General features: G+C 39.4%; 2 protein-coding genes, 3 long non-coding RNA genes and 1 pseudogene across 9 annotated transcripts; 2 read left to right on the forward strand and 4 right to left on the reverse strand.

The window, feature by feature from the left end:
• The first annotated feature begins 2,384 nt into the window (after positions 1-2,384).
• Positions 2,385-3,351, forward strand: LOC149394978 (MLP-like protein 43; annotated as a pseudogene). Its single transcript, XR_016297138.1, has 2 exons — positions 2,385-2,771; positions 2,867-3,351. The product of XR_016297138.1 is annotated as an MLP-like protein 43 (transcript).
• A 12,853-nt stretch (positions 3,352-16,204) lies between these two features.
• On the reverse strand, positions 16,205-18,684 carry LOC149394979 (flavonol 3-O-glucosyltransferase-like). Its single transcript, XM_089615459.1, has 2 exons — positions 17,982-18,684; positions 16,205-17,385 (listed from the first exon to the last, which is right to left on the reverse strand). Exons 1-2 carry the CDS (start codon positions 18,481-18,483, stop codon positions 16,529-16,531), a joined length of 1,359 nt encoding a protein of 452 aa, XP_089471585.1. The 5' UTR covers positions 18,484-18,684; the 3' UTR covers positions 16,205-16,528.
• Positions 18,685-42,911: 24,227 nt separating this feature from the next.
• Positions 42,912-44,762, reverse strand: LOC149394980 (uncharacterized). Of its 2 annotated transcripts, XR_016297140.1 has the most exons (4): positions 44,700-44,762; positions 44,527-44,585; positions 43,815-43,947; positions 42,912-43,140 (listed from the first exon to the last, which is right to left on the reverse strand). It is a non-coding gene; the product is annotated as an uncharacterized LOC149394980 (long non-coding RNA). The 2 variants fall into 2 exon arrangements; XR_016297139.1 differs by having other exon boundaries at positions 42,925-43,947.
• Positions 44,763-47,657: 2,895 nt separating this feature from the next.
• On the reverse strand, positions 47,658-49,615 carry LOC149394981 (uncharacterized). Its single transcript, XR_016297176.1, has 3 exons — positions 49,547-49,615; positions 48,540-48,672; positions 47,658-47,865 (listed from the first exon to the last, which is right to left on the reverse strand). It is a non-coding gene; the product is annotated as an uncharacterized LOC149394981 (long non-coding RNA).
• A 2,765-nt stretch (positions 49,616-52,380) lies between these two features.
• LOC149394982 (uncharacterized) lies at positions 52,381-54,328 on the reverse strand. Of its 3 annotated transcripts, XR_016297168.1 has the most exons (4): positions 54,270-54,328; positions 53,975-54,033; positions 53,263-53,395; positions 52,381-52,588 (listed from the first exon to the last, which is right to left on the reverse strand). It is a non-coding gene; the product is annotated as an uncharacterized LOC149394982 (long non-coding RNA). The 3 variants fall into 3 exon arrangements; XR_016297166.1 differs by having other exon boundaries at positions 52,381-53,395; XR_016297167.1 differs by lacking the exon at positions 54,270-54,328 and adding an exon at positions 54,148-54,182 and having other exon boundaries at positions 52,381-53,395.
• A 7,563-nt stretch (positions 54,329-61,891) lies between these two features.
• On the forward strand, positions 61,892-62,726 carry LOC149394983 (pathogenesis-related protein PR-1-like). Its single transcript, XM_089616008.1, has one exon. The coding sequence runs from the start codon at positions 61,964-61,966 to the stop codon at positions 62,477-62,479; it is 516 nt and encodes a 171-aa protein (XP_089472134.1). The 5' UTR covers positions 61,892-61,963; the 3' UTR covers positions 62,480-62,726.
• Positions 62,727-72,089: the final 9,363 nt, after the last annotated feature.

Here is a 72,089-nt window from a genome sequence, read left to right on the forward strand (position 1 = left end):
CCGGAGACAACCTAGAAGAGATCAAGAGATTGAAGCAAACTTTGTCATAAGAGTTCGAAGTTAAGGACCTCGGCAGCCTACGATACTTCCTTGGCATGGAGGTAGCTCGGTCTGAGAAGGGTATCTCTGTTTCACAGCGCAAGTACACTTTGGATCTCCTCAAAGAAACTGGCATGCTTGGCTGCAAACCAGTAGATACTCCGATGGATACCAATGTGAAACTTCTAGCTCGCACCACCGAGGCCGCCACTGACAAAGAAAAATTTCAGCAGCTCGTGGGAAAACTCATCTACCTCACCCACACGAGACCAGATATTGGATTCGCAGTGAGTATGGTAAGTCGATTCATGAGTAACCCTTCGAAAACTCACATGGATGCAGTTATGAGGATCCTCCAATATCTCAAAACTGCCCCAGGGACTAGCCTCTCCTTCAAGAAAAGACGAAGTCGCGGTGTCGAAGTGTTCACAGATGCGGACTGGGCCGGATATGTTCAAGACAGACGATCAACATCAGGCATGTGCACATACGTCTGGGGAAATCTTGTTACCTGGCGAAGCAAGAAGCAGTCTGTTGTCTCAAGAAGTAGTGCTGAAGCCGAGCTCAGGTCTTTAGCAAGCGGAGTATGTGAAGGCATATGGCTGAAGAAAGTTCTCGACGACCTCAAGATCATCATCGAAGGTCCAATCAAGCTTTTCTATGATAATCAAGCCGCTCTCAACATAGCTAAAAATCCAGTCCACCATGACAGAACGAAACATATCGAGATCAACCGATACTTCATCAGTGAAAAGATTGAAGCAAAAATTACCGATATGGAATACATTCCGTCAGGTCTTCAGCTCGCCGACATCCTCACCAAAGCCCTTCCGCGAACTACATTCTCCGAGCTATGTAGCAAGCTTGATCTCCTCAATATATACAGTCAAGCTTGAGGGGGAGTGTTGAAATCCAGCTCGGCAGTTCGGCCTTCTCTTGACACTTCGCCACCTCGTTCGAGCTAAGCTTCACCTCGTCCTCGTCACTTCGCCCCCTCTTCCTGACTAGTGTGCCTTTGGGAACTCACACCACTCAGCATTCTTTTCACATGGGAAATTGTCGCATTTATTTCTCATGTTATTTTATATGTCTTGTTCTCTGTGTAATATTTATTATTATCTATTTACTAGGCATATTTATTACACGTCTTTATTACTTCACATGTATCTATCATATGTATAAATAGGTGATACAATTTCATACCAAGACATAAGGAAAATATTCAGAGTCTCGGATCACTCTCTCTCTCATTTTCGATTCTCTCTTTCTTCATCTTTTCTACAATGTAGTTCTAAAAGAATCGTATAACAAATCACGACATTTATCGCTTCCTTTAATTTATTTCGATTAAGGTTTCTTTGTGTTTTATCTTTCCAGAATTTGTATTTTCATAATGCTTATCTACTACCATGCATTTGTCGTTTTGTGATTATTATTTAAATAAATAAACACTATAGTTGTCTATTTTCAAATTTGAGTTATTTACTTATTTTCCAAAATAAAAATAAAACATGTTTAAATAATATTGAAAAACCGTGATACCTGACATAATTTAGTTGATAACAACGTTGCCCTTCAAAAATAAATATTGAAAAGCCGCGTAAGATTTAAAGCAAAAGACAACTTGAAGAATCCTATGATGGATTTTATGGGTTTAAGTACACGCAAAAAATGGAAATCTTCTGATGGATTTTATTGTCTTGTTATTTCCAAAGTAAAAGATCTGCCGACTTTGAAAACAACTCATGATAGCGATTAAAAAAGAGCTTGAAATTATTAGTCTCCTCTTCGTATCAAGATTTTTTATTTTTATTCGTCAACCGCCTATGGATGAATATAATTAATTTGATTTTTGTCCTTTTAATCTAGTTGGTTGAATAATTTTCGTTATTCGATCTTCTCTACTCTAGAGGAAAAAAAACAAGTATGTCCCTTACAAATGAAGCAAATAAGTGTTTGTGTATTGATATTGAATGGAGTTTGATCACTTTGCTTCTTTTTTTTTTTAATATTTAAAGAAGATCTTCAGTACCGCATCTATAATCATGTCATTCAATAAAAATTACAAACCAGAGATAATTCTCTATACGACTCTCTCAAGTTTATACTTCCGCTAGTTTTGCCACCCAATATACGAAATAGTTTATCATATATCATATCATGGTCTTCTATGATGAAAATAATAATAGAAAAACAAAGTAGTGATCTTTATAATCAATAAAGATATCTATCAACTTGTTTTTAAAGGAGGGGGAGTGATAACAATATAGATTATATTATCACACACACACACATCATTCCGAAATAATAATTCTGGAGATCGTGTCAGCGACTGTTTCCAACTAATAGCTACGGTATATTTTATGAATGGTATTAGAAATGAAAAGAAATTAAGCAATGATGATGATGAAATATTGTGTATATAAGGAGATTAATATAGAAGAACTATATAGTAACTTATTATAAACACAGAGAGAGAGAGAGAGAGAGAGAGAGAGAGAGAGAGAGAATGTCTTCATACAGCGAGTCTGATATGGTTGGGTCAAATGATCTGTTGGGAACGGTGGAGACGGAGGTGGGAATAGAGGGATCAGCGGAGGACTTTCACCACATGTTCACACACAAACCACATCACATCTCCAACGTCTCATCCGAGAAAGTTCAAAGCTGCGAGCTCCACAGCGGCGAGTGGGGTCAAGTAGGTGCTATCGTCTTCTGGAACTATCACCACGGTAAATATATCATATCATACCATATTAATACACTATATATTGTTTGATATTGTTCCATGCATGCATGTATGATCTTCACGTGTGTTACGTGGCAGATGGTGAACCCCGAGTGGCCAAAGAAGTGATTGAAGCCGTTGGGGAGAACATGATATCGTTCCGAGTGATCGAAGGAGATTTGATGGATCACTACAAGTCGTTTCTCATTACAATCACGGTCACGCCAAATCTGGAGGACCCGAAGAGGTGTGTGGTTCATTGGCACTTTGAATTCGAGAAGCTGCATCATATGAGATCATAGACCCTCACACTCTCCTCGAATTAGCGGTCGAAGTCTCCAAAGACATCGAGGCTCATATCCGCGAGGACAAGGCTTATGAAGCTCAAGCTCACTCTGTCTCTACTTCTTAATTATGACTTTCTCAAATTTATAAATAAATAGGGCATGTGAGCGCGCTTGTGTGTGTGTGTGTCCGCATTTGCATTGAATATTGTTTACGTCGATATTTATATATTTCCTATATGAATATTGTTTCAAATGTACCTTCATTTTCTGAAAAATAAAGGAGTCTCTTCTTCTGTATTTAAGATCTCTAGCTATGGTTTACACATACAACTATTCAGGGACGGAGCTAGACTCCAAACGTATGAAGGGCTAAGTGAAAAACATAATTTAGGAGGACTAATTTGTAAATTTTTAGGGAAAAAATAAAAGAAAAAATTAAATTTGGGTACAAAAATGTATAAAAATATTTTGAGGGGGAGTTTAAACACCTGATGCGCGGGCCTATTTTGTTTCCGTCCATGCAACTGTTAAGCCGTTTTTTAGACTTAACGTTCGTGGACACGCGGCGTGCTTGGATTGGTCGCGTGCCTAGTCTCGGAATTACTTTTCGAGAGTCCAAAGGGCTTAAGGAAGTTCGGGACCAAAGCCCAAAGCGTCCAAGAGCTTCAGAGGATCCTGGAATCGCAAAGAGGGAAATAATGCTTTGCCTTCTTCTTCGTCGGGAATGCGTTCTTCGTCTTTGATTCCTGAGTAAATAAGAAAAGAAAAGTGAACTAGAGGGACGCGGGGGGTTTTCCCCCGGCGCGTGCTCCGACGCTCAACATTAGTCTTGGTGACGTTTGTATGAGTGGAGATAATCTTGAAAATATTTTATTATAGTCTCAAATGTATGTAAATGAGAGAGTTTTGTTGAGTGGAATACTTGCTATAGTTTTTTTTTTTATATAGCATGAGAGAGAGTTCTTTTATGTGTGTGAGCCAACTTACCTCCAAATGAGGAATCTGAAGGTATTTATAGGATTTTGAATGTGAAAAGTTATGGAAACTTGGCGGAGGGATTCTCCGGTTTTGTGAGTTTTACCAAAGGTGTCTTCCGGTTTTGTGAACTTTACCAGAGGTGTCTTCCAGTTTGGTGAGCTTTACCAGAGGTGTCTTCCGGTTTTGTGAGTTTTACCAGAGGTGTCTTCCGGTTTGGTGAGCTTTACCAGAGGTGTCCCCGGTTTTGTGAGCTTTACCAGAGGTGTCTTCCGGTTTTGTGAGCTTTACCAGAGGGACTGGTCCTTGGCAGGGCTGGGATTGCCTTCACAATTTTTGGGTTGGACTTCTTCCTGGAGGTCGAACCTGGCCTGGAGGTCGAAATCGCCTGGGGTCGAGATCGCCTGGAGGTCGAGCTAGCCTGGAAGTTGAGCCTCGCCTGGAGGTCGAGCCTGCTGGAGGTCGAGCTCTCCTGGGGGTCGAGCTCGCCTGGAGGTCGAGCCTGGCTTGGAGGTCGAGCTCGCCTGGAGGTCGAGCCTGGCTTGGAGGTCGAGCCTGCCTGGAGGTCGAGCCTGCCTGGAGGTCGAGCCTGCCTGGAGGTCGAGCTCGCCTGGGGGTCGAGCTCGCCTGGAGGTCGAGCCTGCCTGGAGGTCGAGCTCGCTTGGGGGGTCGAGCTCGCCTGGAGGTCGAGCCTGGCTTGGAGGTCGAGCTTGCCTGGAGGTCGAGCCTGCCTGGAGGTCGAGCCTGCTTGGAGGTCGAGCTCGCTTGGGGGTCGAGCTCGCCTGGAGGTCGAGCCTGGCTTGGAGGTCGAGCCTGCCTGGAGGTCGAGCTCGCCTGGGGGTCGAGCTCGCCTGGAGGTCGAGCCTGCCTGGAGATCGAGCTCGCTTGGGGGTCGAGCTCGCCTGGAGGTCGAGCCTGGCTTGGAGGTCGAGCTCGCCTGGGGGTCGAGCTCGCCTAGGGGTCGAGCTCGCCTGGAGGTCGAGCCTGGCTTGGAGGTCGAGCTCGCCTGTGTTGTCAATGGTGCCCACAAGAAGAGTTGTAATCTTTATATTATGCATTTGATGTAATAAAGTCTCATGAAGACTCTTGCTTGTAATTGCTTATTAATAAAAAGTTGAAACGTTCATTCAATCTTCCTTGTTTGAAGCTTTATGATAAAACTATTAGTCTTTAGTCCATAAACAAACTTAACAACTTACGAAGAGACAAATGTAGATTTGCATGAACAAACTCTTCGTAGTTTGCTTAAAACGATATATTCGCAATCTAAGGGTCAAAGGACTATTGACCTCAGTATGATTGTTAGAAGAATCTATGATGTCTGGTTATGAGGCATTGAGAGTTGGAGACTCTATAGTTCTTCTGGGTATCTTCCGAAGGTACTGAATTGACCAGTGCACTTCTAGAGACAAGATAAGAACAAACCATTTAACCTCTTATGTATCGAAGTCACTATGTATGAATTGCATCATGCGTACCTTAATCTTGAAATGAGACATGCCATTTCACAGCTTACGTATTCTCATTTGAGAAAGTCAGAGTTCGGACTCACTATGTGATTCCGAATAGGGCCTATTGGTGAAGTACTAAGTTGTGAGAATTTCATGAGTAACTTTGTGAAGTTCTCATAGATATGGAATTCATGTACAAGATTGCTGAAATGCAATGTATGTCACCTCATGCTTTGTTCCTTGGAGTGTGAATAAATGAACTGGCCAGTGTCCAAATTGAGTCCTGACTCTTTTGGATGAAACAATGTGACTTGTTAGCTCCTCGTCAATACATTGTTTCTAACTTATTCACAAGCGACAAAGGAGTTGAGGAAATAACAGCTAGAAGGGTAAAATGGTAATTTAGTAAATCCCGACTAGCTGATGACATTCATGAAGGGTAAACATAGATAATATTCAGTGGATCCGCTCATCATAATTAGGTTGAATTCTTGAGTAGAAAGTAAATTCATTTGAACCGAGAGATTTTCAGTGTCAACTCTTTAGTGGAGTCAGTTGGCATTAAGCTAAACTTGGAAAAGGTTTGTGAACTTTTGAGTCCAAGTGTTTAGCTCAAGCTTTGTTCATTTGGGTCCATGAGGTCACTGTCACGAATCACATCGATTAGGAATAGTTAAACTGGAAGCTAAGTCAAAACAATAACGAAAATTGTCGAAAGGGTAATTTTGTCTTTTTGGACATGGCATGAAATGAATGTCAATAAATTTTTTGACAATATCATATGATGACATATTATATCACACGGCCATAACATGTTTATTGGGCCTTGTGAATTAATTTCATTTCATAGAATTTTACTAGAAAATTCTTAATGGGCTTTTCTTATGTTGTCATGAACAATTAAAAGAAAACCTAGAAAGCCTTTCTAGAAGGCTTTTGGCCGTCCAACCCAAGTGAATGGGAGACCAAATTTCGTGCAGCCCTTAGTGTGAAAGAGAGTTTATTTTGTGCATTAATGTATGAAGATATTTGCCAAAAGAAAAAGAGGAAACAAATTTCCTCTAGGAGAGTATGACATGGGCGGCCAAGGCAAGCAAAATAGGAAACAAATTTGCTTCTAGATGGCAAGGCTTACACGCCCAAAATGAGAAAAGGAAATAAGGATTATTTCCTCATGAATATGTGATATTCTAAAGAAGAGGAAACTACCTTATTGAAGGTAAAGCCTCTCCTATAAATAGGAGCCTTATTCTTCTCATTTCATTCATTCCACATAAGTTAGAGATTGAGAGCCTCTCTCTCTAGAACTTGTGGCCGCCCCTCTCCTCTCTCTCTCTACTCAATTTCGTTTTATTGTTTTGGCACCTAGGTCCTCATTTGACCTAGAGTTTAGCTCTGCGACTTCAAGACTCGTTCTTAAGTCGTAGTGTTTAAAAGTGCCCACTCACTGATTCCTTTTATTTCGAGTGATTTATTGATAGAAACTATCATGGTTGCTCGAGTTGCCGAGGAAAGAAAGAGAGACGTGCTGCGAGGGAGACGAGCGTTGCAACTTTCCAAAAGCTTCTCAAAGTTCAAGCTTCAAGAAAGGTTAGTAAACTTCTTAGCTCATAATAGTTTTATTTACATGTACTTGCTTTTTGTCTAGGTTAGTAAAAAACCGTTTTTACTTGAAAAGAAAAATTTTAAAATTCCGCCGCTTAACGAAGCGTTAAACTTTTTCTTAAACCCTAGATCAATTCCAACAGCCTGGGGGTTGAGCCTGCCTGGGGGTCGAGCTCGCCTGGACGCCAGGATGAGAGGTCCCCTAAGGGGTGAGCTCGACTTGTCTTAATCCCGGGCTCTACTCTTTGGGCCGGGGTTGCCATGCATCCTCGCTTGAGTTGGGCCTTGACGTTTTTCGGATGGAGAAAAATCCCACACAACATTAACCCCGCAGTTTTTTGGAGGACTTAGTCGTTCAAGAAACTTCGTGCTTTCGGGGTGGATCGTTGCATGTCCGGACGTTATCCCGACCGTCTTTGGTTCCCTAGCCTGAGTATGTCGATGGTGAGCGCTCTGGGTTTCAAAACCAAATTGTAGATCCGAGAAATTGGCATTCCTCCGCTTCATTTCTTTTTCTTCGTCTGAGCTGCTCGTGGCTATGCGTCGGGGGTCGTCACCTGGGCCACGACGAGAAGCAGCACTTTTAGATCTTGGTCGCACATGGCGACATCTCTGACGCGCGCGGCGGGCGCATGAAGATCGCGCTCGACCGAGAGTTCTTTTCATCAGCTTCGGCGGGGCGCTCTGTCTTCGGGTCGGCGTCGGTGCGCCGGACTCTCCAGCTCGGCACAGCCGCGCGAGTTTCTCCAGCTCGGTGCAGGCGCGGGCTTCTCGCCCCGTCTTTGTGCCGGCGTCGGTGCGCAGCCATCTCTAGCTCGACGCGAGCGCGCGGGCGTCAGGTGCGCGAGTTTCTCCAGCTCGGCGCGGGCTTCTCGCTCCGTCTCCCGGCCTGGAGGTCGAACCTGGCCTGGAGGTCGAGCCTGCCTGGAGGTCGAGCTCGCTTGGGGGTCTAGCTCGCCTGGAGGTCAAGCCTGCCTGGAGGTCGAGCTCGCCCGGAGGTTGAGCTCGCCTGGAGGTCGTCGTTACATTAATTAACCCCCCAGTTTTTTGGAGGACTTGTCGCCCGTGAAATTATTTGCTCTGCTCTAGTATTTCGTTGAACCTGGATCCGTGAGCTTCATTTTATTTATTGTGTTTATCATTATTATTATATATATTATAGTTATTTTTTTCCTGCTAGGCTACTAACTCCCTTAAGATATGGTGTCAGGCACAGTGATAAAGCTACTCACCCTTTTGACTTTCCGATCCCTTTCCCATGTGCCGATAGCCTTACGCTATTTGAGAAGGTATAGTTTATACATATATTGGCTATTTTCTGTTGTAGCACATCTCTGTAAATTTCCATCATTATATACTTGCCGTATGGTTTTGCGTTTGTCAGGCACAAGAATGGGCCTTCCTTCTTTTCCGTGATTGACGAAATACATCTCTATTTCTACTCAGTTTTTTCTTCTTCGTTTTATTCTTCCAAGTTACATATTCTTTGCCTTGGGTTTTAGATATTCACCTTATCTCCCCTTCCTTCTTTTTTTTTTTCACTCTTAGTCTTCTTTTCTCCATTAATATGAGCAACATCAACCAGCTCACAAATGGTGGAGAATCACCACTGTCCCCTTCTTTAAGTGTCCCGTACGATGAGTTGGGAAGTTGGATATCGTCCCCTTAAGAATTCGATTTGGAGGATATATCTGGCTTTTTGGAAGGCAGCAACATGACCTTTTCACCCTCACACCCGGAAATTGACTATGGAGATTACTTCGATGATGCGCTTCTTTCCTCTTTGTCCGGGATGGCCATGGAGATGGGCGTCAGCGAGCCCGAAGTCACACCGCTGACTTTGCAAGGCGTGGGAACCGTCGTCAATGCGCTGGAGTCGAGCGTCGAAATAGCGACCGGTGGAGATTGGAACTCGTCGAGGCTGTCATGTGGGACGTGCATGGTGGGGACCGTCGATGGAGAACAGATCGTCTCGGCGGAAGCGATTGGTGGAGAAAAGAGTTCGCCGGGTTTCGAGCTGGAAGCTTCGAGCGGTGTGGGAATTTTAGCCTCGGGTGTCGGCGAGGTTCTCGGAAGCACCGTCGTGTTGCGTGGCAGTGGCTCGGGCGAGAGAGAGCCGCCCAAACGGAAGAGACTTATCGGTACGAGGCCGGCGCCTGGTAAATTCTCCGGTTTTGACGTCCCGTGTCTGACAACAAAGGAAAGAGCAGAGTATTTTGTTCGGGAGTTCCGGATTCCCAGCGATGTTTCGATCATCGTGCCCGAGCCTGGTGACGTTGCTAGCGAGCCTCATGCGGGTTACACCGCTGTCCATATCGAGAGTCTCCGAAATGGCCTTCGTTTTTCGCTTCATCCCTTCATTCTCGCTCTTTTTCAGAGGGTCCACTTGGCTCTTGGCCAATTGAACGCAAAGAGCTATTATGGTATAATCGCTTATTACATCATTTGGTTCGAGGAGAAAGGAAAAGAGCTTTCCGTTGATGAGTTCCTTTCCGCATGTCGCGTGAGGCCGAATGCTCGGACGCCGAGGTCGTGTCTTGTTCGTCACCGAAGGTCGGCTCTGCTCGAGGAGTTTCCCAACAAAGATAGGGGTTGGGTAGATGATTATTTTTATGTCCGTTCTCCAGGTCTTGGCAGTATTCCGCTTCGTTTTGTCGATGTCGCCGAAACCCCGAAGCCTTACGGGCCTTCCGAGGAGTTCGCTTCTTTTATAGATTCTCGTTCTTACTCAGAGCTTGTCGTGTCTCAGTATCGAGATCTAAGTCTTTGGGAGAGGGTCGGGTGGTTTCCCTATCGCCCGGCCAACGAGATTCTGACCGTCCTACCGCGTCCATGGTTACTTTCTTCTCTCGTTGTCGAGGCTGTCGACGAGTTACCTCGAGAGTCTCCGGATCCTTCGGTTCCTTTGTCTCCTTTGGCAAGGGGTGGTCGTGGTGGTATTTGTCTAAATGATCGGTATGCTTCAGGTATGGTGGCTGAGAAGAACCGCGGTGCTCGCGAGCGTAGGTTGATAGGGTCGACATCTTTCATTGGCGCGAGGCTTCCTTCTCCGCCTCCTCTGCCCATCTCGTCTTCTCATGCTGCTAAGGCCCCTGCCTTGTCCGTGAGGGTGTCGGGCGCTAGCTCGAAGAGGCCTAGAGATGACAAGGCCACGTCGTCTGCTCTTCTTCGCGGCAATATTTCGAAGAAGAATAGGGAATCTCATCGCACGTCACCCGCCGCGGTGTCGTCCTCTTTTCGGGGGTCACTCCCTTTGGCTGCTAAGGCCATTGCTTGCATCGAAGCGGCTCCTCCGTCGGAGGTGATCAAAATAGATCGGATGCCCGGCGTTGCTCTCGTCGAGACACTTACTCGGAATGCTTTGCAGGTATACATATTTACTTATATGTATAATCTTTTTATTTATTTTTTTTTAATTTTTTGTTTATATGTTTGCAGTGCTACTTCTCTGCCCTTGCTGTGAAACGCAACTTCTGCGACTTGGCGAAGACGGCCGAACCACCGTTCGAAGTCCTCCGCCTTGCGAGGGAGGACGGTCTGAAGGCTGGTCGGGAGGAGGGCGCTTCAATGATCAAGAAGTTGCGGGACGAGGCTGTTGACTTATCGGGAAAGAACCGTAATCAGGCCGTTGAGCTCCGACATATTCGTTCGAACCTACAGGCTGTTCGCGCAGATCGTTCCATCATTCAGACGGAGCGTAATGCGTTTCGGGCGGAGTGCGTCGTACTTCGGGACGCGCGGCGCCAGCTCATTTCCAATCAGGCGTACGAGCGCATGATTTCTTACTGGCGCGGGATCTTTCGAGGGAAAGGAAAGACGATAGCAGAAAACCCGGGCCTTCCTATTTCTTTCTCCCATGTTCCTTCTAACTTGCCTCCAGAGGTGACTGAGGCCGGCGAGGACGAGGAGGTTCCCCCTTGGGGTGAGGAGCGAGTAGACTTGAGTGGTGATAGCGACTCGTCGTTTTAGGAGCTTGCATGTCCTTTGTTCGTACGGTCGCTTATGACATTCCGCGCATGTCCCTTTTTTTGCGTAGTTTCTGTGTTTGTATGCTTTTGGGAAGACTATCATTTGTTGGTTTTTTCCTTTTGGTGGCGCAGCTTGTTTGAGCGTCCTTCTAGTCCGCTGTATCTTTTGCGGGTCCCATTTTTGGGCTTATTCGACAAATGAACAATTTCCCTTAGAGCATTAATAGTCGTATAATCTTTAAGAGTCTATGGATTATCTGTGCAATCTTTTTTCAAAATAATATTTTCTAAGAGTATTGATGGTGTTGGGATTTTGACCTCGTCACCTCGTCTAGTCGAGCTCGTCATCAGCTAGTCGAGCTCGTCACCTCGTCTAGTCGAGCTTGTCACCAGCTAGTCGAGCTCGTCACCTCGTCTAGTCGAGCTTGTCTCCTCATCTAGTCGAGCTCGTCACATAGTCCGTGACGAGCTGGAATGACTTCCACTACTACAAATACTGTTTTCCGGTGCGGAAGATATTCGGGTGCGACTTTTCGCACCCAAAAGTCGTACCAAATAGGTTTTCAGGTGCGACTTTTCGCACTCAAAACTCAAACAAGCATTCGAAAATTTTCGCTGATTTTTTTAACTTTGGGTGCGACTTTTCGCACCCAAAAGTCTATCAAAACTATTAGGTGCGACATAGTCGCACCCATAGGCTGAAAACATTTTAGCGGCCAACTTTCTCCTCTTTTTTGTAAAAAATATCATTGGGTGCGGAAAAGTCGCACCCAAATGTCCTAAATTTTTCCGCGGCCAAATTTTCCCCCTCTTTTTTCAAATATCATTGGGTGCGACTTTGTCGCACCCAAAAGTCCAACATACCTTTGGGTGCGACAAAGTCGCACCCAAAAGTCCAAAACATTTTGACTACAAAGTTAGCGAGACCGAGAAAGAAAGAAAGGAAAGAAAGAAGAGAGAAATGGAAAGAGAGAGACCGAGAGAAAGAGAGAGAGAGCCGAGAATCGTTGAATCGCAATCCCTTCTCTTCCTCCATTTCATCTTCTTCGTCTTCACGTAGCTCAGTTCCTCGCGCGCCAACTGAGCTCCGCCGCGCGCCTCGACCGAGCAAAGCGCCACCACCGCGAGCTCGCCGTGGCCGCCGCCCGAGAAAGAACGCCGGAGGAAGAGAGAGTAACCCCCGAGAATAGTGAATCTCACAAAGATTAGGTAAGAAATCAAACTTGAGATGAATTAGGATTAGGGTTTGGAATTGATTTTCGGGTTTTTGGATTCGGTAAAGGGTTTTTGGATTCTAGGTTTGATTTTTGGGTTTGACCGTGTATGTGTGTGTATGTGTGTGTGTGTGTGTGTAGGAGCGGCGAGGAGCGGCGACGGAGGCCGGAGCCATCCCGGTCCTGGACGAGTCGCCGTTTTTTTTTGTGACTTTTTTAGGTGCGACTTTAGGTGCGGAAAGTCGCACCCGAAAGTCAAAACTTTTGGGTGCGACTTTTCGCACCCAATAATTTTAGGTGCGGACTTTCGGGTGCGAAAAAGTCGCACCCAAAGTCGCACCTAAAGGTATCATTGGGTGCGAAAATTGACTTTCAGGTGCGAAAAAAGTCGCACCTGTTGCTATTTTTTGTACTAGTGTTCGACACTTCGTCCAAACATCTTTTTTTTTATTAGGGTCTCGTCGACACGAGCTCTCTTTTTTGGTGTTTAAATGGTGGAACGAGAGTTGTCTTTAATCTTCGTCTTTGAATGTTATACTGTGTTGAATATCTTGCTTGCTTTGATGTTTTTGACTTTAGGGGCGCCTTGCCGCCTTCCTCGCTGTTGGGCCGGACGTCGCTGATGTCTCGAGTCCGCGTTCGCGTGAGTGCCTCGTGGGCGCCTCGTCGCCTCGCCGTTGGGCCGGACATCGTCGATGTCTCGAGTCCCTGTTCGTGTGAGTGCCATGCGGGCGCCTCGCCGCCTTCCTCGCTGTTGGGCAGGACATCATTGATGTCTCGAGTCCCTTTTTTTTTTTTTTTACTTCGTGTTTGTCGTATGGAAATGCTTTGAGCTTGTGCGGGGCTCCTGCTGCCTTTTCCCTTCTTGCGCCTTGAGCAGGCTTCGAGGTGGGTCAGGTTCTCGATGGCGCGAGTTCCCTTATCTTGGGCTTCACAAGATTCTTTGAGGTGTGTTCGGAGTTTCAACGTTGCGAAACCCCATTTCTCGGATCCCGTAGACGCTTTGAGATCGGTCGGGGACTTGGTGGCGCAAGCCCCCTCACCTTGGGTCGCACGGAGTTCTTTGCGATACGTTCGGGGTTTCAACGTTGCGAAACTCCATTTCTCGGACTCCGTGGACGCTTTGAGGTCGGTCGGGGACTTGATGGCGCAAGTCCCCTCATCTCGGGTCGTACGGGATTTTTTTTAGATGTGTTCGGAGTTTCAACGTTGCGAAACCCCATTTCTCGGACTCCGTGGACGCTTTGAGGTCGGTCGGGGACTTGATGGCGCAAGTCCCCTCATCTCGGGTCGTACGGGATTTTTTTTTAGATGCGTTCGGAGTTTCAACGTTGCGAAACCCCATTTCTCGGATCCCGTAGACGCTTTGAGGTCGGTCGGGGACTTGGTGGCGCAAGCCCCCTCATCTCGGGTCGCACGGAGTTCTTTGCGATACGTTCGGGGTTTCAACGTTGCGAAACCCCATTTCTCGGACTCCGTGGACGCTTTGAGGTCGGTCGGGGACTTGATGGCGCAAGTCCCCTCATCTCGGGTTATTCGGGATTTTTTTTTTTTTGAGATATGTTCGGAGTTTCAACATTGCGAAATCCCATTTCTCGGATCCCGTAGACGCTTTGAGGTCGGTCGGGGACTTGATGGCGCAAGTCCCTTCATCTCGGGTCGCACGGAGTTCTTTGCGATACGTTCGGGGTTTCAACGTTGCGAAACCCCATTTCTCGGACTCCGTGGACGCTTTGAGGTCGGTCGGGGACTTGGTGGCGCAAGCCCCCTCATCTCGGGTCGCACGGAGTTCTTTGCGATACGTTCGGGGTTTCAACGTTGCGAAACCCCATTTCTCGGACTCCGTGGACGCTTTGAGGTCGGTCGGGGACTTGGTGGCGCAAGCCCCCTCATCTCGGGTCGCACGGAGTTCTTTGCGATACGTTCGGGGTTTCAACGTTGCGAAACCCCATTTCTCGGACTCCGTGGACGCTTTGAGGTGCGTTTGGGGCTCGATGTCGCGATTGCTATGTCTGTATTCCTTCATTTTCACATGTATGCAGATATTTTTTTTATTATTTTTTTTTTGTTGCGTTTTGCGTTGTGCTTGGTGTTTGTCTTACCCTATTAACCCCCCAGTTTTTATGCAATTTTGTTTAAATTGTATGAAAAGTTAGGAGCTAAAGATTGCGAACTGAACGCGAATTTTGATTTCATTCATTAATTGGGCGCATGGCCTGCTTTTGAAAAATTCAAAGTTCATTGGGGCCAGTGGTCGCTTTTGGAAAACTAAAAATTTGAAAGGACTTGATTTGTTGTTCAGGTTTCGTCGCTTGCCAACCTTTAGGTGCCTTGGCGCCACGGCCTATTGGTAGTATTGGCGGAGATGCTCCGCGTTCCACGGGTGTCTAATTTCCTTGCCGTCCATCTCGTCGAGGTGGTAAGTTCCGTTGTGTATCACCTTTCGAATTCGGTAAGGCCCTTCCCAGTTCGGCCCGAGTACCCCTGCTCCGCGAACCTGGGTGTTTTGGAACACCCTCCTCAGGACGAGGCTTCCTTCGGCGAAACGGCTGTTCCAGGAAAACTCAATGCACACTCTCGAATATTATGTGGTCACATTATTATAGGCAGCGGCATCACCTGAGTTAAAAATTACCTAGCATATATGGACGCTCACAAGAGCGTGAAATTTTGTGATTAAGTTCCTTCTGAAGTAAAGGAGGAGATGCGAGCTTTACGATGGATTATGTTTAACTTTTTTCCATTTTGTTTGTACTTTGTATTGAACTATTTCATTAGGTTTGTGTTGAGTTTTTATGGAACTATAAATGTGTCATAATACACACTCTTGTTGATTTAAATATTTAATGCACATCTCGGTAAATACGGTATTTGACAGTATTTCTCGATAGTAACGATAACTTCAACGACACAATTTATCTTTTTTCTTTTCAGTATTTCACGCTATACCACTGATTTGCTACCGGAGACTAGTAAAATCTGAGTCCCGAAACGATAACAATAATGGTATTTCGATATTTGGGCTAAAAATGAGGATAAATTTGACCAGCCATGATCAAATAAAGTCTAACCGGTTGATTGTGATTGTTGACTAAATTTAACCACTTTATCATAGTTAACTGCCGCTAAAAGTTTAACCCATGGTATACTAATGGAACCGTTGTATCATTCATTGGTCCCCAAACCAATAAATCAATTAATTTTGATAAATTTATTTATTTATTATTCAACCTACTGGGACCTGCTATGTCACGGAAATAGATGTGCATTGAATTTACTATGCATCATTCATTAGAAAGATAGAGAATATGGAAATAATACTAGACGGTGCATTCAATTATTAACGTCGCATTTATTACCGGTGTTATTAGCTAATGTAAACAAAGTTACGATGCATTTCAGTGTAACGGCAACGAATAGATAGTGTTGTTGCAACCATTTTCGCACCTATATAATTATTTTTTTTAATTATTTATCTTCACAAATATCTCATCATTTTCTCACGCACTCTATTCATCTCACTATTACAATTTCTTCACTCATATAAATCCAAATATCTAATAAAATACGACTATAAAACTAGTTTTATTTTTATAGTTATAAAAAAATTGGGTAATTAGCCAATAAAAATGCTTGCTATTGTTATATAGCTAACGTTTCGTAAATCTTAGATAAATAACTATAACGATGGCGTGACAGTCTTATTTTGCCCTTTAATTTAAATAAAAAGATGAGATATTTACGTCAATTTACACGTGTAAATATATAGACGTTATTATTTATCTAAGGTTTACGAAACATTGATTATATAGTAATGTGAAACTGTAAATATGACTATATACCTAATATTGAAAAAATGTTGAACTTCAAATTAGTTTTATTATTTCAGTTAAAAAATGTTGAACTCCAACAATTTAGAGACCTGAGATTTTGGCGACTATGAAGGGATCAACATGACTTGAACGATCTCGGCGAGTATTCACAATTTCAAAATCCATTGATGTTTATGAACACCAAAGAAGATCCGTTTCACCACCAACGACCCGACTTGTTCCATTTTTCAGTGATCACCCGATCACTGAAATACGAATTAGCCGAGACTCCAATCATTTCCGCAGAAAACCGAGATTCCAACAATTTTATTCATATATGCATAGGAACAAAAAAAAACATGGGACACAATTTCAGAAAACTTACCAGACATCTTAATGATATTATAGGTCTCTCAAGTCTCAACCAAACTATATACACTCCTAGCCTCCTAAGTACTCGTAAATGATATTAGCTCAACCAATGAACTGAAATCCTGATTACCAACAGCCTCCTCGTAAGCAAGCCTCTTGAGTTCACAAGCTCGCTCTTTCATCCCCGTTACGCTTTCCCCCGAAAAAACCCTCATCAGAGCCGAAACAAAGCTCTCCTTCGTCAAAACCCCGACCCCGATCCCGATCTCCCAAACGGCCTCGACGGCCCTCGAGTTCAGCCCTTGGTCCCCGAAAAACGGCCGGCAAATCATCGGAACACCGCCGATCACGCTCTCCAACACCGAATTCCAACCGCAGTGCGTCACGAACGCCCCAACCGCCTGGTGCCTCAGCACCGCCTCCTGCGGGGCCCACGGGACCACCAGTCCCGATCCCGGGCCCGAGAAGCCCGTTCCTCTGAAGGACCAGAGGAACGGGATTCTCGTCTTTTCCAAGGCGTCCCTCACGGCCTCGGCCTCGTGAGAAGGCAGAGCCGCGACGCTCCCGAAGCTTATGTAGACGACCGAGCCGGGCTTGTGCTTCGAGAGCCACTCGAGGCACCCGTGTTTGTCCTCTGATGAGGCTTCCTTGTTGTTGATTGGCCTCGTTGTGAGAGTGAAGGGTCCGATGTTGAGGAAGCTTCGGAGGCGGGTTTTGAGGTGGTCGGAGATTTCGGGGTCGATTCCCCGGAACGAGTTGATGAGCACCGCCGCGGCTCGTGGGAGAGCTTGTCCCATCTTGTGGAGCGTTCTCGCGAACGGAGATTCGGGAGCTTCGGTGCCGGGGTTGATGAGAATTCCCTCGGGCAGGTCTGATTCGCGAATGGCTGAGAATCCGGGGAGAGAATTGAGAATTTGGTCCCTAGATAATTTCCCTGTGGAAGAAATTATACAGAGCAAAAAAAAACAGATAATTTTTAGCACCACAATTTTTTTTTCTTGTTTACAGAGATTTTTTAGTACAGTATCTCTATAATATTTAATTACTCGAGTGATTTTGTCGCTAATGTCTTTTCGATTTATCGCTAAAAAAAGAATTACCTTTAATTCAACTCAGTTTAAGAAAATATTTTACTGTGAAACTTCGTTGACTCTACTGTTCAAATCAGTCAACCAATATGCAAAAGCACTCAAAACTCTCCTTCTTCGGCTTCGAAACACCGTGATTCTTGATTCAGACGTGATCGTTTATCAACTTTGACCATTTCTTTCTTTCTTTCTTTCTTTCTTTTGTCCTACGTTACGTCTTTTGTTCACATATATCTTTGAGTCCAGTTTTCCTATAGTATTTGATTATTCGAGTAATTTTGTCGATAATGTATGAATAATTACCTCCGATTCCTGACAGAATGACAGAATAAATAAACATACAATCCAACTCAATTTCAGAAAATATTTTTAGTACTGCCAAACTACGTTGACTCCACTGTTGAAATAAGTCGACCGAAATGCAAAAGCACTGAAAACTCACCTTCGTTGGCTTCGAAACACCGTTGTCGAATCTCGTCAGTGGCGAGATGAACCAGAAGCGACCTCGGAGCGGCGGTCCAGAGCGCGGCCCACGGGACTCCTCTCTCGGCGGCGAGATCACCGGCGAACCAGAAAAACGCGTCGGAGACCACGCACGAAGCCCTAACCCCGATCTTCCTCTCCGCCGCTGCCAAAGCCTCGGCGAAATTCCCCGGCGCCGATTCAAGGAACAACTCCACGGCCTCGATCGGGCTCCCCGACGGCGCGTAATCCTCCGGAATCCCGTCGCCGACGTCGAACGGCGTCACTTTTCCGGCGACACCGTCGGGGAAGAGGGATCGGTTGACGGAAGCGGTGGCGAAGAACGAGAACGCGACGCTGGATCCGACGGCGGTGGAGAGGGCTCCGGCGAGGGAGAGGAGAGGAGCGGCGTGGGTGCCGAAGGGGAATGCGAGGACGGCGATGTGGCGGAGCGAGCTAGGGTTTTGCTTTTGGGTCGCCATTTTTGTGGGATCAATAATGTTGATGAATGGTAAGTATGGTTTAGTTAATAAAGTGGTGTAGTTCAGTTGGGTTTTCGGGAGATTATAACTGAAAGGAGTTAGAAAGGTGATGACGTAACGTACGCTGACAATGGCATCCGTGCCATTTTTGTGGGATCAATAACGTACGCGTGTATATAAATTATGAAGAAATCTAATTCTTCTAGAAGCACTACGCTGACAATGGCATCCGTGGCATTTGTTAGTATTGAGATTGACATGGCGAGCTTGGAGCCTTGGATAATAGAATGAATCCGTGGCATTTGTGAGTCCGGACAACTTTATTTTTTGTTTTTTTGTTTAACTAAATAATCAATTTAAGATAATAGAATGAAATGACCCACTCATTCTTCAAAAAAAACAAAACAAAAAGTGATACGTAATATCAGATTCACCATGTGATACTGGACCGTCATACATTAAATTGAGGAAGTCGTATTCTCATTATAACGCATTAAAGCATGGGTGACTATTAGTTTTCTCCAAGGTTTTTTTTTTTTTTTTTTTTTTTTTTTTTTGTAGTATTGTATGTTAGTTACAATATTATGATATTATTTAGTTCTTATATTTCAATTTGAAATTAATTGTTAATTTTTAGTAATTATTCGATTATTTTTTTTGGTCTTCTTAGTTATTTAAATTTCTCATTAAATATATATTTTCGATTACTGATATTAATTATTATTATGTAAAAATAATATATATTCCCGACCAAAATGTGGTTGAAAATGTGTTACCCATAAGTATACTTGGCCAGCCATGTACGCCAGTTAGGCCATTGCTTAATACCCATAATGTGAGTTCTTAAGCACCTTTTCATGAGCTGTAATGCTCTTGGAGTATTTCGAGCTCTTTAACTATTAGCATTCAGCACACAGATCTACGCTGTTGTTACGTTATATGTTGGCTTTATTTTTTTAGTGCAAGTTGTATGGAAAGATGTCGGTCTTCATGCTCCAGCTTCTGGTAAGACATCCTTCCTCCTGTGCACAGACAGTTTTTCTAACAAGTTTCCAGTTTTGCCAGATTGCCTCGCTGGTGACTTTATTACGTGATTTCTTGCGAGAATGGGTAAGGAAACCCTAGATACACTTCCAGGTTTGTACAGCTGCTATAAAAGCCTTGCGCTTCCCCCTTAGCAGCCTTGACGCTTTCAAAATACTTAGAGCTCTTAGACGTGCAAGACTGGCGGATTGGCAGGCTTTGTGTTTTGTCAAGAGCGGTGTCATTCACCAAATACTATTCCAGAAGATTGAGTGTTTGAGTGATTTGGGTTATGTGTTTAAGTGATTGAAGACTCGCGTGCGTTTGAAGTCTGAAGTCATCCAAGCATAGGCGGTTGCTCGAAGAGTGGAATTGAGGAGGATCTCAAATTCAGGGGGAGTCCCTGGTCTAGGTATTCACTTGTGGTAATAGTTACTACGGCCTTGATTTTGCGTTGTAATCATATAAGACTGTGCTTGTACTATTTACTACTATATAGTGAAATCATTTCCACTGGCAGAGTACCCCCAGACGTAGGTGTATTGCACCGAACTGGGTAACCATATTGTGTGTCTCTTTCTTATTATACTGTTTGTTGTTTATCCATAATCTGTGTTTCAAGCAAGTTGTCGGATACATTGTCAACACTTTATGTGCGACATCTTGTCTTTATGACTAATCAGAATTTCAATTGGTATCAGAGCAGGCACCTAGATCCTTTGGTGGTTTCCTGGGTATTTTTTTTTCTGATTACCAGATATGGATAGTTCCAGAGAGGGAGGCTCGGTCAATCGTCCTCCAGTCTTTGCTGGAACCAACTATGGTTACTGGAAAGCCCGCATGAGCGCCTTTATGAAATCCCTTGACAGCAGAACTTGGAAGGCTGTGATCCATGGTTGGGAAGCTCCAGTTTCTGTTGATGACAAAGGAGCTCCTACAGGTCCTAAACCCGAGAAGGACTGGAGTCCTACTGAATATGAGGCAGCTCTGGGTAACTCTCGCGCACTCAATGTCATATTTAACAGGGTTGTTAAAATTGTTTTCAGGCTTGTAAACACCTGCACGAGTGGCAAAGAAGCTTGGGAAATTCTTGTTGTCGCCTATGAGGGAACCACTAAAGTTCGTGAGCAGAAGCTGCAGTATCTCACAAAAACTTTGAAGCTCTCACTATGCTTGAAGATGAATATGTTGCCGACTTCAATGTGCGTATTCGAGACCTTGCCAACGAATCCTACTCTCTCGTCAAACCTATGACCGATGAAGATCTCATTAGGAAAACTCTGAGAGCTTTAAGCCCAAGATTCAAAATGAAGATCACGGCGATAGAAGAAGTCCATGACCTTAAAACTCTGAAGTTTGATGAACTCATGGGATCCCTCATGACCTTCGAGCTTTCTCTTCCCAAGATGGAGAAGAAACACAAAGGAATGGCCCTAAAAAGCTCTATTCATGATCAGAAGGAGCGGGTATACTCGGATTCTGATAATGAAATTGATGAAACTATTGCTATACTGGCCAAAAACTATATCAGGGTTATGAAGAGATTCAATCAGATGACTGGGAAGAAAGTCTCTCAAGATGTAAAAGACAACTTTCAGCAAAGGTTCCAGAAGAACGGAAACCCTCACAGAAACGGGAGAAGTGGTGAACGCTTTGAAAAAGCCAAAGGTATTCAATGCCATGAGTGTGAAGGCTTTGGGCATATTCAGAAGGAGTGTCCTAACTTCCTTAAAAAGCAGAAAAAGGGATACAACGCCACTCTATCTGATGAGGAAGAAGATGATAGCGACTCTGACCAGATAAGCAATTTTGTTGCCTTCACAGCTTCTATTCCCACTCATAACCTTGAACCTATTGATGAATTTGCTGAATCCCCAAAGAGATTTGCTATAGATGATGAACTATCAGATGACGCTATGAATGATGCTTATAATGTCTTACATACTAAATGGGTTGAAGAGTCTCAGGTTCTTGACAGGCAGAGTGCACTCATTCTCTCTCTTACTGAAGACAAGACAAGGCTCTTAGAAACCATTGTTGATCTAAAGCGCGAAGTCAACCGCTTAAATGAAGAGCTGGACTTGATGACTAAATCCGCCAGGATGTTGAACTCTAGCACCGACAACCTTGATAAAATCCTAACCATTAGAAAACCTGCAAAGAACATGAATGGGCTTGGTTATACTCATGGTGCTTCTACGTCTCAAACTACCTTTGTTCCCCAAAAGCCAGCTGGCCAGATGTCACGCAAAGTGTCACAAATATCTGGCGATGACAAGTTTCAGAATCAACATCAGCAACATCCTCATGGACCAACCAGGTCTCTTGTCAACAGACCTCGTTGGGTCTGCCATCATTGTGGTCGAAGGGGTCATATTCGGCCTTTCTGCTATCGCATTTATGGGAGGAATCTTCTTCAGCATCAATCATCCCACAGGCATGCTCTGCCTCGCCATCAACCCTCTTCCCGTATGGAATGGAGAGTGAAAGATGCATCCTATCGTGCCAATATTGCCTACACATCTCTGAGTGCCTCCACCGGTAACGACTGGTATTTTGATAGTGGTTGTTCTCGCCACATGACTGGTGTTCATGCTTTCCTAACCAACATAAAACCTTACTCTAATTCCCATGTTACCTTGGATTGAAAGCCAAGATTATTGGTAAAGGTCAGCTCAATTTTCCAGGTATGTCTTGTTTAACTGAGGCTTTACTAGTGGAAGGACTTACTACTAATCTTATCAGTATCAGTCAACTATGTGACTTGAATTTGCGCGTCAACTTTACTCGTGATAAGTGTGTTGTGATAAATGAGAAACAGGATGAGCTTATGAAAGATACCAGATCTCGAGACAATTGCTACATGTAGTCTCCTATCACAAACACTCGGGTCAACAAGTGTCTTGTGTCCAAGGTAGACGAAGCCAAGCTATGGCATCAAAAGCTTAGTCACTTGAATCTCATAAGCATGCAGAAAATTGTATCTAAGAATGTCATTTTCGGTGTCCCTGATCTAAAGATTGTTGAAGTAAGAATCTGTGGTGAATGCTAGATTGGAAAACAAGTCAAGAAGTCGCACAAGATGGTGCAACATTTTACTACATCGCATGTTCTGGAACTTCTTCACATGGATCTGATGGGACCAATGCACGTCGAAAGTCTTGGAGGGAAGAGATATGTGTTCGTGTGTGTAGATGACTTCTCCAGGTATACTTGGGTTGATTTTATCCATGAGAAATCTGACACTTTTACTGTTTTTGAGGCTTTATGCAAGCAAGTTTATAGAGAAAAAGGAGAAAGCATTGGCAAAGTGGTCAGAATCCGGAGTGACCATGGGAGGAAATTTCATAATATAAGCTTTACTAACTTTTGTACTGCATAAGGAATAGCTCATGAATTCTCTGCTCCCATCACACCACAACAAAATGGGATTGTGAAAAGGAAAAATCAAACCCTTCAGGAAATGGCTAGAGTGATGATGCTGGCAAAAGATATTCCTCTTCATTTCTGGGCTGAAGCTCTCAACACGGCTTGCCATATTCATAATAGAGTAACTATTCGTCCAGGTACTACTATCACTCACTATGAAATATGGAGGGGGAGAAAGACGAATGTTAAGTACTTCCATGTCTTTGGCTCCTTGTGTTATATTCTTGCTGATAGGGACCCCCGACGCAAGTTTGATCCCAAAAGTGATGAAGGTATCTTTCTTGGGTACTCTAGAAATAGTCGGGTATATCGTATTTTTAATAAACGCACTAAGTCTATGATGGAATCCATAAATGTAGAGGTTAATGATAATTATGATGATTCTAAAAGTGTTAATGATGAAGATGAAGTGTTTCCTAGTAACACAGATGTCAGGACGGATGCTGATAACATTGTGGACGGCATTCCCTCAGGAAGCACAAATGTCATGACAGAAGTTGGTGACGAAGTGGATGACATTGTTCCTGATAAAGAGCCTTCCCCCTCACCAGAACAAAGAATTCTCTCCATAAGAATCCAGAAAAATCACCATGCTCATGAAGTAACTAGTGGCATTGGTGAAGGTATACGCACTCGGCCAAAAGCGGCTGTTAATTATCGGGAGATGACTGGTAATCTCTGCTTTGTCTCTAAGATTGAACCTAAGAATGTGAATGAGGCTATTGATGATGGATACTGGATTAGTGCTATGCAAGAGGAACTTGTTCAGTTTGAAAGAAATGAAGTCTGGGAGTTAGTTCCTAAACCTGATAATGTTAATGTTATTGGAACTAAGTGGATTTTTAAAAATAAATCTGATGAGCATGGCAATATAACTCGAAACAAAGCTAGACATGTGGCACTGGGTTATAAGCAGGTGGAAGGTGTGATTTTTTATGAAACTTTTGCCCCTGTTGCTCGACTTGAAGTCATCAGACTCTTGCTTGGCATCTCTTGTCATCTCCATTTCAAACTTTTCCATATGAATGTTAAAAGTGCTTTCCTCAATGGATACTTGAATGAGGAAGTCTATATTGCCATACCTAAAGGCTTTGTAGATCCCAGCTCTCCCCAACATATCTACAAGCTTAGAAAGGCTCTCTACGGCCTTAAACAGGCACCTCGGGCATGGTATGAAAGACTAACTCAGTTCCTTGTGCAGAATGGTTATACTAGAGGTGGAGTTGATAAAACCTTGTTCATAAAAAAAGGAGGATGACAATCTCATGATTGCTCAAATCTATGTTGACGATATTGTCTTTGGAGGAATAACGAACAAGATGGTGGATCTTTTTGTGCGACAGATGCAGTCTGAATTCGAAATGAGTATGGTGATCTTAACTTTTTTCTTGGGCTTTCAGATCAGACAAATGAATGATGGTATTTTTATCTCCCAAAGTAAATATGCTAAAAACATTGTGAAAATTTTTGGCTTGGAAAAGTCTTCTCACAAGCGGACCCCCGCCGCTACTCATGTTAAACTCAATAAGGATGAGCTTGGTGAATCTGTTGATCAAAGCTTCTACAGAAGTATCATTGGCAGTCTCCTCTACCTTACTGCCAGCCGACCAGACATAGCCTACTCAGTTGGTGTGTGTGCTCGTTATCAGGCTAATCCCAAAGCTAGCCATTTGGCCCAAGCCAAGCGAATTGTGAGGTACATCTCTGGAACTGCTGAATTTTGTCTTTTATATACTTATGATACCTCCTCTACGCTTGTGGGATACTGTGATGCTGACTGTGCAGGTAGCATGGTTGATAGAAGAAACACTTCTGGTGGATGTTCCTACCTAGGAAACAATCTCATCTCCTGGTTTAGCAAGAAGCAAAACTGAATCTCCTTGTCCACGGATGAGTCTGAATATATTGCAGCTGGAAGCAGTTGTACTCAGCTTCTCTGGATGAAACAGATGCCTGCTGAATATGGTGTCGGACAAGATGTCATGACATTATTCTGCGACAATATCAGTGCCATCAACATCGCAAAAAATCCAGTTCAACATAGTAAGACTAAGTACATTGAAATCAGGCATCATTTCATTCGAGAGCTTGACGAAGATAAGAAGATCAAACTTGAATATATTCACACTGAAAAACAGCTTGCAGACATCTTTACAAAGGCCCTGGATGTAAACAGGTTTGAAAGTCTCAAATCCTCCCTAAGATTTGATAGGTGCGTTTATTACGCGTAAAACTCATATTTCCCGGACTAAAAACTAACGAGTCCTCAAGTGTTTTTGATAGTTTTTGTGTATTTATGAGTGATTTTCAAGTTTAAGAGGTCAATTGGGTCTTGAGGAGGTTATTAGCGCATCATGTGACGATTCCGAATAATATCAAGGAGATTCATACACATTTGGACAACTTGGAGCGAAACAAGGAACACGACGTCCTCTTCTGCAGGATTCTGGGATTTTTAAATGATGATTTTGGATGATTCACTTCCATAACTGGATAGATCTATCTCTTAGCTTTCCAACGCATGTTTATTTGTAAAAATCGGACGTCGGAGCTAGGAGTTACGACCGTTTAAAAAACGGTGTGCATCGAGTAGGAAGCGCGCGGCGCGCGGAAAAAAGCGCGCGCCGCGTAGACAAAAATTTTGTCGTTCTCTCCTCCAGAGTCGTGTGCGCGGACCGCGCAAAGCCAAAAAAATGGACTGCGCGCCGCACAGACAAAAGGGCGCGCCGCGCGGTCCCAAAATCAGCATTTTCTAATGTTGCGTTTCCGAGCGGATTTTGGCCATTGGATCAAAATGAAAGGTCCATATGGCTCCGAAAATAACCTCATTCAACCTTAAAAAGACCAATACTTTCAAAAGAAGTCATGCATGGAGGGAGATTTTGTAGAATCTATCAAGAACACATTTTCTTTGTCCTAGCTTTTCTTTAGTTTTTCTAAATTTTTCCAGACTTGTTCATACTTTGTGGCTCAAATTTGAAGAGAAGGAGAGAGCTGAAGAGTTCTACCGTTACTACAATCTAATCAAGTGTTCTATTCTCTAACTCTTACTTGTTTTTAATTCAAGTTTTCCATATGTTCATGATGTCTTTTGCTTCATTGTTCTTGTGTTCATCTTTGTGTATATTTATTGTCATAGTCATCAATATGAACTAATCTCATGTAGGGCTATGGTGTAGCGGGTTCATTACGATGTAGGATTCATGATATTAGAATTGTTAAGTTGTTGTTTTTCTCATCACCTTTACTTAATCCACAACTATGCTTAATGCTTGTATGAATGTCATGAACTCATGCTTGTTTTATGTTCAACTCTAATGCTTGAGAAAGATTAGGTTGTTGTGTTTTTGTGTGGATTACTAGAATTCATTCCTAGGCTAGATATAGCTAGGTTGTTTTAGACTCGTGAGAATACTCTTGATTTTAATGCTAGCCGTGCTTGTTAGGAGTTGAGATCGAGAGATGATATTCCGGTATCGGTTTAGGTTGTTAGATGCTTGAGATAGATCTATCAATTCTATTAAAGTGAGCATGAGTAGTGAAAAGTGTGAATCTCAATAGCTTGTCTCTTTTCTTAATTCAGCGAATCCAAGTTGTTTTGTGAATCCGTGAACCATAGTCCTTCCCTTTATCCAATAGAATTTTAGTTGTTTAATTTTGTGACGTGTTAGTGAATTTTTGTGACAACGATTCAATCAACTATATTCAGTTCTATATTAGCTTGTGATTATCGGATTTCTTATTTAGCTAATCTTCGAGAGATCGACTCGTTCTTACGATTTATTACTATTGCGACCACGTGCACTTGCGTGCGCGAGAAAATTCGCAACAAGTTTTTGGCGCTGTTGTCGGGGATTAGTTTTAAATTGCAATTCGATTCATAATTTTTATTTGAACTTTTTTTTTGTCTAACGTGTGTTCGTTCTCTTATTTCATGTGCCATTACGAAAACCAACGATGAATTACAATTGGCCGACGTACCAAACGCCGGAGAATGAGCACCACTACACGGAGGCGTGGGATAATCAATCGTCCAACGCGTGGGGAGTGCCGCAATATCATCAACAATACTACGCCCCACCGCCACAACAACATGAGCTCCTACACCAATACTCGGAGTACCACTACATGGAGGAGTGAGATAGTCAACACAATTACTCATATGACTACCCTCACTACTCCCCTCCTCCTCAATACGACAACTCCAAACTTAGAGCGTTGTTGCAAGCCAGGATTGATTGGATGTCCGCGCTCTCAAATAGGCAAGATGCTTTCGTTGCAAGCCAAGAGGCCTTCATTGCTTAACAAGAGGAAGCCATATCAAGCTTCGTGGTTTAAGTTTGTCTTTTCGCCCTATTCTCACAAAATTTCCTGGATTTGTGTAACCACCTTTCTTGACGGTTATTCTTGTGGTAGTAATCTTGGCATCTTCTTCACAATGGTGGGAACAAGGAGCGGAATTATCACTACTGTCTCGTCCAAGAAAGAAAAGACAAAGATGAGGACGAAGGATGTCAAGGAGAAAGGGCTTGTGCCGGAGAGAAACAAGCATAGGGTCCAGGTTCGTGGAATGCGACCCAGTAATCGCGCCGATGGTAAGGCCGGAGGTACCTTTGCTGGGTCGTTAGTTCCGCCTGAAAACCATTCCCTCACCGCCGTCAGGAAAGCTATGATCAAGAAATCGGCTCTCACCATCACCGACATCACTGGAGATGTTAGCTCGAGCAGTTCCTCAGGAGAAAGAACCGATGATCGTACTGTTGTCTCTGAAGAAGTTCTCGCAGATGTGTCTCCTCTCGAAAGCCCGCATGCTTTGATTCAAGGTAATCATGCTCCTCTCACTCGCCCTGATCGTGTAGAGGAAAACCTAAAGGATAGTGAAAACCTTGAATCTCTCCTTATGGATCATGAACCCCCTCATGAAGATGCGATTGGAGGAATTTTAGGATTATGAAAAGATGTTGTGAAGGATGTCCTGATATCCTCTGCTCAAGTGCATGAGGACAAGAATGATAAGAGACATGATGCTAGAGAGGCCGTTCTTGCCTCTTTAAAGGTGAAAGTTCAGCACGACAATGACGTGTGTATTGCCACTCTTCTATCTAAGAAGAGAAAGAATAAGTGAAAGATGTTAGAGGAAAGTGTGCCAGTTGTTCCCGTCCCGGAAAAGAAAAGAAGAAGAAACTGATGAAGATAGGCTTAAACAAGAAGAAGTTGAAGGCAAAACCTATTGAGAATGATGCCCCTGACATTCTGAGAGATATGAAGGATGAAGAGGAAGAACATGCTCGTCTTGAGAACTTGACCCTTGCTTCCAGGAAATCTATTGGGGGTCAAAAACTTCCTAAAGGTGCTCCCCTTGCTCCTCTGGATAATGTCTCCTTCCATGAGGAAGATGGTGTCAGAAAATGGAGGTATGTGTATCACAGAACTGTGTTTCCAGAGAAGGAGCTGTCTAAGGAAGATTTGAAAATTGATGTCATCATGGAACTTCTGCACGATGCCCAACTTATCAAGACTGTCTCTGGGATCGGCCCGTATTTTCCCAAACTGGTGAAAGAGTTCATTGTGAATCTATCTACAGCAATCGACCAGCCTCATCACCCTAAGTTTGGCAAAGTCTTTGTTCGTGGTCACTGCTTTGATGTCTCCTCCTCTGCGATCAATGATTACTTGGGACGAGGAAGAATTATAAATGCCGATCGGCTTCCCTTCATGGATTTATTGCCAAAGAGCTTTCCAACAATGAGAAGAAGACGTGGCCTGCTAAGGTATCTCTTCCTTCTTCAGATCTCTCAGCAAAATATTCTGTTTTGTACAGAATTGGCATTGCTAACTGGGCTCCTTCCTCTCATGGCTCAAGCATCAAGTCTGACCTGACATGCCTCATTTACCAGATAGGTACTCATGCTTCCTTTGACTTTGGAGAATTTGTGTTCAGTCACTTGGTCAAGCATGCAAAATCCTATGCTGTGAAGCTCCCAATTGGCTTTCCCTCTCTTATTTCTGGAATGATGATAGCTCATAAAAGAGATCTACTGAGGGTCGATGACATTGTTGGAAAACCCCCTTCTGAACTTTCCTTCAGTCACAAGTTATTTGAGGGAAAACATGCCAAAGATCTTGTCATGCCTTCTATCGCGACATCTGTCGCTGCTGGTCGTACCCTCAAGGTTGCTCCCCTTTCTGAAGAGGTTCAGAGTGACATTCTCAAAGGGCTTTATGAAGAAGTTGCTGCCCTCAAGGAAATCATCGAGACTTCCTCTCGAAGGAAGAATGTTTGTGAGAAGCTTATCAAGGTTATGACTCATTCTCTTGACACAGATGGTGCCTCCTCTTCTCAGCCGAGTCAAGTTGGCAGTCCGGCTGTCACCGATAATGATGAAGACGAAGAGGATGATGTCGTCTGTGACTCTGAGGGTTCTGAAGATCAAGACAATGATGATTCTACCGTGAATCTCACTCTCTAATCTGTATTTCATTTTGGTCTGTAACTTTCGTGGTTTTAGTCCTCTGGCTGTTTCTTTCAGACTCCTTCTATGTTCAGCCTGTTTTCCTCTGCCGTATGACTACTTGTTTCAGACTAGGTTATGGTTTGGTATGTTTGTTCATGACGACTTCATTCTTTTGTTGATCGTTATAGTCTACTGCTTTAGTTCTCATCTCTACTTTTCGGGCTGTTTTTCCTCCCTCTGTCTTGGTCGATCCTTGCATTTGGTATGTTTTTTAGGCAATCAGGGGGAGAGGCATCATGAGGGTCATTTATTTTGACATGAGGTCATTTATTTTGACGCTCTTCTCTGGTCATGACGCTTGTTTGAGAACTGATCCAGAAGTGCTTGCCTAAAAAATAGCCAAAGGGGGAGATTGTTTTTACGGTATATGTTGGCTTTATTTTTTAGTACAAGTTGTATGGAAAGATATCGGTCTTCATGCTCCAGCTTCTAGTAAGACATCATTCCTCCTGTGCGAAGATAGTTTTTCTGGCAAGTTTCCGGTTTGCCAGATTGCCTCGCTGTTGACTTTATTGCGTGATTTTCTTGCGAGAATGGGTAAGGAAACCCTAGATACACTTCCAGGTTTGTACAACTGCTATAAAAGCCTTGCGCTTCCCCCTTAGCAGCCTTGACGCTTTCAAAATACTTAGAGCTCTTAGACGTGCAAGACTGGCAGATTGGGAGGCTTTGTGTTTTGTCAAGAGCGGTGTCATTCACCAAATACTATTCCAGAAGATTGAGTGTTTGACTGATTTGGGTTCTGTGTTTACGTGATTGAAGACTCGCGTGCATTTGAAGACTGAAGTCATCCGAGCATAGGCGGTTGCTCGAAGAGTAGAATTGAGGAGGATCTCGTATTCAAAGGGAGTCACTGGTCTAGGTATTCACTTGTGGTAATAGTTACTACGGCCTTGATTTTGCGTTGTAATCATATAAGACCATGCTTGTACTATTGACTACTATATAGTGAAATCCTTTCCACTGGCAGAGTGCCCCCAGACGTAGGTGTATTGCACCGAACTGGGTAACCATATTGTGTGTCTCTTTCTTATCACACTGTTTGTTGTTTATCCATAATCTGTGTTTCAAGCAAGTTGTCGGACACATTGTCAACATTTTGTGTGTGCGACATCTTATCTTTGTGACTAATTAGAATTTCACACGTAAATCCGACCTGAAATCATAAAATAAAATTCGTATAAAAAAAATAATAAAACACACAGATTTATAATAGTTCACTTTCAATATGAAAGAGACGTGCACTTTGTCGCTGCAGATTCTCACTTTCATCGTCGTAAGGTCTTCGGTCGTCAGTTTCGCCACCTCGGCGCCGATCAGACTCCACATCTCTAACATTAATTAATCCACCCAAAGGTTCTGGGAGCAAAACTGTCAACGTGAAAGCATGTTCTTCAATAAAAAGTGGAGATGTATTTCCTGCGTTATAGACAAGGCCAGTTCAATGTATACGGAGGCCGTAGGCGATTAATTAGGCCTTTTATAACAAATAACAAAGAAATAATGATATATTAAATTAATATTACTAATTTGTAACCATGAAGATTTCAAAAAAAAAAAAAAAAAAAAAGACCTACATAATACATTGTCCCCAACAAATTAATTTTGCCACTAATTTTTTTCTAGACTTGGTAGTATCCAAACGTACATATATTTTTCTTACTCCATTTTAGTTTAAGAAAAATTATATGAAGTAGCCAATTTAAAATGTTGGAATTGCAAAATAATCAATGTTTCAAAATTTTAAGCAAAGTAGCCTATTTTAATAACGTGGAAATTAAATCAAATATTTGCTTCCGATTTTGCCCTTTTTTTAATTATGTTGAAATAAAAAAATAGTTAATTAAAAATCAAATTCCTAGTTTTAAAGATTTGATTACCCTTTATTTTAATTATATTCTTTTTTTTCTCTTTGTGTTCTCTCTCACCACGTGATTCTTCAAATGTGTATAGACGATCAATTTTCCGTCGCCGAACAACCCTTCCGCGAGAAGTGGAGTCTCGAGTTCTGGTTATCCATCGCAAAGAGTCGCCGAATACGCGCGATGAGGTTCTATTTCGCCGCCGCTGAGAATCGTCGGGCCGCCATGGATCCCGATGGACGAGCTCCGACCCGCGAAGACGATGCGCCTGGGCTTTGATCTGGGCAACACGCGCGAAGGAGGCGACCGGCCTGACACGGGGCCGGTGGTGTGAAGAAGATCACTGGATCTTGACATCCTCGCATGGGGAAGACGATGGATGACTCCTCGTCGTGGATCTAATTCAAGGAACTAAGGCACACAGAGAGGATAGTCTGCCACTGGATCTGAAGGAAGCGTCATCAGAAATGCGTCGCTAGGAAGAATGGTCGACGCCGGCGATCCCATCATGCGAGTGTCAACCCATAGAGACGTCATGCCCATATCTACAAGACGACGGGGCCAGACCTCCGCCTCGACTTGGTATACGCGAGGTTGGCTCAGCTCTAACCAGTGATAATCCGTGTTAATGCATGTTAATTCGGTTTATTTTCTTTTTATTTCGTAATTAATTCATGTTAATTCATAATTAATTCGTGTTAATTCGATTTATTTATGTTTATTCGTATTAATTTCGATTTATTTGTAAGAGAACTGGGGACTCTGTGTCTCTGGTCGGAGAATTGGCGGTTCGAGACGGATCGAATGTGAAGATCGGTGGAAAATTGCTCAAGTTGCCTTGACGTTGAAGATCGGCGGTGAAAATCGACAGTGAAGATATCATAATATCTTTAGAAAATTTGAAAATCTGTTAATGAAAGAGTTATTTATGATATTATTTTTTTATTTGCTTATTTATTTTTGTTAACTAATTTATATTTGGTAACCCTTCATTTTAAATGAAAGATATTGAAGTCTTTTCAAGTGGGTTTATGTGGTTTATTCCCTACTGTAAAAAAATAAAGCTAATATTGACTAATTTGAAAATTTTATGTTTCAAATTACCTATTATACTCGAACTCTCTTAGTTTTATTATTGGGCCCTAAAGCCCTAAGATCTTAACACACACATTTCAAAGTTCATCACAAAGATTAAAAAATGGATATAAAATATTGTTATTGTAAAGCATTTAATATGCATATTAATTGTGTGTTTTAAGATCATAGGGCCGAATAAAAATCTACAGTAAGAAAATAGAATGTTATACCAGTCTAAAAAAAATAATATTAACGTATTAATATATAATTGGTTGGATATGGTGTCTTTTATATATGAGGAAGATGAAGGGATCTAAGAAGAAGAAGGGATACATAGAAATAGCTATATTAAAATATAAAACTTCAGAAAAATAAATAAATCTCGCCCAAAAGTATTTTGTATTTATTTAAAACTTTGAGCCCATTACAACTACAACATTAGCTTTTGAAAAAAGTGGGCATATTTTTTTTACTCAAATACAACATTGATCTGAGAAAAATTGGGCCTTTTTTTCTTGTAAATTTTGGGGGTTTTAGGCAATTGTCTGGCCCGCCTAAGAGATGGGTCGACCTTGGTTATAGAGTCCGACTCCCAAGACTGTTATCTCCTTCCTCCGGTCAAGAGAAACAGTGGCGAAAGAATATGGCTGCTGTCCTTGATGAACTAATAAATCTTGATGTGTTTTCTCCTAAAAAAATGTTTATGTATTCAATAGCACTTATACATGGATAAAAATCCTTACAATTTCTTAAAATTGCATTGGATATTTGTGAACAAGCCTCTTAAATAAACTCCAATGACTCCATGGATGAAATCACAATGGAGTATTATTATGGAGTTGATATTTCCTGTACAATCATATTCAATGATAACACGTACGGTGGATATGATAATTCTCAATTCAGCTTTAGATCCTAATTAGATGTGTGCATCACTCAAGGATGATGATACATGTAAATTAGTAGTCTAGTACATGAGTTTTACTCAAAGAATCTGTAGAGTGTGATTCTAATTCAACATTTTGATGTAGTCCGATGACTACAGATTTTAAAGCTTTGACAACAGTTTCTTATCTAAATGGTCGGTGAAAATAAGAAAGTTAGAAACTCTGTCGTTGTTGTATAAAGTGATATAATAAGTCTTTTCAAAAGGCAGCTTGATGTAAACTTAATTAAATATATAAAATGAAGCATTCATTCTTTCCAAGTGTGTGTTATGATTTATAAGTCTCTTTAAAATCTCTTCTAATAGTTGTTTAAAAAGTAATTCACGAAAAAAAAACAAAAAAAGAAATAGACAAGTCTAATAGATGATTGTTAGGAAAACTACCACATATATCAATATCGGCTATTTTATAGATATTTTTGAAATGTTGAATACTTTACAATTCTTAAGTTTAAGGTGGCGTTGTTATAATTTCTCAAAAACACTGACCATGATTGAATATAAAATAATTGTTTTATGAGATCTTATATAGAATGGATTCCGTAAAAAAAAAAAAAAAAAAAAAAAAAAAAAAAAAAAAAAAAAGCCAAAATTCGGTCATCGTTTTGGAACGGATTTCGCTCCAAATGTTTCGCCCAAACGATCATATGTTTGGCATGGAAGGATATGTAACGGTGTAGTGTGTATTGATTCTACAACTTTTAATAAGATTCCTCAAATTTTCGATATTTATCTACCTTTTAAATGATTTAAATTCTAAAAATGGATTTTTAAATAATTACTTAATAATATATTTTTTTATCAATTAATGTGTTTAAAATAAATATTCAAAATGAATGATGAACTCGACTCTCTCGCTAAGGAATGAGCAACGAATTTCGCAAATCGCTTGATAAAAAAAAATAATAAATAGTAGACAGCCAACCAATAAAAAAATCGCTTAAATTAATTTTCATAAAGAAGGCACCATTAGAGTCCGGTTTCGAATAGCTCAACAAAAAAAAATTAAGAAATAGTTGAAAGTTCTGCGAATAAACTCTTTCAAGCTTAGACTAATTTTCATAATAAGGCACCATAAGAGTTGGGTTTCGGATAGCTTTACAAAATTGACTCACTCCCTTTTAGCTTTAAAAAGGGTGATGTAGCTAAATAGCCATTTTAAAGTTATGAATTTGTAAAATAGTCAAGGTTTGTCATAATTTAGTGAAATAGTCAAAATGTGCAGTAATCTCGTTTCAAAATTTTTTTTTATCCAAAGATTAATTTTTTTGAAAGTGATAAATTGTTTATAATAATCGTCAAAAATTTTAATCTTGGCTGTCAAAATTTTTTTGAAAACGCAAATGCGACTACTTTGCTGAAAAGTTGAAACTTTTGCTAAATTGCTAATCAATAAGTTTCAAATTGCTATTTTGTACCATTTTTTTCTTTTAAAAATGATTCTCCAGCAAGTCTTTTAGTAGAAATTGCGCCTAATGCCTCACTCTCCCTTTCTATAATTTTTTTTTTTTAATTTATCATTAAAAAAATAAGGTTAACAACCTGGTTAACCAATTAATTTATCGAGTAGCTAAAAATTCATTGAAAAGGTTTAATTTAAACCGCTCGATCAGTAGTATTAAATATTCATTAGTTGGATACATTCAAATCATCCAAACCGCTCTACCATTTAATAAAAATAAAAGATTTTGTATTCAATAGCTTGTATACATGAATAACACTCCTTTGGAATCGATTTATTTATTTATTCTGGTATTAGTATTACCATTAAGCTGACATTTGGAATCGATTTAGTGTTACAAATTCGGAATGTGGATTGTAGTTTTAGTATTTACTAGTACTAAGTCTATTGGTCGAAATCACACACTGTTTGTTTTTTCTTTATTCTCTTATGGTTAGTTAAATTGAATGGTTATATATTATCGTTTTATTTTAGTTATTGAGCTGAGCAAAAGCATAGTAGACTATTTCAAAACTCTTTTTTTAGTTGTACCATTATCTTTTATATACCTCCAAATTACTTCACCTTTTCGCAATAAAATAATAATAACAAAATTATGGAAGGTTACGTATTCAATAGCTTATACATGGATAACACTCCTTACAATTTCTTAAAATTGTATTATATATATATATATATTTTTTTATAGAGATGGTCGCCACATATGAAATTCCCAAGTCATTTAAAACGGTTTAAAAAAAAAGGTTGTGTATGTTTTGGACCCTCGCGAACAGATCTAACTGGGGGCCCAAAGACCAGAGAGGATTTTCATCCGGAGGCACATCCAGAATCCCGGGCTTCTGGAAGCGTCTAGAATACACCCAAACACATTCACATTTATGCCCCGCTTGGTTACAAGTAAACGTGGCTTAGCGGGAGATACCGCATCTCCCGCTACCGCCCCCCTTCCGTTATTTGACCAAACGGGAGTCCCGTCCCGTTAAGTAATGGGACGGGAGCGGGAGTTCACCTAACGGGAATTCGGACCCCGTTAGGTATAAAAAAAATATAAATTTTTTTAAAAGATTTTAAATAATTATATAGAAGAATTTAATTGAAATGATTTTAAACTAAATGACTAGAAAGAAATAATAAAGAAGAAGTTCCATTTAAAAATGGGTCTCCTAAAAAACCTCACCGACCCCTAAAAAAGTGCAACGGCGAGGAAAAAGAGCACCCCTTACCTCGTTAATTATTTGAAAAATTATCCCGGACAAGGGCGGGGATATCCCTTACTTATACAAGTTACACTAACCATTGATGTTTACATTTGCAAAATCAACTTCAAAATCGTCAAGAATATCAAAGCACATGAATGTGTTCTTGTGCTCGATTTCTATGTTGAATCCAATCATTATCACATGTCAATGCTTCGACCATCTCCGGTTTCAAGGTACATCTTCTATCGTCGATGATGCGTCCCGCGCTACTAAAAGCCGCCTCAGATGACACGGTTGAAACAAGGATGGTGAGGATGTCTTTTGCCATAGATGACAACACCAGGAACCTCCTTGCGTTCTGTCTCCACCAAACCAAGAGATTGATGGCTTCGTCATCCGGTTTGATCCACTCGTTCCGATCATACACTTGTATCTCGGGATGGGAACGTGTATCGGCTGGGCTCGACACCACTTGACTTGTCTCACCTTCATGTTGTTGAGGAGATGGGCTATAAGCAGGCGCGTTGACGAACACATTCGTGTATTGGTGTTTTCTTGGATATTGCGTCTGTGATTGACTTGGCTGCATTCGATATTGCGGTAGGAGTATTTCTTCGTAAACCCTGAAAATATCATAAAAAAACTTGCACAATCCTCGCAAGATCAAGTGCAATGTAATCATGATCCTCGAAATGATTTCTAATGTACTTAAGAAACTTTTTTAATCCATCAATTTTACATCGGCAGTCTAGAATAGCTCCAAAACCGTATAATAATGGAACCTTTCCAGCCCCCCAATATTTTAGAAACTTGGCTCTCATTTCTTGAATACAATCTTCAAAAATTGTTTCGTTTTTATACTTATCAAAATGCACAGCAATTGCGGTCATAGTATGAAGACCGAGAAAAGAAGTAGAAGTGTAAACAACGGAAAGATAACAAGTTTCTTTGTAAAAACGTCAAGAAAAGAAACAAATGATTCAGCCATCTTAATATCATATTCGGAAATAGTGTCATCGCCATGTTCACTGTTAATGTAGAAGCAATAACATTGACATAATGCTCGGATAAAAAGTTAGTCAACATAAGAAATGTAGAATTCCACCTAATTTTGTTATCTAGATGAAAGGTGCGCTCTTGGAGACCGTTGTGTCTAAGGCGTCTCTTAAGCTCGTCTACTCTAGTGGTTGAACTATTGATCCAACTAATGTAATTCATAATTTTGTTGATGGAATGGTTATAACTATCGGCCTCAGCTTGAACTATAAGGTTTATGATATGGGTAGCGCATCGCTGATGCAAAAGGGTATCGTCACAATGAAGTCTATCTTTTAACTCTCTAACCATGGCGTTGTTGCTTGTGGCATTATCTAACACTACAACATTTACAACATTTACCGACGATTTTTTTCGTCGGTAATAACCCGGAAATCGTCGTTAAATGTATTTAGCGACGATTTTAGCGACGATAATAATCGTCGCTAATTGTCCGTGCCTAAATATATTTAGCGACGATTTATTCGTCGGTAAATATTTAGCGACGATAAAGTCGTCCCTAAATGTTGTGACGAGAAGTTTTTTTTTTCATTTTGAAACAGATAATAATTAACGCGGTAAAAATTCCCGCGTCAATTAGCGACGTAAAAGTCGTCGCTAAATGTTGTGACGATAAGTTTTTTTCGTTTTGAAACAGATAATTAGCGACGACTTTGTCGTCGCTAATTGGCGCGGGAATTAGCGACGACAAAGTCGTCGCTAAAAATTTGTGTGGAATAATAATTAGCGACGATTTTATCGTCGCTAATTATTATTATAATAATTTTTTTTTCGTCGTTAATTATTTATTTTTTACGGTTTTTTGGTTGTGAAATTCTAAAATGAAAAATCAAATAAAAACTAAATTATATTATCCAAATCAACAACTATATAAAATCCGGTTACGTACGTTTTCGGTTATCGAGAAATATGTAAATAATAAATACACAAAACAACTAATAAACCACTAGTCGCGACGTTTGCTTTGTCGTCCCGCCGCTCGTTTTCCCCCTCCTCGACGAGAAACGCTCTTCTGCTGGCGCTGAAGTTCTGCAGGCTGCGGCGTCGGAGTAGACTGACTTGGTCCGCCGGGCGTCGTCTGCTGGCTAGCGTCGGGAGTCCTCTGCTGGCCGCCCGTCGGAGTGTGGACACCGGGCGTCGGAGTGTGGACGCCAGCCGTCGGAGTCTGTTGGCTGTGGGATGACGGAGCGTGCTGCGAACTCTGCGGAAATTGAGGCATAAACGAGCTCAGGTTGAGGCCGGGCACCTGACTCTGTATTGCCTCGGCGAACGAGGCGATGGTCGACGTGAACACCTCCTGGGAGATATATCCTGGATGCGACGTCCCAGCGTCCGAACTACCGTAGACTTCGGCGACTTCAGCCGCCATCCGTGCTCCCTGTGGCACCAAACGTCTGACGCCGGTCAAGTGATCAGACCGCGAACCCATAATATCGCGGATCGCCTGCTGCTCTAGGACGGAAATATCGACGTCCGCTCTTTGTTGCTCAGCCTCCGCTCGCAACGTGTTGAATCTATCGACCAGTCGATCCTGATATAATTAACTAGTTAGTATCTATTAATCGAAAAATATGAAAAATAAATGTAAACTTACATAACGTGCGGAGGCTTCAGGAGTCAGCCACTCGGACTTGTAGGACTGATGTTGGCGCTTGTAGTTCGCAAACAAGCTCTCGAAAGCGCCTGTCTCGGCGCTCTTCTGCATGTAAACAAAACTTCAAGTGTTAGATAATTTTAACGATTTGATGTATCATATGATCATAAAACTTACGTTCTTAATGCGGTGGGTCGAGAACCCAATCGTCCCCTGTCGAGTCTTCGTCTTCTTTTTTCACGCGATTCGCCTTATTCTTCGCTTGTATAGCCTGTTGTAATATAAGTAAACATACACGTAAATAACAAATCGTTTAATAAACATACGATTAACGTAAATGATTCGATATTACCTTAAATTCATCGCTCGTATATCGTTGTATCAGCGTCTCCCATTCGGTGTCGAGCTTAACGGTCTTCGGTTTCAGCGACCGCGCCACCTGTACACTGCTCTTGCAGTCGATGTCGAACCACGACCGCAATGTATGCCTTCAATCGCGAAGACGAGTCTTCGCGTCTCGAATGATTGCCGCATTGACAATCGCCTTCTTCTTCCCGGTTGCATCACCATCGACTCGAATGTCGTACTTGTCTCGAATCGCTGCTCGGATCTCGGCCTCCTTCGCCGGCCCCACGTTCGTAGTCGTCCACCTTGGGACCGTAGGTGAGATCTTGTCTCGGACGACCAACCCGAGCGTGTTCGCGAACGTCGCGAGATCCGGATCCATCTCGCGCTCTGGCTGCAAGAATGATTAAAACTCCTCGTTATAAATAACGACTTCCTTCACCCCGGGGCGCCGTGCACGCTCAGATCGAAGCCCGACCGTCGGCCCACGCACGGCCGGTTCGATATCCACCGTCTTTCTTCAGCCACCGGCTCTCATTACAAACTGGACACTCGTCTAGATTGGCGTTCTCCTTCCAAAACAACGCGCAATCGTGTTTGCAGACGTGAATCGACTTGTAACCCATACCAAATCGACGCAATTTCGCCTTTGCTTCATAGTGTGACTCTAGAATCGTGTTGCCGATCGGATGAGATTTTTTCAGTACTTTCAGTAGCTGATCAAACGACTTATTCGTCCACTTGTTCATCACTTTCAAATGCATCAACGTGACAACAAATGAGAGTGACGAATACTCCGTACAACCCGGCCATAATTCTGTGTTCAGGTCGCTGAAAAGGTCATCGAACTGTCCACTCTGGTATTCTGCATTCGGGTCAATACTGTCATCGTCACCGTCTACGTCGTTGTGATCTAAGATATCGTGTACAGCATCAAACATCCCTCCTCCTCTGTACTCCGAGAAGTCATCTTCTTCCTCCCCGTGAAAGTTCCACCTCGTGTAATTCCTCTTAAATCCTCTGATAAAGAGATGATTCTCTATATCAGGAATTTTTTGCGTCAACATGTTGTTACACCTCTTGCATGGACACTTAACTCGTCCTTCGACATTTACGTGTTGTCGGGCCATTGCCATGAACTCTGTCATGCCAGCCGCAAACTCAACGCTTAAACGTTGGTCCTCGATTATCCAATTCCTATTTGGATAACTCATTTTACCTATAGATTGAACATTTCAAAATTTAGTAGTTTTCGGATTTTATTTTATAATTTCACGATCGATCCTACCGAAATTTCGGCAGAACCTCCCCTATAAACCTAACAACCCGGCATCAAGCCTTTAACTTTAAAACCTGCATAGAAACATCCTAAAACTAACAATAAATCCAACCTCATTGGTTCGATTATTAAAATTCATAATCCATCACATTTTTAATCATTTCTAACAACAATTAAATACAATTCCATTTAATTTACATAAACTAACTAATTGTTTTTACATAATTTTACCAAATATAAAATTTATAACAAATATATAATTCATTTATAACTAATTAATTCATTTATAATTTATAAAATTTATAACAAATATATAATTCTAAAAATATAAATTATGTAAATATACTAATTAAAATAAATTTATAACTAATATATAACTAAAGTTTATAATCCTATATATATTAATCATATATAACTAATATATAACTAATATATAAATATATTTATAACTAATAAATTTATAACTAATATATATTAATCCTATAACTAACTAATATATATATATATATATATATATAAAGTTTTTTTAAAAAAAAACTTACCGATCGGTATAAGAGGGAGAGCGGTGTGGAGCGGCGGAGCGGCGTCGGTGGGTGGAGCGGCGTCGGTGGTGGAGCTGCATCGGCGTCGGCGGCGGAGCGGCGGAGGAGCGGCGGATCGGAGGAGCTGCAATGGGAGAGAGAGACTTTAGGAGAGAGATGTGAGGAGAGAGAGAAGTTGTGAGGAGAGAGAGACTTACCGGGGAGGCACACGGCGGAGGAGCGTCGGCGGCACACGGCGGACGAGGCACACGGCGGAGAAGGGAGAAAGTAGAGAGAGAAATAAATTTTAGGGTTTCTGTGCGAATGGGGAACCTGGGTCGCGATCTGGTATTTAAAGACATTTACCAATGATTTTATCGTCGCTAAATGATTTCATTTCGTCGCTAAATGAACTTACGTTAACCAGACATTGAGCGACGATTAAATCGTCGCTATTAGTAAATTTCACATATTTAGCGACGATTTTATCGTCGCTAAATCATTTCGTTTTAATTTAATGGGAGGGATTTTTCCCTCTTCAAAATTCGTCAAAATTCGAAAACATTTAGCGACGATTATGTCGTCGCTAATTGTATAGCGACGATAAAAACAATATTTAGCGACGATAAAATTGTCGCTAAATGTTTTCGTCTTAATTAAATGAATTCAGAAATAATTAGCGAATAATTTATCGTCGCTAATGATTTTCCCGCGAACTTAGCGACGACAAAACAGAATTAGCGACGATACATTCGTCGCTAATTATCTTTGCCGCCAACCTTTAATATTTTTCGCACCAAAGAATTAGCGACGATATTATCGTCGTTAAAAGGGTGATTAGCGACGATTTATTAGCGACGACTTAATCGTCGAGTTTCGTCGCTAAATGTGGTATTTCTTGTAGTGTAATATTAGGGAGATAATCCTATTGGTCAAACCCTACTCAGCTATAACACTAACTATGATATCTAAGATGTTTTGACTAGTATGAGAACCTTCTATCCTCTTAAAGGCTATGATACGTTTGTTGAGGTTCCAATCATCGTCTATGTTATGCACTATAACACTCATGAAATCCATCTTTGATTGACCAGTCCATATATCCGAGGTTAAGGTTACATTATATCTACCAGATGATATTGTGGCTTTCATTTGTTCATTTTCTTCTATAAACCATTTTAGGATAACAGATCTCAAGGCTTTCCTAGACATGATTTGAACGTTTAGAATTATAGAACTTATCTAACAAAGCCTTGAGATTCGATATGACTAAAAGATTGATCGGTGGAAACAAAGTATTCTACTAAATCACATCTAAAGACTACATGATCGATATTACTTACAGCGCTTGACGAGGCTCCAGATTGCGTCCCGTGGCAGTGCCTATGATGACTCCACAAGAGCGATTTCCTGACTATTGTGTTGTGAGCGCTGAAGATTTTGCCACAATTGTGACATTTTCTGGCTTTTTCGCCGTTCGCAATCACCTCTTCAAACCACGTCCACACAACGGACCTACTTCGACGTCGTGGTGGTTGTTGTGATTGTATAGGTGGTTGTTGTTGTTATTGAGGTGGTGGTGGTTGTTGTTGTTGTTGTCGTGCTCGTCGCTGTAGTTGTTGTTGTGTCTCATCTTGTTGTTCACGTTGTCGAGGTTGTGGCACTCTAACGGCAGGATCGCTTTGACTTTGACTTCGACGTCAAGGTAGTGGTGGTGGTAGGTCTTGTTCTTCCTCCTCCTCCTCTTCTTCTTCCTCTTCTTCATTTGGATTTTGGGTTTCATCGTCATCTTCTTCTTCATTTGGATTTTGGGATTCACGCATATGTTGCTCGTATTCTTGAAATGCTTCATAAGCCACTTCGGATGGCAGAATTTGAGCTTGATAGGCTTGCTCGGGATCCATTTGAGGGTAGTATGACACTTGGGTGTTTGGAATTTCGGTGAATTTAGAATGGGAGAAAGTAGGAGCAACATAATTTTTTGATTCGTTAATTTTTTTTTTACCCCTTCGGGCGCTAAAAAAGGAAATATTGACTGACGCATGTTTAGTTATTTGCAACTAATAAAGCCGACTTTTCCCAGAGAAGAAGCATCATTCCATTCCAATGGATTTGTCACACCCCGGGAAAAGTGAGGCGTGATTAGAATATAAAAAAAAACACTAATAAACTTTACAAAACTAACCCACGGTGCATACTCAGTTGATTACTTTACAAGTCCAAAGATAAAAGAAAGAAAACGAAAAATAAAACCAACCTTCGACACTTGATAGACTATCCAGCGAAAACCTTCCAACTCTCGACCACACTTAACTCCGAGGTCTTCCTAACCCTTCTCCTTCTCACATCCTGATTATAAGAAAAATTTGAGGGAAATAGGGGTGAGCCTGAGGCTCAGTAGGTACTATAGTAATGGTTTGATTTTTAAAAAAAGATTTTCGAAAATAATACTTACTTTATAATAATAATATTCTTGTCCCGCGTAAATCACCATACACGTACAAGTATAATAATAGTCTTATACGTGTAAATCACCATACCCGCACAAGTATAACTTGCAGGAATGTAAATTGCATGAATGTAAATGACAGAAATGTAAATGACGGAATGCTGATGCTAGAAATGTAAATGCAAGAAATGCAATTGAATTTAAATGTGCATCTACGCCCATTTAAACGTCTACTATTTCCTGAGCCCCTGTCAACATAACCCGTGACAGTCCTCTGATCAGAATGGTGCACTCTCCACACCCTTATATATATACGATTGCACTCTCCGCTTCATATATATACGTTTCCGGCTCTATCAGGATATACAAAACATTTTCTTTCGCAAATACGGGATATATGTATAATATCGAAAATATTCTCAACTTCATAATCGGATATCCCGAGTTGAAGTTCCGCCACATTTTGAAAACGATTCTAGGTTTCGTGGCACGTTCACAAACATTTTCATTTCGAAAATAATATATACTTGAGGCCAAACCATAAAATCAGGAGAGAAGGGTTATAATAACCTACCTCGAGAGTAAGCGTCTATGTCGCTCTTCCACGAGACGTTCGCTCGTCTTGTGAACCCGAACGTTCACTAAAACCGAGAATCCAGACGTTCACTTACTCCGTGAACCCTCTAAACGACTTTCAGTCTTGAGTCCTATCACTGTAAATCAAACCGATCCTGAATCAGAATCCTATGAGTAGTCCACAATACTCAAACTCAAACGTACGATTTAATAATCGTAGAACCCAAAGACATATCCAATTATAAGGAAACCAAGTCCTCGGAACAAAGCCTCAAACGATACGAGAACGTGTAAACTCGAACGAGAAACTACGATAAATCTCAAAACCGAGAAATAATTCTAATAAGCAAGTTCGTTCTCCTTTGAACGAATCTAATCTCATTTCTATAACGAAAACCGAGAAATCAAACATCAAACTAATGTCGAGTTTTAATCCAAAAACTCATAAACAAGTCTCAAATACATTTCTGCTTAATTTCTTGAAATCCAACAAAACCCGTTCAACAACAATTCGGGAATTAATATCGTCGTACAACATAACCAACTTTTGAATTATTACGTATCTGAGTTCAACGAGTGTAAATTCTGAGTTCTCACAGTAATTCTCAAATTCTCACTTAGCTCAAAAATTAAATCCAAATACAACCCAAAGAAATTTCCAGACATCTCGATAATAAACTCGACCCGGAACATATAAATTAGTCATTTACTTATAATCTCCATATCACAACGAGTCCAATGCTTCCGCGTAGAAGCATCAACTCCGAACCTGTGACACGAGATAATCCATTAATTCAGAATCACTAACATTTGTCCAATACCTCGATGAAACACTCAACCCCTAAAATTTTTGAAACTCAAACTCAAAAATTAGAAACCTAACCATCCAGAAGTTTGAAACCAACACGCAGCAAAACCTAACATCGATCGGACCACTCGCACCCAAATTTCCAAAATTAAAATTCCAAATTTTATGACCTAAGGGAGATATGAGGTTTCCCTTACCTCCGGGTATTGACGAACACCGGCGAGGTTCTCGCCCTCTGTCTCTTCCTCGAGCAATTCGGCCGGAAACTGTGAACGAACAAAACCCCCAAAAATTCGAATTTCAAATTTCAGTTCATCCTAGAAATTGTTCTTCAATTTCGGGCAAAAGATGAAGAAGAATTTCGAAATTACCTTAAATGATTGTGACCTTTCTGCCTCTTCTTCTTTTCCAAAAATCCGACCACAACCATGAAAAGAAAAGCCCCAAACTTTGATTTCGAAATACCCTCAAAATAAGGACAAACCTCCGGCGAGAATCTCTTTCTCTCGGCTGACCCACGGCGCGCGCAACCACGGAGAGCGCGAGCTCTGATCTCCTCGTTGGTCTCTTCTTCCTCCCGCCCAATGTATCTCACTCTCTATCTCATCGTTTCTCTCTTTCTCAGTCTCTGATCTCCCGCTCCCTCTCTCTCTCTCTCGGTTACTTCTTTTTCTCTCCCGATTTTCTTCTTTCTTCTTCTTCCCCGTTCTTTTCTTTTTTTCTCGTTTTTTTTTCCTGGTCTGGTGGCTACTTTGGTCGGCCAAGAGATAATCACAAATGAAGAAGATGATTCCTTAAGGTAAGTGGTAATGTTGACGTGGCATAAAATGAGTGGATGAAGATAAGGCAAGAGATAAGACCAAGAGAGCATATCTTCGAGAATTACAACTCAGCCCTTCTTTGTAAATTCTCTTCAAATAGGTCCTGAAAATTGTTACAATTATATCCTTCATCGCCTAATTATATAATTAAGTCCGTAACCGATGGCACTTTTAATTATATGTTTCAAACCGATAATTTTCTCGTTCGTTCTCGATTAATTCAAATATATTCAAGGTTTCTCGGAATTAATTCTCGTCCTTGAGAATTTATTTTCTTAAATTAAATTCCAGAATATCTCCTCGGAAAATAATTTATTATACGAAACGAACTCGAAACATCCTTTATTTTATTCCGAGATTTCTCCTTACCTTAATATATTTCAAATCCAAAAATACTGGAAATACTTCTTAGAAAATTAATTTACATAATTTTCTCGTCCTTTGATTAACTTAATTTACGACATTAAGCTTAAATTTCGAGTCGCTACAGCTCTCCCCTCCTTACAGAAATTTCGTCCCGAAATTTAAGATCTAACTGCCCACATGAAATAAGTACGGATACTTTTCCATCATATCGCTTTCCAGTTCCCAAGTCGCTTCTTCGCTTCCATGATGAGTCCACAAAACCTTCACCAACGGAATCTCATGGTTACGAAGACTCTTCATTTTTCTATCGACAACCTGGGTTGGAACTTCATCGTAAGTAACATCCTTTTGAATCGGTACATCTTCGAGTTGAACGATAGCTGTAGGATCGTTCGTTAATCCAAAAGGCATTACCATGAACTTAAAATGACCATAACAAGTCCTGAAAGCCGTCTTGGGAATATCTTCTTCACGAACCTTCAGCTGATGATACCCAGATCTCAGATCTATCTTATAAAAGAATCGAGATCCTCCCAGTTGGTCAAACAACTCGTTAATCCTGGGCAATGAGTACTTATTCTTGATCGTTACTGCATTCAGCTTTCTGTACTCGATGTACAACCTTAAACTCTTATCATGTCTCTTCGCAACAACACAGTTGCTTCCCATGATGACGTGCTATTCCAAATGTATTCCTCGCTTGTCAACTCGTCAACACATGGAAAGGAATCGAGGATAAGATCAATACATAACTCTATCTCCCGATCAGGCGGCAGACTAGTTAACTATTCTGGAAAACGTTGGGAAATTCATCCACAACAGAAATAACTAATCATGTATTAGCGTCTCCTACGTCGACTTCTGATACCGAAAGAAGTGCATAACATGAAAACTTTCTTCGTCCTCCAACGTAAGACTTGATGATACCATTCTGCATCCCCTGGTCTTGGCATTCCTAATAAGAAACTATCTCCCTAGATTCCATACGTAGCTTAACTCTTTGCCAAAGGAGATCTAGTTGAACTCTATACGTTGACAACCAATCTATGTCAGAACATTACCTTTCACGTACATAGGTTGTCCATGTATTCTCCCTATTCAACCATCATCACTAGGCCACATCCTAGAAGACTTTCCGTGTACAGCTCATCCTTGTTCATATGCTTGGCTATCTTTAGACATAAGCCCCAAAGCCATCCTCAAACCTTATGCACTTCATAAGCTTGGTTTCGATACTGAGAGTGCAAAACGCAACCAATCGTAGCCTTGTCCCTCATTGAGACGCTATCATTTTCCTTTATCAAGGTCCACCAACTTTCATCCAAAAAGCATTGTACGTAGAACAATCCCTCTATTTGTTCCTACGTCATGAGCATCGTACGTTTTCGTGAACAGTCCTTACGTTAATCTAGCACGAGCTTCATGCTTAGTTACCATGAACTCTACGCAATACTCTAGCGGAGTTCTGACTATATCCAACTGCATTATGATATTTCTGAACCCAATGATCTGCAACTCGCAGAGCCATATATCCTTAAATACATGAATGTAGAAGTCCTAAAACTTTCAAAGACATCCACTTCTAGACGTACTAGCACGTGCTTTATTCCGAACACGTGTTGTCACCTCTTGAAAAACGATTCATTACTCAGCCATACTCAAAAGGCTCGAGTGGACATAAAAATCCTTATAGCAAAGGAACATTCGAAGGACTCGCATCCGGCGATCTTCTAAAATGACTATCGATGGACTATAAGTATAAAGTAAACCGAGTATGCATTCCCTAGAGACTCATAACCTAGTGCTCTGATACCACCCTGTCACACCCCGGGAAAAGTGAGGCGTGATTAGAATATAAAAAAAAACACTAATAAACTTTACAAAACTAACCCACGGTGCATACTCAGTTGATTACTTTACAAGTCCAAAGATAAAAGAAAGAAAACGAAAAATAAAACCAACCTTCGACACTTGATAGACTATCCAGCGAAAACCTTCCAACTCTCGACCACACTTAACTCCGAGGTCTTCCTAACCCTTCTCCTTCTCACATCCTGATTATAAGAAAAATTTGAGGGAAATAGGGGTGAGCCTGAGGCTCAGTAGGTACTATAGTAATGGTTTGATTTTTAAAAAAAGATTTTCGAAAATAATACTTACTTTATAATAATAATATTCTTGTCCCGCGTAAATCACCATACACGTACAAGTATAATAATAGTCTTATACGTGTAAATCACCATACCCGCACAAGTATAACTTGCAGGAATGTAAATTGCATGAATGTAAATGACAGAAATGTAAATGACGGAATGCTGATGCTAGAAATGTAAATGCAAGAAATGCAATTGAATTTAAATGTGCATCTACGCCCATTTAAACGTCTACTATTTCCTGAGCCCCTGTCAACATAACCCGTGACAGTCCTCTGATCAGAATGGTGCACTCTCCACACCCTTATATATATACGATTGCACTCTCCGCTTCATATATATACGTTTCCGGCTCTATCAGGATATACAAAACATTTTCTTTCGCAAATACGGGATATATGTATAATATCGAAAATATTCTCAACTTCATAATCGGATATCCCGAGTTGAAGTTCCGCCACATTTTGAAAACGATTCTAGGTTTCGTGGCACGTTCACAAACATTTTCATTTCGAAAATAATATATACTTGAGGCCAAACCATAAAATCAGGAGAGAAGGGTTATAATAACCTACCTCGAGAGTAAGTGTCTATGTCGCTCTTCCACGAGACGTTCGCTCGTCTTGTGAACCCGAACGTTCACTAAAACCGAGAATCCAGACGTTCACTTACTCCGTGAACCCTCTAAACGACTTTCAGTCTTGAGTCCTATCACTGTAAATCAAACCGATCCTGAATCAGAATCCTATGAGTAGTCCACAATACTCAAACTCAAACGTACGATTTAATAATCGTAGAACCCAAAGACATATCCAATTATAAGGAAACCAAGTCCTCGGAACAAAGCCTCAAACGATACGAGAACGTGTAAACTCGAACGAGAAACTACGATAAATCTCAAAACCGAGAAATAATTCTAATAAGCAAGTTCGTTCTCCTTTGAACGAATCTAATCTCATTTCTATAACGAAAACCGAGAAATCAAACATCAAACTAATGTCGAGTTTTAATCCAAAAACTCATAAACAAGTCTCAAATACATTTCTGCTTAATTTCTTGAAATCCAACAAAACCCGTTCAACAACAATTCGGGAATTAATATCGTCGTACAACATAACCAACTTTTGAATTATTACGTATCTGAGTTCAACGAGTGTAAATTCTGAGTTCTCACAGTAATTCTCAAATTCTCACTTAGCTCAAAAATTAAATCCAAATACAACCCAAAGAAATTTCCAGACATCTCGATAATAAACTCGACCCGGAACATATAAATTAGTCATTTACTTATAATCTCCATATCACAACGAGTCCAATGCTTCCGCGTAGAAGCATCAACTCCGAACCTGTGACACGAGATAATCCATTAATTCAGAATCACTAACATTTGTCCAATACCTCGATGAAACACTCAACCCCTAAAATTTTTGAAACTCAAACTCAAAAATTAGAAACCTAACCATCCAGAAGTTTGAAACCAACACGCAGCAAAACCTAACATCGATCGGACCACTCGCACCCAAATTTCCAAAATTAAAATTCCAAATTTTATGACCTAAGGGAGATATGAGGTTTCCCTTACCTCCGGGTATTGACGAACACCGGCGAGGTTCTCGCCCTCTGTCTCTTCCTCGAGCAATTCGGCCGGAAACTGTGAACGAACAAAACCCCCAAAAATTCGAATTTCAAATTTCAGTTCATCCTAGAAATTGTTCTTCAATTTCGGGCAAAAGATGAAGAAGAATTTCGAAATTACCTTAAATGATTGTGACCTTTCTGCCTCTTCTTCTTTTCCAAAAATCCGACCACAACCATGAAAAGAAAAGCCCCAAACTTTGATTTCGAAATACCCTCAAAATAAGGACAAACCTCCGGCGAGAATCTCTTTCTCTCGGCTGACCCACGGCGCGCGCAACCACGGAGAGCGCGAGCTCTGATCTCCTCGTTGGTCTCTTCTTCCTCCCGCCCAATGTATCTCACTCTCTATCTCATCGTTTCTCTCTTTCTCAGTCTCTGATCTCCCGCTCCCTCTCTCTCTCTCGGTTACTTCTTTTTCTCTCCCGATTTTCTTCTTTCTTCTTCTTCCCCGTTCTTTTCTTTTTTTCTCGTTTTTTTTTCCTGGTCTGGTGGCTACTTTGGTCGGCCAAGAGATAATCACAAATGAAGAAGATGATTCCTTAAGGTAAGTGGTAATGTTGACGTGGCATAAAATGAGTGGATGAAGATAAGGCAAGAGATAAGACCAAGAGAGCATATCTTCGAGAATTACAACTCAGCCCTTCTTTGTAAATTCTCTTCAAATAGGTCCTGAAAATTGTTACAATTATATCCTTCATCGCCTAATTATATAATTAAGTCCGTAACCGATGGCACTTTTAATTATATGTTTCAAACCGATAATTTTCTCGTTCGTTCTCGATTAATTCAAATATATTCAAGGTTTCTCGGAATTAATTCTCGTCCTTGAGAATTTATTTTCTTAAATTAAATTCCAGAATATCTCCTCGGAAAATAATTTATTATACGAAACGAACTCGAAACATCCTTTATTTTATTCCGAGATTTCTCCTTACCTTAATATATTTCAAATCCAAAAATACTGGAAATACTTCTTAGAAAATTAATTTACATAATTTTCTCGTCCTTTGATTAACTTAATTTACGACATTAAGCTTAAATTTCGAGTCGCTACAGCTCTCCCCTCCTTACAGAAATTTCGTCCCGAAATTTAAGATCTAACTGCCCACATGAAATAAGTACGGATACTTTTCCATCATATCGCTTTCCAGTTCCCAAGTCGCTTCTTCGCTTCCATGATGAGTCCACAAAACCTTCACCAACGGAATCTCATGGTTACGAAGACTCTTCATTTTTCTATCGACAACCTGGGTTGGAACTTCATCGTAAGTAACATCCTTTTGAATCGGTACATCTTCGAGTTGAACGATAGCTGTAGGATCGTTCGTTAATCCAAAAGGCATTACCATGAACTTAAAATGACCATAACAAGTCCTGAAAGCCGTCTTGGGAATATCTTCTTCACGAACCTTCAGCTGATGATACCCAGATCTCAGATCTATCTTATAAAAGAATCGAGATCCTCCCAGTTGGTCAAACAACTCGTTAATCCTGGGCAATGAGTACTTATTCTTGATCGTTACTGCATTCAGCTTTCTGTACTCGATGTACAACCTTAAACTCTTATCATGTCTCTTCGCAACAACACAGTTGCTTCCCATGATGACGTGCTATTCCAAATGTATTCCTCGCTTGTCAACTCGTCAACACATGGAAAGGAATCGAGGATAAGATCAATACATAACTCTATCTCCCGATCAGGCGGCAGACTAGTTAACTATTCTGGAAAACGTTGGGAAATTCATCCACAACAGAAATAACTAATCATGTATTAGCGTCTCCTACGTCGACTTCTGATACCGAAAGAAGTGCATAACATGAAAACTTTCTTCGTCCTCCAACGTAAGACTTGATGATACCATTCTGCATCCCCTGGTCTTGGCATTCCTAATAAGAAACTATCTCCCTAGATTCCATACGTAGCTTAACTCTTTGCCAAAGGAGATCTAGTTGAACTCTATACGTTGACAACCAATCTATGTCAGAACATTACCTTTCACGTACATAGGTTGTCCATGTATTCTCCCTATTCAACCATCATCACTAGGCCACATCCTAGAAGACTTTCCGTGTACAGCTCATCCTTGTTCATATGCTTGGCTATCTTTAGACATAAGCCCCAAAGCCATCCTCAAACCTTATGCACTTCATAAGCTTGGTTTCGATACTGAGAGTGCAAAACGCAACCAATCGTAGCCTTGTCCCTCATTGAGACGCTATCATTTTCCTTTATCAAGGTCCACCAACTTTCATCCAAAAAGCATTGTACGTAGAACAATCCCTCTATTTGTTCCTACGTCATGAGCATCGTACGTTTTCGTGAACAGTCCTTACGTTAATCTAGCACGAGCTTCATGCTTAGTTACCATGAACTCTACGCAATACTCTAGCGGAGTTCTGACTATATCCAACTGCATTATGATATTTCTGAACCCAATGATCTGCAACTCGCAGAGCCATATATCCTTAAATACATGAATGTAGAAGTCCTAAAACTTTCAAAGACATCCACTTCTAGACGTACTAGCACGTGCTTTATTCCGAACACGTGTTGTCACCTCTTGAAAAACGATTCATTACTCAGCCATACTCAAAAGGCTCGAGTGGACATAAAAATCCTTATAGCAAAGGAACATTCGAAGGACTCGCATCCGGCGATCTTCTAAAATGACTATCGATGGACTATAAGTATAAAGTAAACCGAGTATGCATTCCCTAGAGACTCATAACCTAGTGCTCTGATACCACCCTGTCACACCCCGGGAAAAGTGAGGCGTGATTAGAATATAAAAAAAAACACTAATAAACTTTACAAAACTAACCCACGGTGCATACTCAGTTGATTACTTTACAAGTCCAAAGATAAAAGAAAGAAAACGAAAAATAAAACCAACCTTCGACACTTGATAGACTATCCAGCGAAAACCTTCCAACTCTCGACCACACTTAACTCCGAGGTCTTCCTAACCCTTCTCCTTCTCACATCCTGATTATAAGAAAAATTTGAGGGAAATAGGGGTGAGCCTGAGGCTCAGTAGGTACTATAGTAATGGTTTGATTTTTAAAAAAAGATTTTCGAAAATAATACTTACTTTATAATAATAATATTCTTGTCCCGCGTAAATCACCATACACGTACAAGTATAATAATAGTCTTATACGTGTAAATCACCATACCCGCACAAGTATAACTTGCAGGAATGTAAATTGCATGAATGTAAATGACAGAAATGTAAATGACGGAATGCTGATGCTAGAAATGTAAATGCAAGAAATGCAATTGAATTTAAATGTGCATCTACGCCCATTTAAACGTCTACTATTTCCTGAGCCCCTGTCAACATAACCCGTGACAGTCCTCTGATCAGAATGGTGCACTCTCCACACCCTTATATATATACGATTGCACTCTCCGCTTCATATATATACGTTTCCGGCTCTATCAGGATATACAAAACATTTTCTTTCGCAAATACGGGATATATGTATAATATCGAAAATATTCTCAACTTCATAATCGGATATCCCGAGTTGAAGTTCCGCCACATTTTGAAAACGATTCTAGGTTTCGTGGCACGTTCACAAACATTTTCATTTCGAAAATAATATATACTTGAGGCCAAACCATAAAATCAGGAGAGAAGGGTTATAATAACCTACCTCGAGAGTAAGCGTCTATGTCGCTCTTCCACGAGACGTTCGCTCGTCTTGTGAACCCGAACGTTCACTAAAACCGAGAATCCAGACGTTCACTTACTCCGTGAACCCTCTAAACGACTTTCAGTCTTGAGTCCTATCACTGTAAATCAAACCGATCCTGAATCAGAATCCTATGAGTAGTCCACAATACTCAAACTCAAACGTACGATTTAATAATCGTAGAACCCAAAGACATATCCAATTATAAGGAAACCAAGTCCTCGGAACAAAGCCTCAAACGATACGAGAACGTGTAAACTCGAACGAGAAACTACGATAAATCTCAAAACCGAGAAATAATTCTAATAAGCAAGTTCGTTCTCCTTTGAACGAATCTAATCTCATTTCTATAACGAAAACCGAGAAATCAAACATCAAACTAATGTCGAGTTTTAATCCAAAAACTCATAAACAAGTCTCAAATACATTTCTGCTTAATTTCTTGAAATCCAACAAAACCCGTTCAACAACAATTCGGGAATTAATATCGTCGTACAACATAACCAACTTTTGAATTATTACGTATCTGAGTTCAACGAGTGTAAATTCTGAGTTCTCACAGTAATTCTCAAATTCTCACTTAGCTCAAAAATTAAATCCAAATACAACCCAAAGAAATTTCCAGACATCTCGATAATAAACTCGACCCGGAACATATAAATTAGTCATTTACTTATAATCTCCATATCACAACGAGTCCAATGCTTCCGCGTAGAAGCATCAACTCCGAACCTGTGACACGAGATAATCCATTAATTCAGAATCACTAACATTTGTCCAATACCTCGATGAAACACTCAACCCCTAAAATTTTTGAAACTCAAACTCAAAAATTAGAAACCTAACCATCCAGAAGTTTGAAACCAACACGCAGCAAAACCTTATATCGATCGGACCACTCGCACCCAAATTTCCGAAATTAAAATTCCAAATTTTATGACCTAAGGGAGATATGAGGTTTCCCTTACCTCCGGGTATTGACGAACACCGGCGAGGTTCTCGCCCTCTGTCTCTTCCTCGAGCAATTCGGCCGAAAACTGTGAACGAACAAAACCCCCAAAAATTCGAATTTCAAATTTCAGTTCATCCTAGAAATTGTTCTTCAATTTCGGGCAAAAGATGAAGAAGAATTTCGAAATGACCTTAAATGATTGTGACCTTTCTGCCTCTTCTTCTTTTCCAAAAATCCGACCACAACCATGAAAAGAAAAGCCCCAAACTTTGATTTCGAAATACCCTCAAAATAAGGACAAACCTCCGGCGAGAATCTCTTTCTCTCGGCTGACCCACGGCGCGCGCAACCACGGAGAGCGCGAGCTCTGATCTTCTCGCTGGTCTCTTCTTCCTCCCGCCCAATGTATCTCACTCTCTATCTCATCGTTTCTTTCTTTCTCAGTCTCTGATCTCCCGCTCCCTCTCTCTCTCTCTCGGTTACTTCTTTTTCTCTCCCGATTTTCTTCTTTCTTCTTCTTCCCCGTTCTTTTCTTTTTTTCTCGTTTTTTTTCCTGGTCTGGTGGCTACTTTGGTCGGCCAAGAGATAATCACAAATGAAGAAGATGATTCCTTAAGGTAAGTGGTAATGTTGACGTGGCATAAAATGAGTGGATGAAGATAAGGCAAGAGATAAGACCAAGAGAGCATATCTTCGAGAATTACAACTCAGCCCTTCTTTGTAAATTCTCTTCAAATAGGTCCTGAAAATTGTTACAATTATATCCTTCATCGCCTAATTATATAATTAAGTCCGTAACCGATGGCACTTTTAATTATATGTTTCAAACCGATAATTTTCTCGTTCGTTCTCGATTAATTCAAATATATTCAAGGTTTCTCGGAATTAATTCTCGTCCTTGAGAATTTATTTTCTTAAATTAAATTCCGGAATATCTCCTCGGAAAATAATTTATTATACGAAACGAACTCGAAAAATCCTTTATTTTATTCCGAGATTTCTCCTTACCTTAATATATTTCAAATCCAAAAATACTGGAAATACTTCTTAGAAAATTAATTTACATAATTTTCTCGTCCTTTGATTAACTTAATTTACGACATTAAGCTTAAATTTCGAGTCGCTACAGGATTCAATAACGAGAAAAAGAACAACAGCCTCGGATTCCGATGCATTAAATCATTCCCATTAAACTGCAAAAAAAATTTCGTCCAAAATAGCTCAAACGGCTATATTTAAACGGCAAAAAAAGGCTCTTTTTTCGGCCAGAATTTAAAGATCCAACGGCCAGAATTTAAAAAAAAAATTCAAATGGGCGGGACTAACAGGACCACCGCGTCTCGTTAGCCAAATTAACGGGAGTCTCGTCCCGTTAATTTCACTAACGGTAGCAGGGATTCCGTCCCGTCTTGCTACCGTTAGGCCACGTTTAGTTACAAGCATATGCTAACAGGCTCAACGACTCATTGTTTATTTGATTTCTATATTAACGCTTCTTTCTCTACTCCCACTTATCCATGTGGGACTCATTAGTTTTATTCAACGATCGAAATACCGTTATCGTTACCGTTTCAAGACTCGGATTTTACTGTTATATGAAGATAAGTCAGGGAAATATTGTAAAATTCAAAAAAAGAAAGGAAAACTGTACCGTTGAGAATACTGTTACCGTAGAAGAACACCATTAAATACTGTACTTCTTGAGAGGAATGTAATAAATAAATATTTAAAAAAAAATCATACATAACCTAAGATAAAAAAAAAAAAAAGGAAAAGGTCTACAATAATAGTTCAACAAAAATTCAACACAAACATAATGATATAGTTCAATACAAAGTACAAAGTACAAAGTACAAAATCAAAATAATGATAATATTCATGTTAAAAATCAACTAATTCTATATAAAATTTCATATTCTACAAATAATTTAACAAACAAAACAAAAAACACATTCAAATCTAAACCCTATTTTCTGATGTAACAAAAAAATTGAAAAAAAAAAAAATTGGATACAAACTCTAATTAAACACAATAATGAAGTTAGAAACTAAGAATTTGAACTAAATCATCAAAAACTAACGACAAATTTCGTGAAGAACACTAAATTGCCGGTATTTGAGAATTGTCGGTATTTGACCACTTACCGATAAGTTTTCGTCGGAATGCGTTAGAATTTTCCTAAGATAACCGGAAATTGGAAGGATTCTCCGGAAAACACCGAAAATCGGAACGGTTTCCTCGTAATCCAATAAAAATTTCGGTTTTGTACATACTGGTACCGGGATTCTAAAAAATACGGTTTTCAGCCCGATTTTCGATCGGAATCCGTGGAATTTCAAGCATTAGTTTTATCATATATATATATATATATATATATATATATATATATATATATATATATATATATATACATACAAGTTTTTGCTTATCGTGTCTTCCACGTGGAGGAGGAAATGCTAGTCAATTTTTATATAAAATTTCCAATTTAACGTGGAAATAATTATCTCAGTCTATTATATATATTACAAGCATTATGCCGTGTTGGTGCGTAATGATTAATGTATTTTAGTTTGGAAGAAGAAATATATAGAGACACGTCTAAAATATTTAAGCTTAAAAAAATATTTATAATTTTTTGAAGACATTTGTATTATTCTGATAAAAAAAATTATACGAATAAACAAGTACTACTTGTGTTTAGAGAATTACATTTGATTTCTTTTGTTTATCCTTCTATTTTCATCCTATAGAATTAAGAAATATAAAGAGTTTGAAATTTAATTATTATTTTTAAAAGGCCCAATAAGCGGTTGCCACTTGCTGACTTTATGCCAACCTAACACAAGTATATTATACCAACAGCATCGAAGGTATACATACACACATGCTACTGCTAAAACACTATCGAATCCTAACGCAATTTGTATATATTTTATAAATGTAAATTAAAATTTTGGAAATGTAAATTGTGATTAATACTATGAAAAAAATCTCGTAATAATTTGATTATATAATTTAATTTTCTCCGTGCTTTTTAATCATGTAGGAGTCATTGAATAGAATCATGTGACATTTTGTTAGCAAATTCGTATAGTCTATATTTAATTCTTTTATTTTCGCAATATATCATACAACAATTATATTTATAAATTATGTTATATAATAATTATCGCTTGTGGGAACGTTTGGGGCTCAGAGCCGTTAGAGGCTCTGCCTTCAGAGTCATTTGTGGCTTAGCCTCCAGAACCGTTTTGCGGATCAGCTTACAGAGTCATTTGTGACTCAGCCTCCTAAGCAGTTTTGCAGCTCAACTTTCAGAGTCGCTTGCTTGTCGTTTTTTATTAGGAGTGTTATTTTTAACTTGTGAAAAATAACGACATAACAGTAAGTACTACATAAATCATTCTTTGAACCTTAAATTGCTTTGGTTGAATACTAATAAACTAGTTATACTCAAAAACTAGTTAAGCGGCTTAAGCCAGCCAGCTACTGAAAAGGGATTATTGATGGGAAATCATATGCTGATGAATGTTGCATTATTTTTAGACTACGAAGTCTATAAGAAGCAAAAGTCAAAACCTCTCTCAATTTACATATAAAAAGAAAGAAGAAAAAATGGATGAGACTCCATCGAATTGGAGAGTTATTAATGCCGACGATTAAGGGTGTACGAAGCTTGGCATGTGGCTCCGTTGATTGAGGCTAGTAGGTAAAAATTTAAAAATAAAAAATAAAAATAAAGTAAATGTTGTAACCATATTAAAAAAAAATAATAAAAAAAAAAGCACAGCCCAATCATCACTCTGACTTTCAAGTTTCAAGTAAAAATAACACTTTATCATCATCATCATCATCTTATCTTTGCCGAAAAGAAAAATGAATGATACGATATGAATCCTTGTTTACATTAACTACCAGGTGTTTGTGATTATATTATATAACTGAACTCCCAAGTCCCAAAAGGTGGAATATTCAATTGCGAACGTAATGATAGTTCATATTCTGTGCCACCTATTTAATTAATTTTCAAAAGTATCACAAATAGTTGATAGTTTCAATATTAGTGTTTGGTTTTTTATTATTAGACTAGACATATTATTGGTATATACACAATCTAGGCAACCAATTTGTTAGTTATAGAGGATAATTTTCTGCTTTGCCAAGTATAACTTCTAATATACTCGCAATTACTAATAAACATATAATTGAAAATATTTAAAGTACTTAAATCAACATCAATAATGTTCACATAAAACCTTACATATAAAAAGCTTACATTTTCAAGGGAAAAAATAGTCATGTAGCATGCCGTATCTGTTAGGAAATTATGTAACTACCACAAAATACACACATAAATATCTCACTGTTTCAAGTAATTCTTGGAAAACTTAGCGAGCTAAACATTTGGACGAAAATACGTTTAAAATTATACTTAATAACTAATGCGTAGCATTTGGACGAAAAATGCGTTTAAATTTATACATAATAACTAATACATAAACTTTGTTTTCGCAAATATAATCTCCATTCTATTGTCACCGCTGAGTGCAAAATAAAATGTTTTTTTTAAGACAGTAAATAATGATAGTTATTGCGTGGTTAGCGTTCATTACTTCGATTTAGCATTAATATTAGTGTTAGTTATTTGATTTAATTTAAGAAATAAAATCTAAGGTATGTGCAATGATTAAAATCTCGCATCTCGCGGTCGTACCGCACTTTTAATTTTGGGGGTATCTCGTCTCGTACCATAATATTCCGTGATATTTGATCGAGATATTTCGTACCGTGTGGTAAACCGCATTCCGCGAGATATACCGCCAAAAAGGGTATTCCGCAGGGTATTTAAACAACTTTTTTATTAGGATGTTAATTTAGGATACACAAAAAATTAAATTTTAAAATAAAGTTTTTAACATTTCACACATAGAATTATAAATAGAGTACAAATCAATAAAGTCATCTGGTGGTTTTGGACCGAAGATACGCTCCAAAACTATTTTTGGACTTCTTCTTATCGGATATGGCAAAAAGACACTCTCTCATCTCATCCCTTGCTTCTGGAGGACACTTCTTCGATTATCTGTAGCAGCAAGGTGATTCTTCCCCCTAGTAACACCTCCGACTTTCATCTCATGGCCACAAAAGTTGCACACAAAAGCGTTCGTCTTTCCCTCAATGGACGTACAATATTTTCGGGCTGGATCCGAACTCATTGTTCAAGTAGTAAATCTAAAGTAACAAAATATGTCAACATTAACAATAATGAACAACGTAACAATAACGAATAATCAATAATTAGATCAAACAAGCAATCAATAATCAAGAAATTAATTACATTTAGATCAAATTATTTAAAAATTACATCTAATAAAGAATTAAATTCGGATTAAAAAACACATTTCAAATCAACAACATCAACATTAACAATAACATGTAATTATTCAAATATTAACAATAACGAATAATTGAGAATTAGATCAAACAAGTAATCAATAATCAAGAAATTAATTACATTTAGATCAAATTACATCTAAATCAACAAAATAAGTATTTAAATTCCGATTATAAAAAAAAACCTCATTTCAAAACAACAACATCTAATTATTCAAATAACTACCTAAATTCGGATTATAAAAAATCCATATCAAATCAAGTGAACAAATACTCAAAAATCAAAATCTATGTCTTCTTCTTCGTACATCAAAATTTCATTAACAACCATTCAAAAATCAACATTTAAAGTCTAAACCGGGCAGAAAATCCATTAAAAAATCATACATGAACACTTACCTCGCGGAAATGACGGAAAACGGCGAGATTTGAGCAGAAATGAGCATCCGGCAGACGGAAAATGAAGATCCCGCGTGAGATCGGGGGAGATTGGAGCAGATCTGGGAGTGGGTCCCGCAAGAAACGCATGAGCTATTTTCGTCTTATCTTGCGAAAAGAACGCGGAAATGGGTGAGAAGAACACAACCGAATCCTTTTGATGAACGAGAAATGAGAGAAAAGCCCGCGCGAGAAATAGAGCGATATTTCGCGAGATTTAATACGCTTCGCGAGATATTAACGTACCTCTCTTGCGCTTCTTAAAAATGCGAGATACTCCTATCTCCCGCGAGATTTTAGTCTCTGGGTATGTGGGAGGGAATTAAATGAGTCATGTTGACCTTGTAAATAAATTTAAGGGCGCTCTAGCTTATTAGCCTTTTTAAAACTTGAAATTGTGAAATAGCCAACGTTTTAATAATATTTGGTAATTAGCCAATCTTTGATGCAATAAGACATAATTACCCTTATTTTTTTCCCTAATTCTTTACCAAAAAATAATTAAATGAAAATAATTTATCTATATCTAAATACTCTCTCTCTCTCTCTCTCTCTCTTTGTTACATTTTTATCCATAACAGAGGTTAAAAAAAATAGCATCTCGCAGTTAATAGTCGATAATAATTGTTAATAGGTTTCTACCAGAAACCTATTAACAGTTATTACCGACTATTAGTTAAAGCAGAAACCTATTAACAGTAATTAACGATTATTAACTGCGGTTTTTATGTTTTTGACATTTGTCAATGGCTAAAAAAAATGTGATGAGAGAGAGAAAAAGAGACAGAGAGAGACAGAGAGAGACAGAGAGTGAACATAAAAAATAGAGAGAGAGAGATAGAGAGATAACTGAGATCCTAATAATTAGGGATTTTGAATAATAAATTAGATTTTATTAATTTCGAAAATAAATTATATTAACTAATTAATAAGGGTAAAAATGGTATAAACAATGTGTCACATAAGCAGAATGACTATAAATCAAAAAAATTTAAAATGTATGACAGAATGAAATTCTTAGGTTTGAATTGGCTTAATCAGTAACAAAACTCTAAATTTAAGTGATCATTTACCAAAAACTTATTAAACGTTGATTAAATGATAAATTCCAACGTTTCATATAGTTATATATGTCTACTGGACCACTTAAATGATTTGAAACTTATCAAGTAGACATCTTTACATCACATTGTCCCGTAGCATATCGTACATACACCAAAATCACCATTGAAAATGGAAATTAATTATTTTTTATAGAAATAGCATAACAAGATTATCACAAAACTAAGAAGGAATTAAAATGCACTCAACAAAATTAAAACCAAATGCCTTTGCACTAATGGCAAATTTGAGAAAGGACAGTGAAAAAAAAAAATCTATCTCACTCCATTGGAATGCCATAAAAAAAAAAATTAAAAAAAAAAGTGGCGAATAAAGTATTGAGAGCCATTGCAATACTCCATTGACAAAAACAAAAAACAAAGATTAATATATGTGCGTATTTATATATTACATGTATAAATATAAATATTCTCCACCCTCCCCGCCTCCCCAAAATTCTCCCCTCAATTACTCGAAAAACAAAATCGATTTAAATTACTCCAATAAAATAATCCGAGCCACCCAAATTATAATAAAATCTGTAGTAGATGAAAGAGGTAATAATTTATCCTTAGAAATTTTTTTGTCGTCGCAGAGAAACAGAATGTGGCAATCATTATCGAACATGGGTGCCACCCAACTCTCTTGACTCTTTATCCAACAAGACGCTTTCAACTCCACCACTCAAAAAAAAAAAAAAAAAAAAAAAAAAAAACTCATATATTATAAACTCACTCACACATCTCCAACACCAAAACCCAAACCCCCTTAAAAAAATGAGAGCCATCTTGGTGACACTCCTCGTCCTCCTATTGGCCGCCGCGGCCACGGAGGCGGGGTACGGGAAAGTGCCACGTCTCTCATCGGCGGTGACGGCGAGCCAGTTCTTGTCCCCGCACAACAAGGTCCGCGCGGCGCTGCGGATGAGACCCCTGGCGTGGGACAAGAAGCTGGAGAAGTACGCGAAATGGTGGGCCGGGCAAAGGAGAAATGACTGCGCGTTGAGGCACTCGAACGGGCCGTACGGCGAGAACATCTTTTGGGGCAGCGGCGGCGCCGGCGGGTGGACGGCGGCGCAGGCGGTGGCGGCGTGGGTCGGAGAGCGGCGGTGGTACAAGTACGGCTCCAACGCCTGCGATGGCGGGCAGGTGTGCGGGCACTACACGCAAGTCGTGTGGCGCGAGACTCGAAAGATCGGATGCGCCACCGTGACGTGCTCCGGCGGGAGGGGAGTCTTCATCACTTGTAACTATGACCCGCCCGGGAACTATATCGGAGAGAGGCCTTACTAATTATTATTATTATTATTAGTCTAGAAGTTGATCTGGCTTTGATTGTAATGGTTTTTGAGTTTAATTTAGGCTCATATATCTCTCTCTTTCAACTTCTTGAGTTATAATATTTATTTATATTTTTTTCTTTTTGTTTATATATGTAAACGAACGACCATGATCTGCTTGGTGTGGTTGGGGCCAAATTGCATCATGCACTTTTGGTTCATAAGATATGCAAGAAATTTATGCAATAAGCGAATGTCTATTCTCCCTTTTGTTATCAAATGTCAAGTGTGTTCCACTTTAGGTATACATAGTAACAATGTGATAAGTAAATATTTGTATGAAATAACTAAACTAATAAATATAAAATCATTGATGTGTGCAAGGTAATAAATTGTTCATTGACCTCGCAACTTCTTCGTTCCACAATCCTTCGTCTTCCCTCGCTGTACGCAGACGCGAAACTAATTATGGTTGGCCTCAAATTGTGGCTATTGTGAGGATAATGCCATGGTGGTAATGTGAAGGTGTCTTGAGTCAGAACGCCTTGTAAAATTGTAATAGATAGGAGCTAGGAATGGCAACGGGTACGGGTTTTAGCGGGTACACCATTACCATATCCGTACCCGCCAAAAAAAATATCCGTTAGCCCGTACCCGTTAACCCGTCTATTTAAACGGAGCGGGTAACGGGTATACCCGTCGGGTGACGGGTGACAAAAGTATGCATCCGTTAACCCGTTTTTTTTTTTTTTTTTAAATTGTAGTCCACAACACAAAAAAGAACACAAGCTTGTAGTCACTACTACACAGGTTCTAAAAAAAAAAAAAGCATTCCACAGGGTCTAAAAAGAAGACAAACATGTTACCAAATAGTTGTTGTATCCAGTAGCCACACACAGTTACCCCTTAATATATTAAGAACACCAAGTTGTTGTAGTTACCAAGGACTAAAATCTCGCGCGAGATGGGGGTATCTCGCGCGAGATCTCGTGTTTTGGAAGAGTGCGAGAGAGGTACGTATCGTGTGTTAAATCTCACGATATCTCGCGCCATTTTACGCGTTCCATTTCTCCCCATTTTTCATTTGTGTAAAAGTTTAATTTGTTTGTTTATCCCTCATTTCCGCAAGAGAAGAAGGAAAGTTGTTGCGTTTCTCGCGCGACCGACGACCAAATTTGCGTCGATCTCCCTGGATCTCGCACGAGAGCTTCATTTCTCGTCTGGTGGATGCTTATTTTTGCTCAAATCTCGCCGCGTACCGCCGATTCCGCGAGGTAAGCTTCCAAATCTTATTTTTATTTTTATTTTTGTTGATTTTTGAATGAATTTTTGAAAGGTTGTTAATGAAGTTATGGTGTACGAAGAAGAAGACATAGATTTTGATTTTTGAGTATTTGTTCACTTGATTTGATATGGATTTATTGTAATCCGAATTTAGGTAGTAATTTGAATAATCAGATGTTGTTGTTAATGTTGATATTGTTGATTTGAAATAGGTTTTTTTAAATCCGAATTTAAATCTTTATTAGATGTAATTTTTAATTAATTTGATCTAAATGTAATTAATTTTTTTATTATCGATTGCTTGTTTGATCGAATTCTTGATTATTTGTTATTGTTACGTTGTTCATTATTGTTAATGTTGACATATTTTGTTACTTTAGATTTACTACTTGAAGAATGAGTTCGGATCCGGTCCCAAAATATTATACATCCATTGAGGAAAATACGAACGCTTTTGTGTGCAACTTTTGTGGCCATGAGATGAAAGGAGGATGTGTTACCAGGGTGAAGAATCACCTTGTTGTTACAGATAATCGAAGAAGTACGATGATGTGTGATAAGTGTCCTCCAGAAGTAAGGGAGAAGATGAGATAGTGTCTTTTGGCCGTGTCCGATAAGAAGTCTAAAAGTAGTTTTGGAGCATATCTTTGGTCCAATATACTTATTATACTTTGTGTTGTTTTGTGTGAGAACTCTCTATTACGTGTATCTTTATTTGTTTTCTTTATTTAGATATTAGTGTGACTTTGTTTGAGAACTCTCTATTATATGTGTATTGATTTGTATTATATTTAGAATTTTATGTGTGAAATGTTGAAAACTTTATTTTAAAATATAATTTTTTTTGTGTATCCTAAATTTATACAAAATCCTAATTAAAAAATTGTTCAAATATCCCGCGGAATACCCTTTTTTGGGTGGTATATCCCGCGGAATGCGGTTTACCACACGGTACGAGATACCCCGAACGTTCATCAAATACCACGGAATACCACGGTACGAGACGAGATACCCCCAAAATTAGAAGTGCGGTACGACCGCGAGATGCGAGATTTTAATCCTTGGTAGTTACAATAAAATAACATTTCCTTCATGATTTAATAATTTAGTTTGAGGGCTCCTCCATGACGTTTGATGAAGACATTTCCTATACAAAAGAACATTTTTTTTCTCAAATCCAAAAACACACTAGTCTGAAATTACAAGTATTAGAAAAAGTACCTCTCGGTCACTAGTATCACCGTCGTCCCAATAGTACATGTAGACGTCATCGGAAGACTTCTTATCTACAAAAAAAAAGAGATAACAAAGACAATGAGTAAAATAATTTACTTTGAAATTAAATTGTAAACACAACAATATTACATTGATTTTCACTCAACAACCAATTTTGAGCACACATCAATGCTTCTAAGGTTGATGGCAAAAGTCTACTACGGTGCGGATTTACAACTCTTCCACTTATTGAGAAAGCGGATTCGGAAGCAACGGTGGACATAGGAATAGCAAATATATCCCGAGTTACTTGAGATAGTATCGGAAACTTCACTCCATAAGCTTTCCACCAACTCAACACATTGAAGTTATCTTTCATAGGCATGAGAGATTCTTCCAAATAAAAATCCAAATCACTCTTGACATTCTCAACAACATCTTCACTTTGTAAAAAAGTTTCAAACCTCGTCTTTTTTGTTGGGAGGCAAGTAGAACGACCATCATCCATCAAACAACCCTCTTTGGAGTTTTCGCTCTCTTTATTCTTTGTCTTCAATTCATATTCAGCCACTAATGATCTTAACATGACCAAGACCTTTTCAGTTTCCGTGCCATAACGTTCCTTTCCATATATCAATGGAAAATAACATTTAAACGACTTCATCTTGTACCTGTGATCTAAAACTGTCGCTATACACAATATTCCTTGGATATCATCACAATATTTGTCATATTTCTGAATCATGGATTCTGACATTTCCTCTATTTCTGGTATTTCATATTTTTTCCAATCAAGAAGAGACAATTTAATTTCAGCCATCTCTATAAAAAAAAAGGTTAGCAGTAGGATATTTGATACCAGAAAAAATCTCGGTCACGTTGTTGAAGTTCTCGAGCCTGGCACACAATTCCTCGGCTATCTTCCAATCATCGTCGGACGGCAAACAATTATATTGAGTATCGCGCTGTTTCAAACGAAAATTGAGAAGCTTGTACTGCAAAGCAACTTTAAGCATCAAATATGTTGAGTTCCATCTTGTATTGTTATCCAAAACCAACTTCTTAGTACATTTTACTTTAAGTTGTTTTGCCGTTTCTTCAAACTTTTCTTCCCTTTTAGGAGACCCCGACCAAAAAGCAACACTATCACGGACCTTTTCGATGCCATATTTGAATGTGATAAATCCCGCTTTTACTATAAGATTAAGAATATGAGCATCACATCTCATATGAAACAATTCGCCCACTAGAAGAAGTGTATTTCGGTCAAGTTTAGTTTTCACTTTGTTGATCATGCTATCGTTTGTGCTGCAATTATCAAGAGTAAAAGTTGATAGCTTGCGATCAACATTCCAATCCATCAGTGACTCTATCAGTTTATCACAAAGAACATCAGCCGTGTTTGGAGCAGGCATGTAAACAAACCTACACGATTAATTAGTAAACAAATAATCAGTTGAGAGATTAAGTTATTTATATGTGAAATTTTAAAAAATACCTTAATATGCAATTTCGGAGAACCCAATCATTGTCTACAAAATGTGCCGTAATAACCATATAATGCCTATTCTGGTTGCTGGCCGTCCATAGATCAGATGTGATTGCGATTTTCCCCTTAGTTTTCTCCAATAAGCTCATCATTTTGCTCTTTTGCAGCTTGTAAATCTTTAGAATGTCTTTCTTGACCGTATTCCTCGCCACCATCTTAAATAATGGTTGAAGTCCACTGCAAAACTTTTTAAATCCAACATGTTCAACAATTGAGAGCGGATACTCATGCATGATGATCATATTTGCGAGATCATTTCGTGAAACGTCCGGGTCAAAAGCATGTAGAGCAATTTTGGATTTTCCATCTGATGTCTTTGTTGGGTTCAATGCCATTTGAGATATTGTTGATGTAGTCCAACGTGTACATATTTTCCAATGATTTTTCAAATGAGTCGTCCCATCCTTTGATGACCCGTTGAGTTTTTTTTTGCAATATATGCAAATTGCCTTGAATACACCATCAATATTGACTCTCTCAAAATGCTTCCATACAAGAGATGTCAATGCTCGGGTCGTTGCTGGCTTATTTGCAGTCTGAGTTGATGCCTCTCGGGGCTGGATTGAGCATTCGAATCAAGCGATATAGCAATATCTGCTGGAGTTGATGGATTTTCATTCGGAGTCGACGAAACCCCTCCTTCATCTATGACAAATCACCACAAAGAATATAAGTGTTTTACACTACAGACTATAAAAAAATTCCATAAGTCTACCATTGTTTCTATAAGATTACAAACAATAAAATTTACACTACAGACTACCAAAAAAAGTCACTACAGACTTCAATAAAATTCTATAAGTCTACAAAAAAAAAAATACTACAGACTTTAATAAAAATCTATAATACAAACAATAAAAATTCACTAGACTTCAATAAAAATTCTAAAGACTATCATAAACAAAACCTATTTTTTTATATGAAACTCTATACAGTATATGCTAATACAAATAAAACAAAACATACCCGCCATAAGATAATTATACAGTATACACTAATACAAATAAAACAAAACATACGCGCCATGATGTCGTGAACGTCGAACCGATCAAGAGACGGCGGTGATGGCAAATAGATGCCAGCGATTGGGAGACGAGAGACAATTTGCGGCAACGTAACAAAACTATCGCAGAGAATTAGAAACAGAGAGGGAAAAAAAATAAAGAGAGAGAGAGAGAGAGGAGTTACCGGAAAACAGCGACGAACCGATGGCAGCTAAACGGAGATACGATGAGCACCGTCCGACCGGCAAAAAAATAGCAAATTAACGGAGACTTGATGAGCACCGGCGTAGTAATACGGACTGCCATAGAGACACAGTGTGAGAGTCAGAGATATAATAAAAAAAACATGTCGATATAGAGAAGAAATATTACCTGATAGAGATGGAGTATCAATGACCGCATGACGGCGAGATGTTGACCACCAGTGATCAGATGGGTACATCGACGGCGAGATGTTGACCACCAACGATCGAATGGGTGGGTGAGGCGTGAGGGTTGTCGACTATTGAACTTTTCAGATTCTTTTTTTTACTGATGGATATCTGACGGTGTGTATCATGCATGTATAAGTTATACAAAAATTATAGGGTTTTTTTTTTTAATGTTTACGGGTCGGATATGTTATTTCCGCCACCCGACCCGTACCCGCTAAAAATGATAACGGGTATTACTCGTTAATCCGTTAACTCATTTGAGCGGGTATCACCCGATCCGTTTAGCTCGGATACCCGACGGGTTAACGGGTTTCGTATTAAACTGTCATTCCTAATAGGAGCTATTGAAAGTCAATGCATAAAGTGACATCCTCTTAGCCAATCTTGGGGTATTAGAACGTGGACACATGGCCGGCCACAGGGGGAGGGGGGGCAAAAGCCCAAGGCCCCCACCCAAGGAAGGCCCCTTAAAAAAAAAGTTAACAGCTTACAAATCAGCAGGCGTAATTGGTTTTGTTGTCCTTATTATGTCATTCAAGTGGGGACAGCATCAGGCCTATCAACAAATCAGCCCACTTATGCCCATTATTGGGCTTGTGCTTTATTAGGAAATAAAGCCCAAATTTTGTGGTTGCAACGATAAAGAATCCAAAAAGACACCATATTAGTTGCGATTTAATTGCTTTTGATGCTATTAAATGGGCGATTTTATATCTAAAAATATGATATTAACGTTAAAAAAATAAAATAAAACGGTATAATATTGAAAATCCAGATTTTTTTATACTGTTTAAATGATGTTTTGTTCCCCTATATATATTTGTCTCTAATCCAATTGCTTTTAATTACTCAAAGGTTACAAAAAAAAAAAAAAAAAAAAAAAAACGTTCAAGAGAAAAAAGAGAGATTGGGAGGTCTTTTTATATTAAAAAAAAAAAACTGAACATCTTATGGTTTTTTTTGTTTTTTTTTTCAAATTTACAAGCATAAGAAATCAAGAGATCAAGCTATTTCCACATTTCCGGGTTTTATCTTCGTCTTTTAACTCTTATAATTTGTATTGCTATTTTTGTTTCTATTAGTTTTGTTGTTTTTATTTCATTAGTTTTTCTTGTTTGTCTGCTGCGTTTTTTTTAACATATTAATAACTAGTGTTATATATGTCGAATAGGAAATATCCATCGGGATATGAAAAAATTCAAAAAAGAGAAAACTAGAAAGCTTTGTTAATTCACAAAAAGGAGCGATTGAAAAATTTATTTTGTGTAATAAAAAAGGTCAAGCAAATTCAAGTAAAAAATCGAACGAAAAAATAAATGAAGACGTATTAGGCGATAGCAATGATCGAATTGAAGAGAATATACAAGAAATTCATAATACACTAGATGATAACGAAAATCAAGAAACCAATAATAAAGACATGAGTCGTATTTACGATCCGGGAAGATGGAAATATTTAGATGACAAGTCAAAAATTTTAGTAATTGAAAAAGGTCCAATAAGAGAAATAGATATTGATTTTCCTAAAGATGAAAATTCTAGACACTTTGCAATTTCTCATTATGTAAGAATTTTATCAAATGGAGAGAAGAGTGATAGGAGATGGTTGGTTTATTCAAAAGATTTTAACAAAGTATATTGTTTTTGTTGCAAACTATTTTGTGTTAAACAATGCATGAGTCAACTAGGAGATGAAGGAACTAGAGATTGGAAACACCTTAGTTATATATTGAAGAGTCATGAAACAAGCAATGAACATTTACTTAATATGAGTGCTTGGTTTGATTTTGAAGTAGGGTTGTCTAAGAATAAAACTATTAACAAAGATGTCCAAGAAAAATTTAATAAAGAGAAAGAACATTGGAAAAATGTCTTAGTAAGAATCATAGCCGTTGTGAAAAGTCTAGCAAAAAATAATTTAGCATTTCGTGGACGTAATGAGAAAATATATCAAGAGACCAATGGAATTTTTTTGAGTTTAATTGAAATGATTAGTGAATTTGACCCTATCATGAAAGAGCATATTCGTAGTATTCGAAATGGTGAAATTCACAATCATTACTTATGTCATAATATTCAAATTGAATTGATTCAATTATTAGCAAATGAGGTGAAAAATACAATTTTGAAAAAAATCAAAGAAGCTAAATACTACTCTATTATTCTTGATTGTACTCCAGATGTAAACCATCAAGAACAAATGACTATGATCTTAAGGTGTAGATATTTCAAGAAATCCTATTATGATTCAAGAATATTTTTTAGGATTTCTAAATGTAGATGAAACTTCCGGAAAATGACTTTTTGATGAGATTGTAGAAGAACTTAAATGCTTAGAGCTTAATATACAATATGCAAGAGGTCAAGGATATGATAATGGATTTAATATGAAAGGGAAAAATCAAGGTGTGCAAAAAAAATTGTTAGATATAAATCCTAGAGCATTATATACTCCTTGTGGTTGTCCAGTCTTAATCTAGTAATTTGTGATGTTGCAAACTCTTGTATTAGGGCCGTATCTTTTTTTGGAGTTCTTCAACGAATCTATTCGTTATTTTATTCTTCTCCCAAACGATGGAAAATTTTAAAAAATAATATATCTAGTCTTACAGTCAAGTCACTATCACAAACTCATTGGGAAAGTCGTATTGAAAGTGCTAAGGCAAATAAATTTCAAGCTCCTAAAATTCGAAATGCTTTATTCGAGTTAGAAGAAACAAGTGAAGATCCCAAAATAAAAAGTGAAGCTAAATGTCTAGCAATATATGAATTGGAAAATTTGAATTTTTGCTAGGTATGACTATTTGGTATGATATTTTGTTTGTTGTTAATTCGGTTAGCAAAAACTTTCAGAGTGAAGATATTCATATCGGCGATGCTGTAGATCAACTAAAAGGCCTTGTTTCTTTTTTTGAAAATTATCATGAAGATGGATTTACATCAGCTATGACTTCGGCAAAAGAAATTGCAAAAGAGATGAACATAGATCCTAAATTTCGTGAAAAAAGAGTCATCCGTAGAAAAAAAAAACATTTTGAAGAAAATGATGATGAGGATAACGTAAGGTCTCCCGAGGAGTTATTTAGGGTTGAGTATTTTCTTTTTATGGTTGATCAAGTTATAACTTCTCTTAGAACTAGATTTGAACAGTTTAAAGTATTGAAAATCTATTTGGTTTTTTGTTTAATTTTAAAAAAACTTAAGCTACTAGATGAAGATACTTTGAAAAAAAGTTGTTTGAGTCTTGAATGTTTTTTAAGGTATGATGGAAATTCTGATCTAGATGGTTTTGATTTATTTTCTGAATTAAAAGTTTTAAGGGAAATTTTTCAAAAAAAATGATAGTAACTCGATGGAAATACTTAATTATATTAAGCATATTGATTCTTTTCCTAATGCTTATGTTGCTTATAGAATAATGTTAACTATTCATGTTTCCGTTGCTTCCGCAGAAAGAAGTTTTTCCAAGTTGAAGTTGATCAAGTCTTATTTGAGATCATCCATGTGCCAAGAAAGACTCAGTGGGTTCCCTATTTTGTCAATTGAAAAAAAGTTGTTAGACAATCTTGAGTATAAGGATTTAATTTCTGAATTTGCATATCAAAAAGCGAGAAAAGTGAATTTTGTTGCTTTCTATTTTGTATTACGACTTTATTTTTAGTTATATTGAGTTGTTTTCTAATTTCGTATTTAATGTTTTGTTTAGTGATAAATTTATAATACATTATATTTTTAAAAATTAATTATAAAAGACCCCTTTTTTCCTCTCGCCCAAGGCCCCAACTCCCTTGAACCAACTCTGCGTGGACACCAGCGTTTTCGAGCACTCTTAAGAAGCCTTGAAAAGTGCATGATCAGAAAAGCATTGAGTAGCTACACAACAATTATATCTCGTTTCGGAATCAATAGATTTATCCCGAGAATAAGATTACCTCATCCTGAGAACCTCCCTTGTCGCCTCTCTATTAAATTACTGGGATAAGCACCTCAATACATTAGTCAAGACATTGAGAATCAGAGGGCAAAAGAATAATCTATTTTATGATGGTCTTGGGAGAGGCGGTTCAAACTAGAAATGGGAAACAGAATATTGGAAAGCCCATGTAATCCTTGAGGGGAGAAGGCTTTAGGGTTAGC

This window comes from Urtica dioica, chromosome 5, assembly GCF_054948205.1.
Source record: "Urtica dioica subsp. dioica isolate 48M chromosome 5, U.dioica_male_clone48M_v1_H2, whole genome shotgun sequence".
In the NCBI taxonomy this organism is placed as follows: Eukaryota; Viridiplantae; Streptophyta; class Magnoliopsida; order Rosales; family Urticaceae; genus Urtica; species Urtica dioica.

Coding starts and splice junctions, on each gene's coding strand:
- LOC149394983 (XM_089616008.1), top strand. CDS start 61,964: ATGAGAGCCATCTTGGTGACACTCCTCGTCCTCCTATTGGCCGCCGCG.
- LOC149394979 (XM_089615459.1), bottom strand. CDS start 18,483: ATGGCGACCCAAAAGCAAAACCCTAGCTCGCTCCGCCACATCGCCGTC. Junction 17,386..17,981: donor GTGTTTCGAAGCCAACGAAG/GTGAGTTTTCAG, acceptor TTTCTTCCACAG/GGAAATTATCTAGGGACCAA.